Here is a 72,089-nt window from a genome sequence, read left to right as displayed (position 1 = left end):
GGATCATTGTCTTACCCACCATTCCATCATTGGTGATATGACTTTCCTTTATTGTACTAACATGGGTTGATCATCACTCGTTCCACTTTCTCATTGCTTCCTTCTGTATCCCATTACCTCTTTCCAGATCTTTGTTCCACCTTTTATCCATTCCCTACATGTTGATGCCCATTACTGATTTGATACCTTTTTCACATCATTCACATATTTCATTGATGGTTTGACTACTCATCTTTCTCTCATTTCGCCATCGACATTTCCTTTGGTTACCTCTAGGTCCATGGCTCATGAGATTTTCTATGCATTACATCTTATACACAAGGGTATGGGTTTGATCATTGGGTATTTGAGCCTAGTTTCCCTTCATTTCTTTTACCCTATCACCTTGGCCTACGTTACGTCTCGTGTCTTAAGACCACCCTGAGGCCACGAGATCAGACGTTATCTTTGACAGTCTTCACTTGGACAGGTTTTTGGTAGATTGGTTGAAGTATGGTCGTTACCATGTTCTCTTTTATGGAAGATACTTTTGAAAGCATTTGGTCTCTCTCTTGCTTGGCATATTGATGTTTGATGGATTTTTGGGTTTGGAGACAGTTCATTGAGGATATTGGATTCATCCTTTGGTTGTGCATTAGATATCCATACTGGGGCATATTCCCCTTTTATTTGGTTGAGATGAGCCCCTAGTGGAGCACTTTCTTTGAGCCTAGACATTTTCATTGATCCGAGATCCCTAGTGGAGTATGTTGAGATGGCATTAGTTTTAGTGGAGCATTGTTGAGTTCATTGACGATTTTCATGATTCTAGGTTCCATTCGCGGAGTATTTCTGATATAGACTAGTGGATTATTACTGAGTTGGAGGCAGTTTTCAGTGCAGTGTATAGATCTGGCATACTGGGGCATATTTCCCCATTTTGAGGTTACCGGATTCCTATCAGATTTAGTTAGGGTTTCATCAGAGACATGCTTCTACTCCTGAGATTACCACATCCCTCATCATTTTGGCTATCCATTTGAGATTAGATTTAGAGTGTCCCCCTTGAGGCATTGGTCGATACTTCATTCTGACTTCTTAGCAGATTATTGTTGAGTTGAGGATAGTTGATTGATGATGTTGGATTCATCCTTTGGTTGTGTATTAGATATCCACACTGGGGCATATTTCCCCCTTTTCTCTAAGGTTTCTAGTTGTTGTTGGATGATATGACTATTCCTATCCATGGTCATAGAGATGTTTGATTGATTTTGACTGATTCTCTATTGTACATCAGTTATCCATACTGGGGCATATTCCCCTCTCCATGATGAGATTATGTTCGGGCAGTGGTATATAGATGGATGATCATTGTTAGTTGTTTATCTCATGACTTTGGCATCAGATATCATACCAAGGCATATTCCCCTCTCCATTACGAGATTTATTTGGGCAGTGATATGAGGATGGATGATTGGTGTCGGTTGTTTAGCTTTTGACTTTGACGTCAGGTCTTATACTGGGGCATATTTCCCTAGTTTCTGAGTATCCTTGAGATTGAGACAGTGACCAGCTGGTTTTAGATTGAGCACTAGCCCAGAGCTTCCGATGATTGACTGTATCAGGACCCTCCCTATATGGATTTGTTGAGACAGAGATGGATCACATCAGATTTCACCTGAGGAGCATGGGTAGATCCTTTAGCTAGATGTTCATGAGATGGATCTGTTTTCGATCATCATTGTTATCTTGTCGATTGGGTTATCCAGATGAGCACCATTTTGTGTACTTTGAGATTTGCTTTTAGATGAGCCACGATATACACACTTTGAGATTTACCTTTTGAGATTCGTTGACAGAGCAACTTTTCAGACATAGAGAGTTCTTTCAGTTTTGACTTTTCAGAGGTTTGTCATGATGTATTGGTTCTTGACCCATTGATTCTAGCAGATGATTGGTTTACTGGTTGTTTTAGCAGTGTGATCACCCTGGATACTGGGGCATATTTCCCTTATTGGTTTCAGTAGTCCGACCATTGACATTTTGAGTATATGGCTTTGAGCCAATTTATTTCATGTCCACTTTCGAGTTGGTTTTCTCTATTATTCCCTTCTAGGCCCTGAGCCTCGTAGCTCTGAGTTATTCATTCCTTCTAGACCCCGAGTCTTATAGCCCTGAGCATTCTTTTTCCCTTGGGCCCTGAGCCTAGTAGCCCTGAGCTATCCTTTTTTTTTAGGCCCTGAGCCTCGTAGCCATGAGCTATCCATTCCTTCTAGACCCTGAGTCTTATAGCCCTGAGCTATCCTTTTTCCCTTAGGCCCTGACCCCGCTAGCCCTGAGCTATCATTTCCTATAGACCCGGAGTCTTTCTAGCTCTTAGCTGAGCTTTCATCATTTGGTCGCCCATGAGTGGTTTGACCTAGAGTTTGCGTATCGCATTCTCCTTCTAGCCGATCAGTCATAGAGCCCAGAGCTCATAGCCCTGAGCTATTCATCGACCCAGAGTCATTTATTCATCTTGACCCAGAGTCATTCATAGCACCCCGAGCCCTGAGCTCACGACCTAGAGTCATTTGCATCATTCACATCCCTGAGATGTTTCGTTTTCATCATTCTAGCCACTTGTGAGTGGCCTCGACCCGACACCTTGAGTCGGAAAGTATCCTGATCGGCTATCTATTTAGAGCCTGGAGCTCTCGACCCAGAGTCATTTTCCATTTTGACCCAGAGTCATTCTTATTTAGAGCCTAGAGCTCTCGACCCAGAGTCATTTTCTATTTTGACCCAAAGTCATTCTTTCCTATTTAGAGCCCGGAGCTCTCGACCCAGAGTCATTTTCCATTTTTGACCTAGAGTCATTCTTTCCTATTTAGAGCCCAGAGTTCTCGACCCAGAGTCATTCTTATTTAGAGCCTAGAGCTCTCGACCCAGAGTCATTTTCCATTTTGACCCAGAGTCATTCTTTCCTATTTAGAGCCTAGAGCTCTCGACCCAGAGTCATTTTCCATTTTGACCCAGAGTCATTCTTTCCTATTTAGAGCCCAGAGTTCTCGACCCAAAGTCATTCTTTCCTATTTAGAGCCTGGAGCTCTCGACCCAAAGTCATTTTCCATTTTGACCCCGAGTCATTCTTTCCAATTAGAGCCTTGAGCCTATGACCCAGAGTCGTTTATCCTATTCTAAACCTAGATTCGTTCATCTTGTCCATGATCTAGAGTTATTCATCTCATCCATAACTTTGAGTCATCATTTTCATCTCTTTCCATCTTTGCACTACTCATCACATACTTTCTCTATTTACTGCCATTCCCCCACGTAGAGTTGTTCCATCCTTGTCGTTGCAAACTCATGTTCCGACCTTACCTCTTCCTGTACTAGGACAAAATCTCTGGTCCTTCTTTAATTCTTCAGTATAGTTCACTTCATTTCGCTCATTACTCGTATTTCTACTTACATTCTCTACACTCGTGATCTATACCGAAGAGGGGCATATTTGTAGACCCTCAATTTTGTCCTTTAGCACATGTCTTTAAAATTCGTTTTCAATGCTCCACAATAGTTCCTTGGTGGCCCATGGCTACTCATACCACTTACCTTTTTTCTGAGTCACCTCGGAGATTTTGGTTGAGGGATTATTTGATCCCTTATTGTGACCCTTGGCAGCCCTAATTTAGACTTAGGCTTTTTGTTCATTTTTAGGATAGCTTTTAGATACACTTGGCCCATTAGACACTTTTAGACTCACTTTTGTATGACTTACACGGTTGCATGACTCGTGGGGCCCAGTTTTTGTTAACTTGTTTATTTTTATTTCTTAGTTTTAGTTTTATGATTATCAATCACTCTTATTTTTATTTGTTTTCTTCCTTTTTATATTATTTTTCTTGACTTGATTATTCAATATATTTTTTTTATTATTGTCCTCTAGTTTGTTTACTTATTTAGTTACTCATTCAATTATTTACTTTCAAAAATTTCATGCTTTTGCAAGGAAACTTACCATTGGAGTTTAAAGAAAGTGGGACTCCTCTTAGAAGGTTTTGGAGGGGAATTCGAAATTGGGAAGATTTGTTTTTGAAGGAGAAGACTAAAAAAAAATATAAGGAAACAAAATATTCTGCAAGAAGGGGCTGCCATATATAAAGAAAAAGAGGTGGGAGAAGAAAGGAGGAGGGATTTTTTTATTTTTGGCCGAAACAGAGAGAGGGTAGAGGCAAGCGGAGGATATTCTGGAGAGGACAAAGAGAATAGACTTTTTTTGGGAGCATAGAGATCCATGCAGGGAGGGGAGCCACATCAAGAACGCATCAAAGGCAGATTTTTTTTTAATACAGGTGAGTTTTTTTTTTTGAAATAGTTTGGATTATTTTTGTTCGTAATTCATGGGTCCATGCTAATTTTGTTTTAATCCATATGATAGTTAAAATGTGTTTGTGAGTTTAATTTAATTAGCTTTGTCTTAATTTACTCCTTAGTTTAGCTTTGCTATTGATTTTGATTTCTTAGTTTAATTAATTAATCTTTTTAGATACAATTTAGGTTTCGATTTGGTTTATTAATTTATTCTATTCATAATCTTAATTCAATTGTTTGATTTAACCTTTAGAAAGATTGCATATTGTTTTTTTTCGATTTCGATTATTTTGATTTGATTCCTATTTTGATTGATTGCTTCGGATTGAAAACGTTTGAATTTTATTCATTTAGTTATTCATGTACTTGCTACTCTTTTAATTACTTGTTATTCATTCATTTATTCGTTGATAAAATTGATTTCATGCTAAAAGTTCATTTTTTTAGTTTACTTTAATTTAGTTTGATTCATCTATTTAGTTCAAGTACATTTATAATTTTAATTCATTGAAAAAATTGATTCTGTATTCGAAAGTTTGCGTTTTTAGGTTGCTTTAATTTAATTTAATTCATTATATTTAGTTTAGATATCTGTTATAGTTTAGTTCATTAATAAAAATGATTTCATGTTAGAAAGTTCATTTTTTTAGTTTACTCTGATTCAGTTTGATTCATCTATTCAGTTCAAGTACTTTTATAGCTTTAATTCATTAAAAAAATTGATTTTATGTTTGAAAGTTTGTGTTTTTAATTTAATTTAATTCATTATATTTAGTTTAGATATTTGTTATAGTTTAGTTCATTAATAAAATTGATTTCATGTTAGAAAGTTCATTTTTTTTGTTTACTCTGATTTAGTTTAATTCATCTATTTAATTCAAATACATTTATAGTTTTAGTTCATTGATAAAAATTGATTTTATGTTGGAAAGCTTGCGTTTTTTTTGGGTTGTTTTATTTAATTTGATTCATTATAGTTGGTTTAGATATTTTTATAGTTTAGTTCATTAATAAAATTGATCCCATGATTGAAAGTTTCAATTTTTTTTAGTTTGCTTTGATTTAATAATTTATATTCATTATTTTAGGTGTTTTATAGTTTTAGTTTATTAATAAAATTGATTTCATGTTTGAAAGTTCATATTTTTAGTATTCTTTGATTTAATTTGTTTCCTTTTAATTAGTTTATGTGTTTTTTTATAGTTTTATTAATTTATTGACAAAATTGATTCTTTATTTAAAAATTCATGTTTTTAGTGTACTTTGATTTAATTTAATTCATCTATTTAGATTAGACACTTTTATAATTTTTTTTTTTTTTTTGGTTCATCAATAAAAATTAATTCTATGCTTGAAAGTACATATCTTTAGTTTGCTTTGATTTAGTTTGGCTCATTTTAATTAGCTTAAGCACTTTTATAATTGTAGTTCATTAGTAAAATTAATTCTATGTTTGAAAGTTCACGTTTTTAGTTTAATTTAGTCAAACTTGTTTTAATTAGTTTAGGTACTTCTATAATTTTAGTTCCTTACCTGAATTGATCTTTTTTTTAGTTTTTGATTCAAAATCATTAATGTTAGATCCTAATCACCCTCATCTTAACTTATATGCTTTTAAAATCCTAGCCGTTAGTTCATGAATTGATACTCCGTTAGTTTGTTTAATTTAGAACGCCTTGCCCGTTGCTTTAGTGATCCTTCATTTAATTTGATTTTCTTTCTGAGGCTTTTGGAAACTCATGAAGATTAGCCTCTATTCTCACCTTCAATTTTCTTAGTTGTCAAAAATTCTACTTTGTGATTTTGTTCTCTTTTGTTTTGGTTGGTATTTTGATTCATACACTTTATTGCTTTTAAATTATTTTTTTTATTTTTAAAATATAACACTATTCTCAAAATCTCATTTTCCTTAAAAATCCATCTCAAAAATTCATTTATAGTTTCTTAGAGTCAAAAGATCCCCTTACAATCCATTTCAAAAATCCATTTAGAGTTCTTAGAATCAAAATCTCATTTTTAAAAATAATGTGCAACCTTGTTTTGATCGGTTCACATCTTTCAAATAAAATTACAGTTTTGAGTAAAACACGAATCAAAGCTTGTGGTCCCAAATAAATGGGATAATTCTAAGCTAAATTCGTGTATATCAATTGGGGAATTGGTGAAACCCCTACATAAGAAAATCTTTTCAAAATTTATTTTTGTTGCCATATTTGACACTTGTTGAAATCATATCTATTTTTCTTAGGAATTATGTACAAGATGTATGTGATAATTGATGATTCTGTATACTTTGATCACTTTTGCTATGCTAATGAGATAACGAGCATGCTAGGATTTCTATATTTTTTATTACTTGTTATCTAACCCCTTACAACTTGAGGAAGAACGTTACAAATTATCTATGCTATCCAGGTATGTCCTCTATCACCTACTTTCTGAATTATGTGAATATGCTTGTCATTTTGAAATAATGCTTATGTCTAATAATGCTTGAGTGTTCTGCTATATATGTTTCATTATTTGATTATTTCTAATAAAATACATGCTGGATGATATATTGTTTAAATTAACTATCAATGTTTTATGATAGCGCTTGAGAAGCGGTCCAGGTACGCATCCTGACCTTTCTTTATTATGATTTGATCTTGTTTGGCATGCTATTTTTTTGGAACCACCTAGCCTACTTAGGTATCCATAATTAACCGATTAATTGCCACGTTTCCCTCAACTTAGTCAGTAGAGACCTTTATAGGGCTTAGAGGGGTGCTATCTCCTAGAGGTACCTTCCCAATAAGTAACCTGATCCCCGGACTTAGACTCGGGTTTTTCAAAGACATGCCTTTTTTCCAAAAATTATGGAGTCACATTTTAGGGTTTTCTTTCTTGTTTTATTTTCCCTTTAAAATTAAAATAAAATAAGTGGCGACTCCAACTTTTCTAAAATTAATTTTTCACAAATAAAAAGCGAGTCTCGCCGATCGAGTGGGGACGCACGTGAAAAATGCGGGTCCACACAAGCCTTATTCCAACTCCTGATTTTCTTAAGGCCCCGTCTGCATGAAGGATCCACCATTGTTCATGTGTATCAGCCCGCATTCGTTTTTAAGGTAATTCGGTTATGAAATCAATGAGAATTTGCCATTTCAGGGACAATCGAGGCTTATATCGTATTCCATACTCGCTTAATTCAATAGCCCATTTCATCATCCGCCCGGATAAGATCGACTTGTGCAATGTGACCCTAAGTGGCTGATTTGTCAGAATTGTTACTTGGTGAGCTTGAAAGCATGGATGGAGTTTTTTAGTAGCAATTCGTAATGCTAGCGTTGTTTGTTCCACTTGAGAGTAACGCACTTCTACGTCCACCAAAGCTTTGCACACATTGTAGACAAGTTTTTTCTCGCCATTTTGGACATGTCAAAATAGGACAGTGTTGATAGCGTGTTTTAACATAGTGAGTTACATGTATAATTCTTCTCCAACTTTAAGACTACTCAAAATGGGAGGTTCTATAAGGTAGTGCTTGATGACTTCAAAGGAGTATGTACACTCATCCGTCCAACCAAATGTATGTGCTCCACATAGAGTGGTGAAAAAGAGATGAAGTTTATTGGTGAAGCGCGCTATAAACTGGCCTAAGGCTACTAGACAGTTAGTGAGTCGCTACATTTCCTTCTTGCTGGTAGGGACAGGATTCTTGAGCACAACTTTCAACTGAGCTTGATTTACTTCAATCCCTCTTTCAGTCACCATAAATCCAAGAAATTTCCCTACATTGGCACTGAATGCACATTTGAGCAGGTTAAGTTTCATGTTGTATTTCCACATCAAGCCAAATGCCTTTTCCAAATGTTGAATGTCCTTTGTGCAGGTTTTTTATTTTTTATTTTTTTTTTATGGCTATGTCATTGATATACGCCTCCACTATCCGACTTATCATTGGTTTGAAAATTCTCGTCATTAGCCTATAGTAGGTTGATCTTGCATTTTTTAGCCCAAAGGGCATGGCATTGTAGTAGTAAAGGCCTTAAGGTGTGATGAAGGTCGTTTCCTTTTTATTCGGCTGGAACATGGGAATCTGGTGGTACCCAGAGAAGGCATCAAGGAAGGAAAACATTCCATACTCGGACATTGAATTGACTATTTGGTCAATCTAAGGCAAAGGAAAGTTATTCTTTGGGTAGGTGTCGTTTAGGTTCGTATAATCCACGTATACTCGCCATGTTCCTCATTTCTTTGGGACCACCACAACGTTAGCCAACCAGTCCAGATAGATGACCTCTTGGATAACGCCTACTGCTAATAACTTATCAACTTCCGTTTGGATAACTTTTTAGCAATTCGAGTGGATGCGCCTCACTTTTTGTTGTACAAGTTGAACGTTGGGGAGAATATTCAATTTATGGGCAGCCACCGATGGGTTTATCCCTAGCATGTCTGAGTAAGTCCAAGCAAAGATATATGTATTCTGACCGAGCATGCCTTCCAAGTAAGTTTGCTCATTCTTAGTTAGCAAGGAACTAGAGCTTGTCATAGAATCCTCATCATTTGATAAGGGCAAGAATTGCAAGGGATTGGTTGTCAACGGATCTCTTTCCGCTTATTGTTGTAACTGCTTTTGGTCTTTCACGCCTGATACCTCGGGTTCATATTTAGTTGGGTCTTATTGCCCAACTTCTACAGTCACTTGGTAGCATTGCCTGGCGGCTAGTTGGCTACCATGTAAATCCACTTGCTTGGCTTCAATGAGGTAGCTTGTCATTTGATGATACATAGATGGGATGACTTTCATCTTATGGAGCCATACCCGTCCCATAATGGCATTGTACGATGGCAAGTCTTCTATCACTAAAAAGTAGACATTAAAGATGATCGGACTGGCCTAGACGAGAAGAACAACATCGCCTAGGGAGATAGTTGTGGCTTCGTTGAATTCGATTAGTATGAGGCCTTAATTTTCTAAGGTAGACGGGGAATACCCCATTTGCCTCTAGGTTGACATCTGTAGAAGGTCGGTGGAGCTGCCTGGATCAATCACGATTCTACGTACATCAAAACCATTGTCAAGACTCTGGCATCCTCATGTGGCAAGATCACTTGGTTTGGCTCAATAAGAGGGAAGATAATGAGGCCATCAATCAGTAGGACACTATAGTCAGTGAACATACACTAAACAGTGCTCACTCGTCCCCTTACAGAAACTGCGCAAACTAATCTTCGCTTATGCTTTTTGAACTGATACTTATCATCCACGGGTCCACTATGGATATAATTTATCACCGCCCTAGACGCTACAGGGGACATACTACTCGAGGTTTCCAACCTTGATGAGTTTTTCCACTAGATAATGCAGATTCTTGCACTGCTCCGTGGTGTGTTCATGATCCTTATGATATGAGCATCGTTGTTTTTGGTTGCGCCTGATCAGCTCAGTTTTGATTAGCTTTAGCCACTTGAATTCGGGCAGCTCTCGAATTAATGGGAGGAGCCTTTCATAAGAGACGGTCAGCGGGGTGAGCCTTAGGGGTTGATATTGTCGTCCATCTTGCTTTCGTTCCCCTTGTCTGAATTTGTTAGTTGGGGGCTTTGAGCTTCTAACTTTGTTGTTTTTCGTAGGCCGGTTCGTGACTAGAATTTGTTAGGAAGCTACTCGAACATCATCTTCAAGCATAGTATACTTGTCTGCCCATCTGAATAAGGCATCCATCAAGATAGGTGGCTTTTTGGTGAGAGACTCGAAAACAGAGTGTTTGGGCTAATGCTTCGTTTGAAAATATGAAGGATAGCATCCATACTATAGGATTCTACCGGGAACACCGCTTGGCTGAATTGCTTCATGAAGTCTCTTGGCGATTCGTTTTCTTGCATCTTTATGTTTTGCAAGGCACTTATGTTCTACTTTTGGCACGAGAAACATAGATAGTGGCCGACAAAGGCCTCAGAGACATCTCAAAAAGAGTTAATCAATTCTGAAGGAGTCGGTGGAACCAGAGAGGGCCAAATCATGGAGCTGGTCGGAAAGACCTTGTAAAGTAGCACATCGTTGCCGATGTTCAACGTCATTAGCTGTGGAAAGTGCATCAGATGGTTGAATGGGTCACTCATTCCATCGTATATGGTCAATTTGGGTACTAAAAACCTCATAGGTGGCTTGTAGTTGATAATATGAGGGTCAAACGACATGGAGAGCATATCATCCAACTGTCGGTTAATAGAGCTAAGTGAGGCCTTGATGAGAGGATCATGTACCGGTGGCGGCTTCCTATGCTATGGCACATGGCTGGATGTCGCCTTTTTCTTGGGTTGGTCGAGCCAAGCCTTTAAGGCATGAGACATGCACGGGGGAGTTAGCATTTTTTAGTCATGGTGTCTTAGATGGGCTTTCAAAGTGTCGGACAAACTTAACCCTTATTCCTGTCCTTTTTTTTCGTTTTCCTCTGACAAAAATGGCAGTCTCAACAGGTTGAGACCGATTTGTTGATGGATAAAGTGGCTCTGGCCATGTTGGAAAATCGCTAGCGAACAAGTCTTCCTCGAAAGCCTAGTGAGACGACTTAGTGTACCGATGAGAGGAATGTTCCTCCTGGCTATAATGCCGCCTCGCTTTGGTCTATTGAGTGAGGGTATGACGACTCTATGAGTGATGCCCCTTAGCCATTTGAGCACACAATTCTTGGTTTTCCTGCTTCAACTGCTCGGCTTGTTAGAGTAAGGACTACATTCGTTGCTCATTCTCTTCTTGCTTTCTTTCCATTTTCGCTTGCCAAGCTTGAAATCGCTTGACAACATTGACTAACTAGGATGTAGGAGAAGTGTTGGCCATCTTGCTTTTGGTGGTTTTTATGTTTCGCTTCCCACAAACAACACCAAATATTGGTGCACGATCCAAATGGAGGTGGTTGTCTAGCGCTCATGGGCTAGATGTAACGATCAACTATGTTTCTCCGTCTAACCTAGTCAAGACATAGACGGGTTTGTTCCCTGCACAAAAGGATGTCCAGACATATTGTTTGGGCACGCTCCTCCGATGCTTAAGTCAGCGATTGGCTTGAGGAAGTAAATGGTGTTTGTAGAAAGAAAGTAACATGCCTTTCTTGGATTGTGCATGGCAATTTATCCTTGCTCACGTGTAATGCCTTTTTAGGCGTATTAATAACACCTTAATTACACTTGATTATGCGATATTATGGCATTGACCACCAATGTATAACGACTGTCTTGCCTTGGTGAGTTGCTAATAATGGAATGTCTCCTCGTAACGGTTGCATTAATTATGGAGAGTGCCTGGTGCATAATTTGCGCTTAAAGGTGAGTAAATGCTTGGAGGTTAGTCAGACGCCATTCTAATGTTGTTTCCGCTTAAGATAGTCCGTCTTCATTCTAACTCTCGGGATAGACGGACCATCCACACGGCCTTAGGTCTTTTTGGTAAACAACTGCAAGTGTGAATGGATGATGGATGGCCTTGTAAAGAGGACCCCATAAGTGGCAGCTTTCATATATCTTCTAAAACAAATCCATTAACATCCCTGACTTTTTCATTCTTCTCTCAATGCATGTCAATCCTCTTTTCTCAAAAAGTCCTAAGAGAATCTTACTTCCCATGTCCGGCGTCTTTCCAGTAAAGTCCTCATGATTCTCCAAAATTTTTCCATATACTACAATCTCCTCTATGTCAAGATGTGGTCCATGATTCTCATGCCAAAGAATATAAAAAAAATATGTTAGAAATATTGTAATATAATAACAAAAAAAAATAGAAATAATGCAAATATATATATAAATGAGAAAAGTAAAGTATTAATTCATGCAAATTTAATAATAATAATAATAATAAGAGATAAGATAACTGATCACATGCAATTTTCTGAAAATAAATAGATAAAGGAAATAAAAAAATAATTAAACAAATAATACTAAATAAAAAGAAATAAATAAATAAATAGATAAATAAATAAGAAATCAAGTACATGCGAGTGTTAAAAATGCAAATCATGTGAACTACGTAAGACATTCAGGAATTACTTCAAGGTGACCTAAATGGGTTAAGGTGCGTCAAGATGGGTCAAGGTGTGATTTAGTGAATCTAAGTGGGCTTAGGTGAACCTAAGTGGGCCTAAGTGAACCTAAGTGGACCTAGATGAATCTAAATGGGTTTAGGTGAACCTAAGTGGGTTGGATGAATCTAAGTAGGTTGGGTACTTAGTGGACCTGGGTACCTAGTGTGCCTAGATGACCTAGGGTGTGTCTAAGTGTCTTAAAAGTGTACCTAAACATGCCTAAGTATGCTATCCTAGAGGTTTACCTGAATGAGCTATACTAAAAAAAAAAAAAAAGTTCATATTACAAATCTTATTAGAATTGCTCGCTTTTTATTAGAAGCTTATGGTTTAGTTTTTAATGCAGCAAGTAGGGGAAAACTATTCTTAATTGTTGGTACCAAAAATAAAGCAGCAGATTCAGTAGCACGGGCTGCAATAAAGGCTCGGTGTAATTATGTTAATAAAAAATGGCACAGTGGTATGTCAACGAATTGGTTCACTATAGAAACGAGACTTCATAAATTCAAGGACTTGAGAACGAAACAAAAGATGGGAAGACTTAATTGTCTTCCGAAAAGAGATGCAATTATGTTGAAGAGACAATTATCTCACTTGCAAACATATTTGGGTGGGATTAAATATATGACGGGAAAAAAAAAAAAAGAAATCCTAGATCTAACTTGAGGTTGCTAATAGTCATAATAAAGAGCCACATAAATCCCTCAATTGGAGTCTTCAGAGTGGCTCAAGGAGGTAAGCTACATAAGTAGTAATGGGACATTGGGAACTATTGTTGAGTATTGAAAAAGCACTTAATAGGGCACAAGAGAAGCATAAGAAAATCCTACTTTCAATCTCCATTTAAATCTCCATTTACTTTACACTTATAGTGTGAATAACAAAATACCCCACATTTGAATCTAATAAAAATACTTTCAAAACCTAATTCCAAGTAGATCAAAATCTAATTTCCATTTTTAGTTATAAATTGGCAGGTTTTATTAAATTTATTGGAAAAAAAAAGAGTTTGCCCAAGTAAAATTATTAAATATAAAAACTTAGAAAAATTATTTTGAGTATCACTAACATGAAAACAAAATAATAATAATAATAAATCCATCACTTTTTATTTTAAATTTTGAAACTTTAAGAAATGACATTTTTTTCTATACTTAATGAAATTTCTGCACAACTAAGATACCATATAGGGTATATCACAAAACACTTAATCCATTATACCATATTCTGTAACTTTTAAAAGAACTAAAATTTTAAGTTTGAAAATTGTAAAATAAAATGTTAAGTTGTTTTTATTATTTGGAAACATATATTTGATAATAACAAAAAAAAGATATTACTATTTGTACATCAAAATTAAATTTTTTGAACATGAAATAAATTATTAACATCCTAAATTACAAATATTATATTATTATCTTTTAATTCACATTTTAAATTCTAAAATTATGCATTAACCTTTTATATTATAATTAAACCATAGTTTTAGAATTTAGGGTGTGACATAACTCCTTTAGAATGAAAAGTGATGCTCTATATTCAGTGAGTAAAGATGATTGCCTTTGTACCAATATTATATATATAGAGAGATAAAGGTTGTTGTTATGGGCAAATACCAATGACATGGACCTCAAGTTCATGCTAAAATGACATGGACCTCAGGTTCATTCTAAAATTTTGGGTATTTATATATTTAATTGGCTTGTAATTTGGATTTCTTCAATATTTACAAAATTGTCATTTTCATTAATGTTTGGAAATTTATGTTTAGGGATCCCTTTAAAGATATTTCAAGCATTTTATTGGGAGAATCATTTTAACTTGAAACAGACATTATTAAGCCCTTAATGTTGTAATTTAGCAAGCAAATGGGTAATGAGAACATTAGATATTTTACAAGAAAACCCAATCAATAAGTTTCATACTTTCATTTCAATTTAATTGTACTTTTGTTGAGAATATTCCAATTTAAAAAACTCATAGGTGTCTTAGTTGAATTACTTTAATTGAGGATCGTTTCATGGTGAATAGGAAACCAAAGGATCCTCTTCTTATAAGCATGTTGTTAAATTTGGATAAAACAAGTTTTGAATCAAATTTGCTTATTCTATTTTCTCCTTTCTTTTTACAAAAATTTACAAACCTCTTTTTTTTATTTTTTTATTTTTTATCAATCAGAAGAAAAAAAAATCATAAAAAGTCTAGCATTCATTCTCTAAATCTCTCGATCTCACCTACATTCTAAGATCACCTCCTTGTGGCTTACACCTAACTTATCAGGATTTTTAAAGCTATAACCACCTCTCTATACTTTGGGACTGCCTTTTGATACACACACATTTGGGACTGGTCAATCAACTATTCATCTCGAGAATAGATCCTTCTAGACAATAACTTGGCTCAATTATCTATAATGTGATGTGATCCCTTGTTTTTCGTTACTAGAGGCTACTATAAGCAATAACATTTTACATTTTAATTTGAAATTAAAGATAATTTGGCTAGTGGCCCCATTGCTAGTGTCATTCTCATGATAGTTACCACCAAAAATTGTGCTACCCATTGTGTGCTACAATTCCTACCATTGTCTTCACTTGAGGTTGGAACTTTTCTTGGAATGGAAATTTAAAGGATGCTTTTGAGGTATTTCAAGTTCTTAAGGGCCATTAACTTTTTGGACTTAAAATTACTTCCATTTAGACTGTAGGGCTGGGATTGGAAAGAAAAGGAAAATATGGGTCCTATAATGGAAAAAAAAAAGTCTTAAGATTGCAGTGAGAGAGTAACTTAGACAAGACTACTTGAAATAGACAAGATTATCTAAAAATATTATACTTGAGAACTATGCTTAGGTGTTTTTAGTTGGATGGTTTAAGAGTGTGCAATAGTTATGAAATATGAGACTTCATTAGATCCCCTATCACTAGATAGGAAAGTAATTTACAATTGTAAAAAAAACCAATTTGATTTAAATCCTCATGGGTTTTCTTAATCTCCCCTCATTAAATATTTTTAACCACTTATCAAAGAGAAAAATCTGAACCTCTTTGGGAACTAATTCCCTTCATATTTCTCCATCTCCTTTGCCACATTCTGACACTCTCCCTAAGGAAACAATATACGACTCACAGGGTTATATAATTGCTATAGGCACTCTACACTTGCCACATTGGGACAATTTCCCTAAGGGAACAATACTTGACTCATAGGGTTCTATTCAAAATCATTAATTTTTCAATGTTGATGCATTGAATAAATATCTAGATATTTATTATATTCTTTTTCCAAAGGCAAAAGAATTATTTCACATTATTATTATAAAAAAATAAAAAAAACCATAGATCATATACAAGTTGACAACTATGATAATAAGATGAAGCCTCATCTTACACAACATTAAAATTGTAGGATAATATTACCTCATCAATTTTGTAAATCCTCGAGAGTCTTTATATGTTATAAATATGGAAGACTTAGTCCCACATCGACTATATCTAGATCATGACCCTCCCCAAGTACCTATAAATAGGAGAGACCCTCACTTAATCAAAGCATCTCAAATGTAGAAGTAGTTTGTGTTGCAATGAATCCCAATGTGAGTACACTTATTTTCTTTGAAGTTATTTCCTTCTTAGATCTTTATTTGCTTCAATTTTGGAAGGCTTAGAGATCGAAGGTGGGAAATGGAATTTTGTTGTAGCATTATTAAGATTTAAGGTATAATTGACTTCTACTATTTTTTATTATAGACTTCATCTTTTTATAAGAAATGTTAATACCAACGATTTAGAAACCTAGGGTTTGATGGTAAGTTTAAGACAACATGATTCTATACTTGAAGTATCTTGAATGGTTATTTTTTTATTGATTGGAAACTTCCACATTACTATTGGATCATTTATTATTAAATTTGTTTTGTACTCTTACAAGTTCTAGTACTTGGTTAAATAAGGACATATTGGTTTTAAATAATGTAATGTTATTGGCCTTTCTCAATAATTGAAATAACAATCACGCTGCTAAGAATCACCCTATATTGATTTAAATTGGCTACTAGGCATTCAATGATGTGGCTTCCTTATAGCCATTTATATCCTCAAGATTGAGTATTAAGTTCCTCAAGATGGAATTATTATGTAGTAGAAGCTTGCTTCCAACTAAGAAGATCTAGCATTTGGCTAGATCTTTATCATGGATGCATGATTAGTCATCTCCATAATCTCATCTCACAACCTAGTAAGGAAATCTTTGGCAAGCAAAGCTAAGTTTCCATTATCAACCTCTAGGTTCGAAGGGCTTTGGATCTATAAAATAGCTCCTTATCCTCTTGATAGGGTTGTTCCATTTAGCCCGTGAAATAATTTGAAATTAGTGCCCATGCAAATTAAACTGGACAAGAAATTGATTTCTCTCTTCTATTGTGAAATTAGAATCACGTATGCCATCTAGACATTGTTAGCAACCCATATTTATAAAAAGGACACAAAATTGTAGTGAACCTACCAAAAACTAACATTCTTAACTCTAACTTCATTAAAAAAAAAAAGTTATATATATTAAACACACATGCACACATGTCAATGAGGCTATTGACCTTTCACAAATTTATATCCCAAAAATTAGGAAAAGGAAAGAAGAATAAGGAAACGATTTCACAACTACGACAACTTATCTTAGTTAGATGAGCATATCTCTACTTGCAGTCTTAGGTTTCTCAATGCATATTCCTTATTGATACATGACACTATCAAAAAGCTCCTCATGTTCTTCTTTTAGTGAGTCTATCCATTCAAAGATGTGATTGGGAAAGAGACCTAAATTAAAGATTTAAATAAGACTTATTTCTTCTTTTAGTGAGTCTATCCAGTCAAATTTCCTTATCAATTTGTGCAATTCACAAACTTACTTGAATATATATAGCATAGTGCTTCACAAACTTTGATGTTTCATGCTATGCTTTAGTTTCAATACATTTAAGAACTTTAAGTCTAGGCTTCTTTTGAGAACCATTTTCTTTTCACTTTATTTGGACCAAAGATGGATTTTTACTATATTAATTATGACATTCTACACACAACATCTTAGAACCATCACTATAGAATTCATTTTAAACTTCAAAGTTAGTCAAACATTTTATGTGTTCCCATCTTTAAAATCCCTAAAATTTCTTAACACCCTTGAACTCCTTTTCATGTATATATGCAGATCTTTTCCCAAGAACTACTTGAATGGCACCATGTAAAGGTATGTTTATATTATTTGTTAAATTTTATTTGCTTGATGAGAAAGTGAAGGAAATTAGAATAAAACTTTGGATATTATGTTAAATACCCTTGTGTTTTGGCTATTTTCTTTGGAATTAGAGATGTTTTTTTTTTTTTTTTCTCTTTTTCCTTTTCCACTAAAGTGGCTTCTTGAGAGTGTTCATTTTCTAATAGTTTGTTTATGAGTTTTTTCACAAAATAAAGAAAAAACACATAAAAATAGGCTTCAAAAATACTAACAACTCTTTTAAAGTATTTAGGGCTATTTTAGGAAAGCTTTAGCAGCCTCAAAAATGGAAAGATTTATTTAAATGCATGGAATTAAAATAAAAAAATAGAGTAAGAACATTTCATTGGCTATATTTAAATGAATTATTTGAAATGTATGGCTTTTTCTTTCTAGTTTTTCTTGATAGAGTAAAATATGTATTTGAAGAGAACTTTGCCTTGTTGGTGCTAAATAGAAGGTATGTAAATGCAATTACCTTCAACATTAAGTAGGTTAATATGTTGTTTTAAACATATGATAATCTCTTTGTAATTTCACGAAGCAACATCAAATCTTAGCATAATTTTTTATAATCTAATAAAAAGCTAGCTTTTATCATACTAATAGAGTATCTCTACATTATAGATATTTTAACTAACTAGATGTTGGTGAAATAAGAATTTTAAACTTGGTTTATAATATCTCTTTCTTTATTTTAGTGTTCATTTTATTTCTTTCAATAGTTTTAGTGACATATTCCTCTTTTTTATTTAAAATTTTTCTTCGACATATTATTTTTATTAATTTAAATATTTTCTTTGTTAACCTAATCAATATCATTATTGTTCTGAATGAAATAAAAATATATACTTGGTAATATTTTCAGGTTCACTTAACTTCATGAAGTTCAATAGCATGAGGGGAGTCGGAAATAGGTATATATTTTACACTTTTCATTTAGCTAAAATTATTCGGTAGATCTTTTAAAGTTTGATTTTAAAATTCTTGGAACATGGAAAGGTAAACCATTTTTACAAAGCTTTTTAATGGCTTCCTTCGGTGCATATTTCTAGTTTCAAATGGTATCGTAATTCCTTTAATTAGATTTTGTTTTTCGATGGAGGATTTTTATACACCATATATATTCTTAATGATGCGAGCAACCAACACATATATCTAAATATTCAACATTTTTGTATAAATGGCTAATATCTAAAAAATTTGAAAAAGATGAACTCTTTTCTAGCAAAACTTGTTTTGTTTTTTCTTATATCACCATTGACATTGGCAGCCATAACAAAAGATGCATTGTGGCCTTAGAAGAACTCATAGCAATGGGTCCTCGTTTGCTTCTTCCTTGGACTTGTAAGCAAAGAAAGCGAAACCCTCCCATCTTGCCCAGTGCTTATGAAACCGTGGATGACCCTTCTCCATTTCCTCTTGCATACACCGAGAAATGCCCTAAGAGGCGCTCCGATGATGTCGCTCAAGAAATTCTGGTTATGTAAATCTTCCACATTGAAAAATTTCCTGGCACCCCACTCCTGTGTAAATTTCATTTATTTACTATGGCATGCTGGAGAGGCCCCAAATGTAGACAGTAAGGAGGAAGCAGGAAAATAAATAGAGAGGACAGGAGAACAGATCGAATGGCAAAGAGAGGAAGATTGAGTTCATGGATGGTACCAACTGTCACGAAAGAAGAAGACCCAGCAACTAATTTTATCAATGACAACAATCCTAAGATCATGTTTTTTAATGATGATTTACAATGAGAAAAACAAGGATTCACAACTCTTGACACTGACGTAATAATTAATTTGGTCTAACCATTCTCTAAAGCTCTTCTTTTCAGCTTCTAGTCTATGTATGAATATACATATCTAACACGTCCTCATGCTTGAAAATTATAACTTTATATTGTCACTTTTTTCTTCCCCTAGCTAACTCTAGGAGGTATGGTATAAATTAACTATGGCAGGAACTGAAGCTTGGAGAAAAAGAAAAAGCTGGTGAGAACCAAAAGTGACTTATAAGTACCCTCATATTTTGGGTCACGTGTGGAGCAAATAAGTTAGTTATTAATACAAATAAATGATTTTATTTCTATGTAATATTTTTGAGAGGTAATGAATATGATTTTCAATGGAGAGGTGAAGTGTTAAAGATGATAAAGTCTATTTGAACAAATGAAAAGGCATAAATTACTTACAAACAAGTAACGGATAATGTGTTAAAAAAAATGGTTAATTAACTGAGATAAACTGTTTTTTTCTTTTTTGCAAGTTCTCCCTTCCTGATCCAATCCAAGTGATATGATTGAAAAGAAAATATTTAAGTTATATATATATCACTAAGAAAACTTAGAACCAACATTAAACACCATCAATTTCATATATCTAAATTATTTTATTTTTTAAAAAAAAAAACCCTCTTGTTTTTAATTTGATGTTCATTTACACTCATGGTTAATGATATTTCTTATCGACCATATCTGGTTGATAAGAATATAAGAGAAAATGATAAAAATACAATAAAATAAAATTGCACAAAAATACTATACAAAGTAAAATTCCATTTAATCAAAAGTAAGTAATTTACCATGAAAGGGATCATAAAAAAGATTTAGGGTTGATTATACTTTATTCCCTTACATTCAAAACTCAATACTTTACCAACCACCCCCACCCTCCACAAAAAAAAAAAAAAAAAAAAAAAAAACCTTGTAAAAAACCAACATTTTGCCCTTAACTACAAATCCTCCATAAAATTATAAAAATAATTGCCCTTTTTCATACTTTAGTTCGAACACTAGTTTGAACTTGGGTGGAATCAACTTTGAATTAGTAAGTGTGACATCCCACATCGGATAAAAGGGAAAGTTCTTGACGCTATATATGTAGAGGTTTCTCTTAACTATATAACGCTTTTTAAAGTCGTGGGGGTCCCTTTGGATCCAGAGCGGACAATATCTACACGGTTGGGTGTGGGCCATTACAAAATAGTATTAGAGCCAATCCTCAACCCTAGTGTGGGGGTTTGTTTAGCCACATAGGGGGTGTTTGCCTGTTTAGCTCCATAATCCTATGGGACACAACGAAGATGTTGTGTCTAAATTAAGGGGGGGGGGGGGGGGGGGGGGGGGGGCAGGTGGGGAGGGGTGTGGTGTTTGTGACATCCCATAGGAAAGTTCCCAACGCTATATAAGTATGAATTCCTCTTAACCATGTAGACACATTTTAAAGTCATGAAGGCCCCTTTAGGTCTATAGCGAATAATATCTACATGGTTAGGAGCGGGTCATTACAGTAAGTTTGAAGTAGAATTTCTTAAACACCTTCCAAATATAGTAGCTACCAATTTTTATTTAGAGAGATCTTCATATGGCTATTCATGATTTTTGCATGCAGGTAAAAAATGTGACAACTTCAAACTTAGACAATATATGTTTTTCATTGCATTTCAATCTTGTTTCTTCACTTAACAAAATTTTCGTTAACTTTTTAATAAATTTAAGAGGCAAAATATTACTCTTTAAAAAATTTAGGGGACAAAGTGTTCCATTTTAAATGTGAGGTAGCTAAGTGTAAAATATGCCAAAGATTAATGGGGTAAGTTATATTTAACCCTAGTTTACTTTACATTCTTCTTCACTATTAGTGTAAAAATTATTCCAAAAAGTAGTTGTTAGCCTTTGTAGAGAAAAAGGAGAATTCATGGCCATTAGGCCTACTAAAGGCCAGGGAACCCACTCTAAGGCCATAGTGCCCAATCAAGGTCATACAGTCCAATTAAGGCCATAGAGCTCATCTAAGATCATAGAGCTCACTCAAGGCCAATGACCAAAAAATTAAAGGAAGGTCATGAATTTCCCAAGGCTATGTAGCTCATTAGAAGGCTAATGATCCAAAAGAAATTAATGTATGGCTATGTAGCATTACCCCATAGATATAAAGAAAAGCCTGAAGAATTTAAAAATTCTATAAGAACTACACTATAGCTGTTTAAGCTAATACTTAAAGGAAAAACAACTTTCATATTTTCCCTAATACCAAAATGAAAGAATAGAGATTACAACCAATATATTGTGTTAAAGGTCGTGGATGGGTTTGCATGCATCAAAGGTGTTGAGTGATTCAAATTTATTATTTGTTACTATGGAACATAGTATGTTGCTATTTTAAGATGTGGAATATATGAACCAAACTTTTATTCCAGATAGAACAATCAAGAAATGCAGCTCATAGGCAGGCATTCGATAATCAACATGTATTCAGAATTGAATTTTCAATACCATCTCAATACAAGGTTCAACTCATTCTGAATCAAAAGGAATGCTCTATTTTCGGATCATTGCCTCTATATTTGTACCCTCTTGGCCACACAATGAAAAATTTAAGCCCTTAACAACTAAGTAATGCTAAAATAACTTTTTCAACCACCAATTTGTGGAGAATCGACATCCATGTACAAAATTAAAAAAATAAAAATAAAAGGATATGGAAAAAAGAAAAAGGGTGTTCTTATGATGACCAAAAGAAACTGACAGTATGAAGAAGTTTAATCTAATCTTAAAATAAAATATCATCACATAACTCCATCTCACTAATAAAATAAAATAAAAATGACTATAGGATTGTAGCAACCAGTAGAATTACATCAATCCAAAGTTGTTACCTTTCCTATATATTTAGATCCTCAACTTCAAATTCTCCATCTATATCCTGATCCTCAACTTCAAGTACTCCAACTATCTATGGTAATAATGAATATTTCTACTTTTATTATTTCAATGTGGTTCTTTAAATGGAGTCAAGCTAGATAGCATTACAAGACTACCATCGTAGGGGATTTCAAGAATAGAAGTTTGGTTCATTTGTTATTTTCAAGATATCCCAAGTATTTTTGTTCAAATTTACTTGAAGTAGATGAATTTTCCAATGGGCATATCCTATTTCAAGAGATAAATAAGGTATTGTGCTAGAACTTCATTTCAAATTACATACCTTATTTATTACTTCCTTCTAACTAACTCTATCTTAGACAAGTTTTCGTTGGTCATTCAAATTCAAATTCTTAACTACTTAGTCACTCAACAACTTCGGTTCCTATAATCTTGCAATTGATTTATCTTAACAAATTCCTTTATTTGTTGAATATTTTGTTCCTATGTTATGTATATATCTCTAATGTAAACTTTGTATATGACAATTTGCTTAGAAATACACAGCCAAGCCTTACACGCCACTTTCATTTCTCCTATATGGTATTGGAGCCTAACCACACTCTAACAAGGTTTTTTTTTTCTTTTCCACCCATGACCAAAGATCAACATCAAGTGGTAGTCACTAATGCCAAAAATTCAGCTCTAAATCTAGTTGTTATCAATTTCGCTGCCCAGCTTCTTGTAAAACTTTCCTCTACTAATTATCCTTCATGGCATGCTCAATTCTACTCTCTCTTATTTGGCTATGATTTGCTTGGTTTTGTATATGGCAATAAGCCTTGTCCACTTGAAACTATTATGTATTGTTAACAATATTACTTCACCAAATCCCACTTTTGTTCTTAGGTAATGCCATGATCAACTCTTACTCCATGCGATTCTCGCCTACCTATTCAAAACTATTATGCCACTTTTAGCCTCATCACCCACTTTATGGGGGGCTTCCCTCCACGTGTCCTTCCACTCAAGATCCTTTGGTCGTCTAGGGAAAACTTACAACCCATCTGGGATCCCTTCATCTGGACTAAGATGAGCTTCATTTGGCACCAGAAGTGAGAAGCTTTCCTTCTTTCATAATACCAGATGGATGGACAAATCGAGCCGGATGACCTTTCAGACGGGACTATAATGCCAGAAGGAATGGACGGACAGAGCAGGCTAGACCTATCAGACGAACAAATCCATCAAGTCAAGTCCTCAAGATTTCTGACATGCGTCGTTGTAAACGACTGATGTCTGAGCACTAGACTAGCTGCCTAATGTCTAAGCAATGGACTAGTCACCTGATGTCTGAGCGCCAAACTATCCACCTAATGTCTGAGCTACACGGTCTAAAATTTCGGTGTGATAGTCAGTAGATGGCACCAATAAGCTACCCTTACTTGATATGATTGCCCAACAGTCGGCACCGTAATAACAGCTTGACAGTCCACGGAATCATCATTATAAGATAAAGGACGGTGCCATCAGCTCTATATAAACCCTTCAAAAAGTACAAATAAGGTACGCATGCACATACGCTCATTTTCTCCCATAAAAATAGTTAGAACTATCCTTGTCTAACTTAAGCTTTGGAAGAGCGCGCCCAGACCACCTGTCCGGACATCCTTTTGTGTAGGGAAGAAGTCAGTTTGACTCTAGTGAAGCTAGACGGACTCCTCAAGAAGAACGAACAAGGGAAGAAGTCTACATGACTCTAGTGCAGTTGAACGAACCTGACTCTAGTTGGGAATGACACCAACATTAACGCCATCTATGGGAACGACTAAGGATGTCAACACCCTCCAAAAGCCAATCATTATCCATGGGTAATGAAGACTACCTTGCCTGGCATGAAAAGATGGAGAGTCGCCAACAAAAAAGGGACTGGCAGATGCACTCTTTACTCCTCCAAACGAAGTGACTCAAACAAGATAATGAGTTACGAGCTCAAATGTCAGCATCGGGCCTTTTTCAAAGTCGGCACCCTCAAAACCAACAAATAGCCTCAAGATGGACTAATGAGGCATCCTTCCCCAGGAACACGGAGTACTCCAAATGCAGTTGGATGAAGGCACTGACTCTACCCATGCATCAATGAAGAGGAGGCGTGACAGAAGGTCACGTTTTTAAGATGCGATACAAGCTCGATTGGGATCTTAGGCACTAGGCGTGGATGGGCAACCTTGCAGATCAGAAACCTTGAAGGCCCGTCTAAGTCCCCCAACCGTAGTTGTTATGTCATAATGACCCTCTCAGCCACTAAGGCAGCAACAAGCTAGGCCTTAGTGATATGAGCTCCGCTCGACTCTATTAGCTGACAATTGGATGACATGCTTTCCACACCATTCGACCATCATATTATTAACTATGAGCCATCTAGAGGGTTCATAGTGCGAAAATTCACAATATACAATGGAATAAGTGATTCGTTCGATCACATCATGCACTTCATACAGCTCATGACCCTCGATATAGGGAATAATGCATTGTTGTTCAAGGTCTTTCCAACCAACCTACACGACCAAGCTCTTTCTTGGTTCCACCACCTTTCATAGAATTTCGTCAACACTTTTCGGGATATACTGGAAGCCTTTGTGGGCCACTACTTATGTTTCACTCGCCATAAGAAAAACATAATTACCTTGCAGAACATCCAGTTGCAGGAGAACGAGTCGCTCAGAGACTTCATGAAGCGGTTTAGGCAAGTCGTGCTCTAAGTGGAGTCTTACAGTATGGATGCCAACCTGCAAATCTTCAAGTGAATCATCGGCCCAGGCACACCATATTTTGAGTCTCTCACAAAGAAGCCGCCTTCAATGATGGATGACCTGTTCAGACAAGTAGACAAATACTCCATGCTCGAGGACAATGTCCAGGTAGCTACTCAACAGGTCTTGGTCACCAATTGCCCGACCAAGGACGACAAGATAGGAAGTTTTAAGCCCTTGAACCAATCGAGGCAAGCTAGCAAGAGGCAGGACGACCAACAACAATAGAATCAGGCAAAACTAACCTCCGTCAGTATCTCATATGAGAGACTTCTCCCAATGATTCACAATCTATCAGACTTCAGATGGCTAGAGTCGATCAAAACAGATCCAACTAAATGAGATTGGAACAGAAGGTGCTCATTTCATAAGAATCATGGCCATACCACTGAACAATGCAAGAGTCCCCATTACTTGGTAGATAAACTAATCAGAGCCGGACACCTAAAACAGTATGTCCACATAGCTAGTGGGAAAAGAGAGACAGTGCAGGAGGTAGCTGTCCAAGCCCCTGCATCTCCAGCAGCTCCCAAAGCTATCATCAACTATATACATGGAGGCCCCATAGATGATAGACATAGTTCTAAACAACAAAGGTGAAGTTTGCTTATGCAACCTCTGTAAAAGAGCGGGTTAGCTTCATTTAGCATAACTTTTCAGAAGGGAATGCACACCCCATTGACGACACACTTACCTTCTTTCTAATAGGTGTTAATCGAGTATTGCAACTGTATGAAGATTCCCTAGTGTTGACACTAGGAGTAGGCGAATTTGATGTAAGAAGGGTTCTGGTTGATCCAGGTAGCTCAGTTGACCTCTTACAAATATCAGCCTACAAGAAAATGAGCTACTCACCATCCGCCCTAAAGAACCTAAGGTGTTTGTTATCTAGATTCAATGGAGCTACAATGACTTCTCTAAGTGATATTGTGCTACCCGTCCAAGTTGGCTTAGTCACCCTGAACATACAATTCCCAATGGTCGACGATCTGTCCCCATATAATCCCATTATGAGACGTGCATGGCTTCGCAAAATGAAAGTCATTCTCTCTACGTACCATCAAATGGTGAGCTATCTCATGGAGAAGGGACAAGTCGATCTCCTTGGCAGTCAGTTGGTCGCACGACAATGCTATTGTGCCTCTCACATGGCATGTCCAAAACCATCAAATACAAGAGAGCAATAGCAATTACTGACCCCGACTAAAAAAGATTTATCTATAGATGATCTACTTCAGCTACTGTGCCTCTCACATGGCACAACCGAATCACCTATAACAACTCTCTGCTTATGCAAGATGAACTGGAACTACTAGGAACTATGCTTCAGTGAAACAAGGACATCTTCACCTGGACTGACTCAAATATGTCGGGAATTAATCCATCTGTAGCCTCCCACAAACTTAACGTCTTAGCTATCTCGCGACTTGTCTGAAAAAAGGTCCGGTGTTTCCATCCGGACAGGCAAAAAATCATCCAGACAGAAATTGACAAACTGTTGGCAGTCAGATTTATCCATAGAAGTCAAATATCTGGACTGGTTGGAAAATTTGGTGGTCGTTCCAAAGAAGAATGGGAGGTGGCGAGTTTGTGTTGATTACACCAACTTGAATGATGTTTACCCAAATGATAACTTTCTCTTACCCCGAATAAATCAAATAGTCGATTCCATTGTCGAGCATGGGATGTTCTCCTTCCTAGAAGCCTTCTCTAGATATCATCAGATCCCTATGTTTCAGTCGCATGAGGAGAAGACAACCTTTATAACACCATATGGGTTGTACTGCTACAAAGTCATGTCATTTGGGCTTAAGAATGCTAGTGCTACTTATCAAAGACTAATGACGAATATCTTCAAGCCCTTGATTGGCCGAACCGTGTAAGTCTACATTGACAACATTGTTGTGAAAAACGAAACTCAAGCTCAGCACGTCCAGCACCTAGAAGAAACATTTCGTCTGATGCAAGCATATAACATGAAGCTCAATCCAACTGTAGCAAATGATGAATGCATGGCTCGCTACCTCACCATGGTGGGAAGTCACCTAGAAAAACAAGACAAGGTCATTAGATGGGTACCGCGTAAGGAGAGCGGGAAGGCAGACACACTAGCTGAAATAGCTACCACTCTCCCTATAAAAGATATAGTGATGTTGTCCATCTATCTCAAAGTCATGCTCTTAATCACACCCGAACCAGTGTGTAGTACCAATGACGTGAACTTCGGCTAGAAGCATGACATCCCGAGATACCTCTAGATTGAGGAATTACCAAAAGACGGGAAACAAGCATACAAACTCCGCATATAAGCAACATGTTTCACTCTAATTGATGACCACCTGTATAAACGGTCATTTGGAGGTTCATACCTAAAATGTTTGAGCGAGTTAGATGTCAAATATGTTCTATTTGAACTCCATGAAAGTGTATGTGGCAATCATCGAGGTGGATAAAATTTGTCACATCGCGCTTACACGCAAGGGTACTATTGGCTCACCATGAAGCAAGATGCTGAAAACTATGTTAAAAGGTGTGATCGGTGTCAATGATACACTCTCATTCCCCGTGTACCTTTAGAAGTGCTCAACTCGGTCACCAGTCCTTGGCCGTTTACACAATGGGGAATGGACATAATCGGGTCCCTGCTCATTGTAGCAACATAAAAGAAGTTTTTGCTCGTTGCAACCGACTACTTCAGCAAGTGGGTAGAGGCAGAAGCCTATGCCAGCATTAAAGACAAAGATGTCTCCAAGTTCGTTTAGAAAAACATCGTATGTCGATTCAGAGTTCCACAAGCGATTATTACAGACAATGGGCCACAGTTTGACAGTATTGTCTTTCAAACATTCTGCTTTGAGTTAAACATCAAGAACCTATACTCAACACCTTACTATCCACAAAGCAATGGACAAGAAGAGGTGACAAACAAAACCCTATTGAGTGCACTGAAGAAAAGGTTGGAAGGGGCAAAAGAAAAGTGGGTAGATGAGCTACCCAAAGTCTTATGGGCTTATCGGACAATATCTAGATGGCCAACGGGGGCCACTCTTTTTGCCCTTTCTTATGGGATGGATGTCATTATTCCAATTGAGATTGGCATGCCTATTGCCAAAACAGTCGTGCAAGACCAAAAAGACAATGTTGAAGAATTCATAAGACAACTGGATTGGGCAGACAAATTGTGAGGAGAGGCAGCTATCCGGATAGCTTCATACCATCAGAAGGCAATTACTCAGTACAACAAAAGGACACGACCAAGGTTTTTTCGACCAGGATCTTTAGTCCTCAAAAGATTCTTCGAGAATACAGTTGAAGTAGGAGCCAGAAAACTACAATCTAATTAGGAAGGGCCATATGTTATAACTAAAAGAGGAGACTTGAGGGCATACCACCTCCAGACTCTAGACGGGGTACCCCTGCTTCGCCCATGGAATGTAACCAACCTAAAGCAATAATACTAGTAAAATTGCTTATTACAAGTATGGAATACTAGGCTTTAGCCAACTAGAGTAAAATCAAACTTTGCCCGAAGATCTTGCAGTTCTTGCCTCAGACGGACAACACCTTCTTTAGCCACCTCCTAGCCACCACTGATTCATCCCCAATTGGTGTACCTTTGATTCAGTCCTCAAACGGGAGTTATCAACAAAATTTATAAACCTAATTTACCATATACTAGGGTAGCCTTGCTAGCATAGCATAATGGTTCTAGGATCGTCCACAGGGATGGGTTTTCATTTCACACATGATATTAGTTACTGTACTGAAATGATGGTTTTTCTTTTATGAGTTAGCTTTAAAAGAAAACATAAAGTTGGTTGAAAAGGGTTGGTTTTAAGCTAACCAAAAATAGTAACTGAGATTAATTATAAAGAAAAGGTTTCTTGGAGTTTCAAGTCACTGGGTTTAGATTCCTTATACAAAAGGGGATATTCCGGATCTTTTCCTCTCATAGGGGATTTAACCTATAGTTATTTCCTGAACCGATGTGTTACAGTTGCTTCCCACTAAAGGTTTCAAACACTAAAGTTCCTTCACTGATGCAATGGTTAATACCTCTCACCTAGTATTGGTCATTCAAGGTGATCCTTAACCTAGGATTACCTTTCAAAAGCTCGCAAGAGATAACTAATAGATGTCTTCAGGGAGTCCGAAAGCTTACCAAGTGTTGGCTATTCTAGGTAATCCTACCTTTAAACCACCTCTCAAAGGCTCGCAAGAGATAACTAATGGATCTCAATGGATGGAGTCCGAAAAGCTTACCAAGTGTTGGCCCAAGTGATTTTAAGTTAACTAAAAAGATAAAAACCATTAACGGGTCACAACTTCTCTTCATTTAAAACTAAAACAAGGAAAACTCCCACTTTTGTATCCGAATCCTTTACCTAGCTTCCTTCAGTTCAAGAAACAAAAGAGTCTAACCACTCATCCTTTGAGAAAACAACCTTAGAGGTTGTTTGGCTAGAAAGAAAATAAATACAAAATGAGTAGGTAAGGGAGAGCAAAGCTCTGTATATTTTTTACTCAAAAGAATGTACAAGTCTTCTCTGGAATTTCTTCCGAGAGATTACAAGTGATCCCCAAGAATTTTTTTCGAGATTCCGAGATATAACAAAAAGATATATCTTAAGACATATATAGATAGATATTTTTAACCCCTCAATTAGATATCCTAAATATCTAAAAAGATCTTTAGCTGATTACAAGGAGAGAATAAGTAATTACACAAAATATCTTGAGATAAAAATCTAATGGAGTCGATGCAAAAATATCTGAAGATTACAGGAAGATTTCACAAGGGGTTGCGAAATTCATTCTCAGTTTCGCAAGGCTTGCAAAATTCCTTCTTGGGCATTTCGCAAAGGGTTGCGAAATTGTTGAATGTTAGATTCCTTCTCTAATTTTCTTCCTTGCATACCTGATTGATTTGGCAAAGGCTTCGAAGCTATCCCAAAACTTGGATTCTATATGTAATTTAGCTTCAATCTTGCTTTTCATGGACTATACCAAGTTCTCCTTCATTCTTGGCTTGTTTTAATGATAAAAAAAGCTATCAAAAACACCAAAGCTTGCCAAAAACTGATTAGTAACACTTGCAAGGGTCCTTAATGTTCCAATTGAGTTAAAAGGTAATAAATACTACTCAAAAGTGTTTTAAAAAGTTTATAAGAAGCTATAAAAAAGCAATTTTTGAGTAGTAATCACTTTCCCCAACCGACATATTGCTAGTCCCTTAGCAATGAATGAGAGAAAAAATAAAAATAGGCAGTAAAATAATTTACAAAATCATGCTAATCACTCTAAAAAATCAAAAGTGGCATGATTGTAGAGCATACTCTCTCATGGAACATTAAAGAAGCAAAACCCAACCTTAACAAGAGTATATCAAATATCTTACCTGATCATAATTCATAAAGAGTAGTCATTATGCAAATTTAAGTATTAAAAGGATTTCCACTCTCCTAGGCTCAATCATTACTTTTCCACAAAAATCTATGTGTTAAGCTTATTAGTTTCTAAATATAGTACTCTGAACTAATCTCTCCCTCCAACCTCGTTCTTACTCCAAACTTAAGCAAACTGACCAACCTCCAATAGGTTAAGAACGCACCTCTTTTACTTCACAATTTTTTTCATTATAGGCGTGCAATGATAAAGGTATTGTTTTCTAAAGTGTCCATGTAACAGGGATCCATCGATGACTCCTAACCAATCAAGGTTTAGGACATCAAGCTTTAAGGATGTTTCGACCTCTAACTCCTCGGATTTTACCCCGAACTTTTGAAATTGAAATTTAATACCCACCTATTCACCCTTGTAACGAGCATTGAGGTCAGTGGCTCCCAACCAATCAAGACTTAGGGCACCAGGTTTTAAAGATTTTCACCATATACCTCGGACCTTGCTTGGATTTCAAAGCAAGCGTAACACTTTGTTTTTTTTCTTCTTTTTTTTTCAAAGGCTCATTGACCTTTTATAAGGTGTCTCAACACTATTAAAACGAGGTCAAAGGTACCAAGTCTAAATTTTCCTAAGTTCAGGGGGTGAGATAGTTTTTCATCTTATAATCGGAACCTAATGTGCATAGTGTGTGGTAAGATTAAATTGCAAAAATAAGGTTGAAATCAATAGGAGTTTCAATAATTCATCAACTTTAATAGGCATAATACGAACTCTAATATTCAAGTAAAACGGTAAGAATTCAATTTCTCCCATTTCATTTTGATAATTTTTTCTTAATAATCACGGAGAGTAGAGTAAAAACTTTTAAAATTAAGCAAAAATTACTAAATTAACAAAATAACTTGGCATTATTAACAAAACTTCCTTCCTTAACTCTCCCCTCAACCAAGATCAACATTGCCCTCAATGTGGCAAGAGCAATTGTAAATAAAGGGAGGAAGTGGTACCTCTTGAGTGACATTGAGTCTAAGTCATATATGAGAAACCACATGATTCAAAAAACAAAAGAGTAATGAGTAAAGGATATAGAAAAAATTTGCTTAAGTATAAAAAAAATGATATGTATATATTACTCTGAGAAAGTACAATGCTAGATATGATCATGTAATGCATCCAATCCCATAATATAAAATATCCAAACAAATAATAAACTAAGTAAATACAAAATAAAGAAATGATCAAGTAGCGAGACTCTCTGGTGGAGATGATGGCTCTGTGGCTGCCTCGTGAGTGGCCTGGGGCGGGACATCGGCTCTGATGGTCTCCTCAGCTAGAGCTATGGGCTTTGATGGTCTTGGAATGTTAGTCTGAGGTGGTGGAAGGAGTCCCAGATGCTGCTGAATCTGACAAATGATAGCAGTATGCTGGTCCTGCTTAGCACGTATGTTAGCCATCTACCGGAATAGAGCATTGTGCGTAGTGGTCAAAGTCTGGAACATATGTACCATGACACAAAACTCTGTGGAAGATATGGTGATGGAGGCCTCTGATATAGGAGGTGCAGCTGGTGGAACAGGAGGTGTAACATGAGAATCAGTAGAGGTAACCTTAGGCATAGGTGGTGCAGCAGGGGCAAGTGGTACAAACTCTGCGGGAAGCTTGTCCTACGGCTCAGTCTGTGGTGGCCTTGGAGATGCTGGCCTGGCCGGTGTTGCTATAGGTGCTAAATAACCTGCCAACTGTGTCCATTTGTTGAGAGTGAAATGCTCTCAACAATGGTGGCGACGCTCAAGGTGGGGCTCAGTAGGATAGCCCATGTGCTCCAATATATGATAGAGCAGCCTCAAAAATAATAGTGGAATAGTGTCGGCTCTTTGTAGCTACTTTCTGTGAACTTTCTCCTTAAAGTGGAGGATAACGGCCATAATCAGGTGATGTGGCCCGAAATAGAAGCCCTTAGATATCCTGAATAATGCGTCCAAGATGGCTTCTCACTTCTGCACTAGATGCTAAAGAGGAAAAATGTTGGACCGTAGTAACACATCTACTAGGAGCATCCCAGATGGAAGCTCCTTACGTAGAAGGAATGAATCTTCAGAAGTCCCCCTAGATAGGATGCAGACCATGGCCCGCTGAGATATAGGGGACCACTCCTAGAAATGTGTTGGATCCTCTGGCTCATATGGAATATGGAGAGTTTAGCAATGTGCCTAGCCTCTAGGATACCTTGGCACCCGTCAATGCTGAAATGAATGGCGGTAGGACTCTGGGTGCCCTGAGTAGTCATGGACTGATAGAAGTCCATCACCACTCTAGGGTAAAAGAACTCCCTAGGAGTCATAAAGCGCTTGAGATGGTACCTCTAGAGTAGCCCAAATGAATCCTGAAGTTCCGATTGCTGTCGCATGGCCTCAATGTTGAAATAAAGCTTGGAATGAAATGACCCTACTCTACAATCTGAATTGCCCTCAATGGGCAGCGCGGTGACCATAGGCCTCTTGATGATGGCTTTCGAAGCAATGCTGGAAGGACGCTGAGAATCCGTTGGGGCTTGAGTCTCAGGCTGTGCATGCCTAGACATCTCTTCAAGGCCTGAGGTCTTGGCTCTCTTAGGTGGAATGCGGTGTACTGATGGCTCAGGGGATGGAGAAGTCGGTGGTCTCCGTGTCGCGTATCGACGCTTAGGAGGGCTAGAGGGCACCCCACCCTCAGAAGATGGAAAGGTCGGGGTTTCAGGGGCCTGAGATGAATCCTGAGGAGAGGAGGCTCTTGGCCTAGCTCGCGAGATACTGAAGGGTCGGTATGGCCTCCTCTAATGCGCTCCATGGCTGAAATGGGGCGAAAGGTGAAGGTCGCTTCTTCAAATGGGTGGCCGTAGGACGTCCATTGGTCTCTGGCATTCAGCTTATCCCATCCTTTTGAAACTTCAGCTACATAACTCAAGAAATCCATGGCTTCCTCCGGATTCTTACTCATGAAGCCTCTTTCACACATCGTTTCTAAGAGTTGCTTCATTGAGGAAGACATACCGTCGTAAAAATAACTCACCAATAGCAATGTATCAAAGCCATGGTGAGGACAAGCATTGATAGCTTCCATGTATCTCTCTTAACACTCATAGAATTTCTCATTCTTTTTAGCTGAGAAGTTTGAAATTTGCCTTTTCAAGCCATTGGTCGTATGAGTCGGGAAAAATTTCTTAAGAAATTCAACTTGCAAATCAGTCCAAGTTCAGACAATCCTTGGCCTTAAAGAATTTAGCCAGACCTTGACCTTGTCCTTTAAAGTGAAAGGAAATAGCTTGAGCCTCATCACGTCGATTGAAGCTCCTCATTCTCGGAATGTATTACAAACCTCCTCAAATTCCTTGATATGCGCATAGGGATTCTCACTTTCCATCCCATGAAAAGTAGGTAGAAGTGCCACAATATGTGGTTGGATCACTAGCTTCTCTATAGGTGGCACTATACATGACGGTGCACTCATACAAGGTGGATGCATGCAGTCCCTCATGGATCGTTATGCATTGATATTCTCCTCTGGAGCATGTTGACTGTGTTGATCTTCAGGTGTAGCTTCCATGACTTTCACACACAATTCTAACTCTGTTTTGTGAGGATTTTTTATTTTCACAAGCCTTCCCTCACTATCTCGTATTCAATATGGCATTCACAACTAGCAATAACTGGAACAAAAAACAAAAACAAGGAAAACAATTCTAAAAGAAAAAAGAAAATTAAGATTAGCTAAAAACTAGATAAAAGATAAACTAAAAACATCAACAAAAAAAATTAGTAAAAGAAAAGAAAAATCACCCAAACTTGTGATGAAGATCACAAGTGTTCTGGAAAAGTTATATCATTGTAAATTGGCACCATCCCCGGCAACGGTGCCATTTGATTCGTCCTCAATTGGTGTACCTTTGATTCAGTCCTCAGACAGGAGTTATCAACAAAATTTATAAACCTAATTCACCATATATTAGGGTATCATAGCTATCATAGCATAGTGGTTCTAAGATAGTCCACAGGGATGGGTTTTCATTTCACACATGATATTAGTTACTGTACTGAAATGGTGGTTTTTCTTTTATGAGTTAGCTTTAAAAGAAAACTTAAAGTTGGTTGAAAAGGGTTGGTTTTAAGCTAACCAAAAATAGTAACTGAGATTAATTATAAAGAAAAGGTTTCTTGGAGTTTCAAGTCACTAGGTTCAGATTCCTTATACAAAATGGGAGATTCCGGATCTTTTCCTCGCATAGGGGATTTAACCTATAGTTATTTCCCGAACCTGTGTGTTACAGTTGCTTCCCACTAAAGGTTTCAAACACTAAAGTCCCCTCACTGATGCATCTTGCAATGGTTAATACCTCTCACCTAGTATTGGTCATTCAAGGTGATCCTTAGCCTTGGATTACCCTTCAAAAGTTCGCAAGAGATAACTAATGGATGTCTCCAGGGAGTTCGAAAGCTTACCAAGTGTTGGCTATTCTAGGTAATCCTACCTTTAAACCACCTCTCAGAGGCTCACAAGAGATAACTAATGGATCTCAATGGATGGAGTCCGAAAAGCTTATCAAGTGTTGGCCCAAGTGATTTTAAGGGGTTTTAAGTTAACTAAAAAGATAAAACCCATTAACGGGTCACAACTTCTCTTCATTTAAAACTGAAACAAGGAAAACTCCCACTTTTGTATCCGGATCCTTTACCTAGCTTCCTTCAGTCCAAAAAACAAAAGAGTCTAGCCACTCATTCTTTGAGAAAACAGTCTCAGAGGTTGTTTGGCTAGAAAGAAAATAAATACAAAATGAGTAGGTAGGGCAGAGCAAAGCTCTGTATATTTTTTACTAAAAAGAATGTACAAGTCTTCTTTGGAATTTCTTCTGAGAGATTACAAGTGATCCCTAAGAATTTCTTCCGAGATTCCGAGATATTACAAAAAGAGATATTTGAAGACATATATAGAGAGATATTTTTAACCCCTCAATTAGATATCCTAAATATCTAAAAAGATCATTTGCTGATTACAAGGAGAGAATAGGTAATTACATAAAATATCTTGAGATAAAAATCTAACGGAGTCGGTGCAAAAATATCTGAAGATTACAGGAAGATTTCGCAAGGTTGCGAAAATTTTGCAAAGGGGTTGCGAAATTCATTCTCAGTTTCGCAAGGCTTGCAAAATTCCTTCTTGGGCATTTCGCAAGGGGTTGCAAAATTGTTGAATGTTAGATTCCTTCTCTGATTCTCTTCCTTGCATACTTGATTGATTTGGCAAAGGCTTCGAAGCTCTCCCAAAACTTGGATTTTTCGTGTAATTTAGCTTCAATCTTGCTTTGCCATGGGCTATACCAAGTTCTCCTTCATTCTTGGCTTGTTTTAATGATAAAAAAGCTATCAAAAACACCAAAGCTTGCCAAAAACTGATTAGTAACACTCGCAAGGGTCCTTAATGTGCCAATTGAGTTAAAAGGTAATAAATACTACTCAAAAGTGTTTAAAAGAGTTTATAAGAAGCTATAAAAGAGCACTTTTTGAGTAGTAATCAACCACCAGCCTCACTCTTCATCATCTCCAAGTTGGCAAGAAGATCCTCATTCCCGTCCACATTATCGGTGACCTATGCCCTCATGGTCTCGACTGATTCTAGCCGATGGAAAAGGTGAGTATGCTATCGCATAAGGTTTCAGACTCCGTCTATTCGTTGGAGGGTAATAGAGAAATCATTATAAAATGAGAGACTAAGGCAAAACAAGTAGAAAATGGAAAGATGGCATACCACTTCTGCTGCCTAGACATCCTTCTGTATAGTCTTGCATATGGAGAATGCAGGCAAAAGCAGTATCCGAAGTACTGTATGGAAGCCATGCCAAAGTGGCATGTGCCTCTTCACGCCCAAAAACTTCAAAACCAATAATCCATCTTACCTCAAACAAACAGCTACCCTACCGGATAAAGGCAGACGAATTAGAGGGCATTGTTGGGTGTTTCTCTTCACATGTCCTTCCACTCAACACCCTTTAGCTGTCCAGGGCAAACTTACAACCTGTCTGGGATCCCTCTGTCTGGACCAAGATGAGCTCCGTCTAGCACCAGAAGTGAGAATCTTTCCTTCTTCCATAATGCCATACAAATGGACAGACCGAGCCGAATAACCTTTCAGATGGGCCTACAATTCCAAACGGAATGGACGAATCGAGTCGGCTAGACCTATCAGACGGGCAAATCCATCCAGTCAAGTCCTCAGGATTTCTGACATACGCCGTTTTAGACGACTATTGTCTAAGCTCCAGACTAGCCGTTTGACGTCTGAGTGCTGGACTAGCTGCTTGACGTCTGAGTGTTGGACTAGCCATCTGACGTCTAAGCTACATGGTCCGAGATTTAGGCACAATAGTCAATAAATGGCACCAGTCAACCGCCCTTACTTGATATGATTGTCCAACAGTCTACGCCATAATAACAGCTTGACAGTTTACACAATCATCATTACAAGATAAAGAATGGTGCCATCAGCTCTATATAAACCCCTCAAAAAGCACGAACAAGGTACGCACACATATATGCTCATTTTATCCCACAAAAATAGTTAGAGCTATCCTTGTCTGAATTAAGCTTCGGAGGGGCGTGCCCAGACTACTCGTTCGGACATCATTTTTTGTAGAGAAAAAGTCCATCTGACTTGAGTGAAGCTGGATTCACTCCTCAAGAAACATGAATAACAGAAGAAGTTCATTTGATTCTAGTGTAGCTGGATGGACCTTACTCCAGTTGGAAATGACACCAACACACTTCCCATTCCATGAGGCCTAGGTTTAGGTTACTCAGTTGTACGTTATCACATCATTAACCTCAAGGAGCATCTTCATATTCAGTCCAAAGGTTCCAAATCGATTTCTAAATATCTTCAACATGTCAAATGTCATTCTAATAAACTAGCTCTCATGAATATCCCTCTTACGGATGATGATCTGATTCTCTACTTCCCTAATGGTCTCAACCCTAAGTTTAAAGAAATCATGGTAGTTGTTCGTGCTTGTGAAAACCCCATCTCTTTTTAGGAATTGTGTTACAAATTGGTGGAACATGAAACAATGATCTCCCATGGTATGTCTAAAGTTGATTCTTGCACCTGTTTCAGTCAACTACACCTAGAATGCTCTCAAACAACAACATATTTGAGCCTACAACACATAAAAATTTTTAGGCCATCCTAACACCAACCAAGGTATCCTCTCTTACCAAACTCGGAGCTTAAACTATTGACCTACTCGACCTTCTCTCATCTATCATTTTTGTGATCAACTAGACCATATGGCTTGGCATTACAAAACTCTTAAAAACAAGCTTCAAAACCCCAACTCTTATTCCATGGCCAACTACACCACCTTGAAGCATAGTGATTCCAATTAGCTTCAACAACTTTGATTCCTACAATCTTGCAACTTGCTCATTTTTCCAAGACCCTACCACACTGTTTTTCTTCGAACGATCTTGGGCCTATCCATTATTTTCTCGGTGTTGAATTTCTACCGACCTTGCAAGGCTTATTTCTCAACTAACACAAGTACATTCATGATCTAATCACTTGGACAAAGATGGATGGTGCCAAAAAGGCTCTTACTCCTATGCCCACAACCGAGTCTTTTCTTCATAATGATAGGTCTCTATTGGCCAATGTTACTAAATACCAATAAGTCATGGGTTCTTTGCAATATCTCTTACTCACTCTGTCAAATATCTCTTTCCTAGAGAATAAACGCACTCAATTCATGCACTCACCTTCTCAATATCACTAGTCAACCACTGAACGCCTGGTTTGCTATCTCAAGCATACTATTTTTCATGGTCTCCATTTGTGTCGCAAGCAACCATTGTCCCTTCATGCCTTCTCGAACACTGATTGGGCCAGAAACTCTCATGACTAAATCTTCACTTTGACCTACCTTGTTTATCTTGATGGTAATCTCATTTCTTGGTCCTCAAAGCAACGATTGGTTGTAAGATCCTCTACAGAAGCACCGATATGTTTGCATCCACTAGTACGGAGCTATCAGGGGTGCTTTCTCTTGAAGAACTTGGCATTCTAACCTAACCTCTAACAACATGGGCACCATGTATATGTGTGCCAATCCATTTTTTTATTCACAAATGAAACATATAGCCATCAATTTCTATTTTGTATGGGACAAAGTGGCTTCAAGGGAGCTTCACATCTCCCATGTACTCTCTCAAGATCAATTGGTGGATCTTCACCACGTCACTCTCCCAACTGTGCCATCACCAGTTAACATCTAAGATTGATGTCTACAATGACTCTACCATGTTGTAAGAGCATGTTATACTAGTTATTATTGGTCATTCAAATTCAAATTCTTAACCACTTGGTTACAACAACTTCGATTCCTACAATCTTCCAACTGATTTCTCTTAACAAATTCCTTTATTTGTTGAATATTTTTTTTTATCTCTAATGTAAACTTTGTATATGTGGTAACTTGCTTTTAATAAAAAAAAAAAAGCACAACTAAGCTTTACATGCCACTTTCATTGTTCTTATACTCTAATATCCACTCATGCCGATTTGACCACTCCTAGGGTACGACTTTTGATTTCCATTAAACATCAAATCATATCCCATTGCATACCAAACAAGCATTAATTTCAACAATTGAAGTTTGACATGAATCATTTTGGATCAATTAAGCAACTATGTTACATTAAGAATACACAATGTAAAGCGGATTATGCTCTATTAATGTATTAATTAAAAATTTTCCATTACAAAATGTGAAATTAAACATGTCATGAAGCCTTTTCCTAATGCATAGTAGAACTATAAAATAATTCTTTTCCTGTCCAACTCTTTTAGAATTATCGAGCATGTAAAAAAAAAAAAAGAAAAGAAAATAATTGTAGGATACAGACATGTGTGTGGTTTACGGTTTACCCACCTCAACCTACTTAAACCTAGTAACGTGCAACAACGACATCCAAGAACAACACCTCAACCTATTTAAATTGTTGGTCACTCTTCTAGATGCTATCTATAACACCAATCACATAGGGGCATATGACAAGCCCACGCATAGCCCATCTAATTAATGGATGTACAAACGAAAAGCTATAGAAGGCTCATTGGAGAAAAACCAGATTAGTTTTTTTTATCGCCTAAAAACAAACGATGGTGTTTTTTCCTCCACATGCCAACGATCTAACTTGATTGTCCGAGAGGGGTTCCCAAGACCCATCTAAGGCATCCATTGTTTTGCAAGTGTTCCTTAACCCAATGAAGTTCACCAGTCACCCAAAATTAGACATCACTTCACATTGTCCTCTCCCCAATAGGAATCCTAATTAAACTAAGACTATGTTTCCTTAGTATATTAAAATTATTAATATTTGAGTTTGGTTCTTCTTATGATTTGGAATTTTAATTCTATTAGGAGTTTAGTTTTTATTAGAACTAATTTTTTTAGCATTGCTCTTATATATATTAAAAAAAGTAATGTATGGTAAATATTATTTAATTATTATTTTTTTCTTTATTTTGTTTCATCCTTTTGGTGTGGAGAAATTGTCTTATACTAGAATTTATTTATTTATTTATTTTGCTCACATTTCGTATCAAAACTTGACAATTAAAGATGTGAGTAACCAATAATAATACAATTCAACCCTAACTTCCAAAGTTTGATGGAAAAAATAATTTTGAATTTTAAAGGATCAAAATCCAATTAGTGTTTGAGTAGCATGATATTTGGGGAGTAGTATAACAAGGACTTGTGGTACTAATTGATTAAGCATAACTCACACAAGTACTAAAGGACAATTTGGTGAATTCTAGATACAAGGATTTGAATGCTCATCTATACACGTATCAATTGATAAAACCACCTATTTTTTAGAAGATTACAAGTGCAACCACAACAAAAGGTTCATGACACGTCCATATGAACACCTACAAAGAAGTAGAAAAGGTGCAGAAGATTCAATTAGAAACTTTAAGAAGATAATTCAAGTTTTTTCAAATGAAGAAATTCAAAAGAGTCTCTAACCATTTTTCTCGAACATTAGTTCTTGACAATCAAATGAAATCAAATGGGGAAAAAGTTTCAAATCTCCAAGTTGTGGAGAAAATTCTTCAAACCTTAACCATGTGATTCAAGTACAAAGAAACAAGAATTGAAGAATCGAAGTATCTTATTACCATGATGTTGAATGAATTATTGGGTTCCTTGAAAGCCCATGAATAACACTTCAATGAAAAGTCCTAGATTAAGGTGGAAGAAGCATTACAAAGCCAAGAAAGTCTTAGAAAATAAAAGGAGGAGTCTCAAAATAATCCTAAGTCAAGTAAGAAAGGTCAAATTTGGCATAATAGAGCACAAGAAAATTTTAGCTAGGCTAAAAACAAGGAAGAGGTAATACTTTAACTCAAAGAAATAATAAATTTCATATCCAATATTATAATTGCAAAAAATATGGTCATTACGAGATATAATATAGGGCTAGGAAACAAAATGAGAGGAATTTTTAGGCTAATGTTATAAAAAGTAAAGGAGAAAATTTAGAGATCTTATTATTAGCATGTAGTGTTGCAAAGAATGAAAATAAAAATACATTATTTTTTTTTTATACAAATTGTAAAAATCATTTGTGTGGTAGAATAGATATGTTTTTTGAGTTAGATAAGGCTTTTAATTTAGAGGTAAAATTTTGGATTGACACAAAAGTACCAATTAAAGGTAGAGGTAAGCTTTCCATTAAATTGAATAATGGATTTCAAAATTGTATTTCTAGTGTGTTTGATGTTCCAAGTCTTCACCAAAATCTATAGAGTAAGAGACAATTTTAAGAAAAAAGGTATGATACACAGATCTATGAGGGCATATGTACCATCAATTATGATAAAAATAAACTAATAGCAAAGATAAACAAAACACAAAATCTTTTATTTTTGTTAAATATTAATTATGGTAATTCACCTTAATTTAGTTCTACAATTGATGATAAAAATAGGTTATGACACTCACATTTTGGAAACATAAATTTTGGAAGCAAAAAATTACTTGATGTGAAGGAGATGGTTTTCGGGTTTCGTTTTACTAACTCCCTAATTGAAGTTTGTGAAATATATGTTTTGGGAAAGAAACATAGAGATTCATTTCCTATAGGAAAATTATGGAGAGCTAAGAAGTCTTTTTTAGTTGATTCATATCTATGTTTAGTGGACATTCCCTCAAATGGAGATCATAGGTATTTTATCACCTTTATTTATGAATTTAGTAAGAAGACTTGGGTTTTTTTTTTTTTTTTTATAGAAAAATATAGATGCATTTGAAAATTTGAAAATTTGTAAAGCTTATGTGAAAAGACAAAGTAGGCATAGCATCAAAATTTTGAGAATAAATAGAGGTACTAAATGTACCATTTGTGGTGACTTTTTGAAAAAAAAAATGGTATTTAACATCAATTAACAGTAAGGTACATTCCCTAATATAATATAATTACAAAATGTGTAGATATTATCCGTTTTGGACCCAAAGGGCCCTCACGATTTTAAAACGCATTTATAAGGTTAAAAAAAGCCAATACTTATATAGCATGAGGAACTTTCTCTCTCATCTGGTGTGGGATATCACACCCTCCCATGTGGACACAACATCCTCATTGTGTCCCACAAGATTGTAGGGCCAAATAGACAAACACTTCTTATGGGACCAAACAAACCCCCCACATTAGGGTTAGGAACAACTTTGATACCATTCTATTATGCCCTTAGGGTGTGACAAAGGGGTCTTAGGGCATGAAAAAGTGGTATTCGTAAAAATAGAATAATAATGGATGTGGTGAGGTACATATTGCACTTAAAACAATTACCCAAAAGTTTTTGGGTCAAAGAAATTTCTTGTACAATTTATTTATTAAATAGGTGCTCCACTAAATGTTTTTATGGAAATAACCCACAGAAAGCTTAGAATCATAGGAAGCATAACATTGTTCATCTAAGGATGTTTGGTTGCATAACATATGCTCATATGTTTGATGAATTACAAAAAAAAACTTGATGATAAAGGTGAAAAGTGTATTTTTATTGGTTATAAATTATACAATCTACAAATCAAGAAGGTTATTATCAAACATAATGTGATTTTACATTAGCAAGCATAATGGTATTGGTCTTTTAATGAAAAAAGATCATTAAGTGTTCACAATAATCTCGAAGAGCAGAGTGAAGATCAAAGTATGTAGCCTATTAGTGTACCGGTTATGGCTCTATGTCCTTTGGAGTCATTAAGGTGTCCACGGTGTTAACATGTCTTAATTGCATACTTGCAAGATTATTAGGTTGGTGATAACAATGATCCAATATGTGAAGACTTGATTAATTTTGATTTATTTGCATATTGTGATCTATTGAGTTATGAGAAAGTTGCTCAAGATGATCATTGGCTTAAAGTTATGGATGAAGAAATTCATATAACTGAGAAAAATAATACATGGAATCTTATTGATCTCTCTAATTCTAAGAAGTCAATTGGTATCAAATAGGTGTACAAAACCAAGTACAAAACAAGTAGAGAATTTAATTACTTCAAGATAAGATTAATGGCATAGGTGTTGGCATCTTAGAGCTATACACAATAAAAGAAATACCAATTTTTTAAAAAATTGATCTTTAGGGTTAAAATACTAATATTTTAGTTTGGATGTTCTCAAACCTTAAGTTTCAAGTGTTGAAGACAAGCTTAAAGACCTAAAGATCTTTTGCTCAATGACTCGTCCTTGAGTCTTGGCATAGAGATGGTAGGAATCTCTAAAAGTAGAGGGTCGAGCTCTCTCTAGAACATAAGGGACAATGGAGGAAGACTAAAACCTTAACCTTATGAGGAGTATTTATAGTGTTTCTATTGGGCTTAAATGACTTAAGTCCATCTTAGGGGGTCACTTAATCTAACCTAAAAAGGGTCCTAATTTATCAATTAATCCAATAGGACTCTAATTAATCAATTAGTTCAATCTAGAGATGTTGTCCACTAATTCTTATGGAACTTTGCATAATTACCTAAATGCCCTTATGCACATAAGTGAACCAAGGTTGATCCAACCCCCATATATGGTGCTAACAAGGTATGTGAGCTCAAATAGAGAACACTAAGACCCATAGGACAGTATTAGCTCCCTCATAATCCAATTTTGAAGTTGACTCAACATCCCATTACAAAAAGTTAACTGTACTTCAATACCTTATGTATATTGTAGCAAGACGCTAAGTATTCAAGCCAGTGACCTACTATCCATTGTATACAATCTCTTTATGAATTGATTTCCGTAATCTAACAAGGTGAAAGTTATCCACCTCTCAAGATTACCTCTACCATCCTTGGGTTTTAAATTCTTCTATAGTATAATTAATTAACATACCTGAACACACATTCTTAAGATCACCCAAGAGGACACATTTTCTCAATCTCATGAGATATCATGGTGTATCTATTGAGAATATCTATTGCTACCAGTTTCTATTAATAGCAACCGAATCCATAGGAAATATATGATCACTTTAGGATCTAACCTATAGGTCAAAACCACTACTAACTTTGGCGCAAACTCAATATTCTTTCAAGGTTGAGAGATAATACAACATAGAAGTTTGGTAAAGTCACGACTACTCAATCTCTTATGTCATGACTTACCATAGGTCCTATCCAATATGTAACCGTACACATTAGTGCACTCATGATGGGAACCATATCTTAATGACAAAGACCCTTCATCCCTCCAATTAGGAGGTAGTACACTACAACATCAAATGTATTACCTAAGTCTATGAAGCAATTGTGAACAAATCAATAACTTGCAAGAAACCCAAAACTTGGATCTCCCGTGCAATTCCTAATGCAGCCAAGCCATGCACAATGCAAGAAATGTTAGGCCAAAATGCTCTATATATATAATGCATAAATAGGATAGAGAAAGGAGAACTAGAATAATCCAATTATTGTTATATCATGTCATGCTTTTGAGAGCTCTATCCCAACAATAGGGTTACAAATAAAAACTAGGTATTGATTTTAAGGATTTGCATTTGTTGTTATACTTGACATTTTTCATATCATTATCTCTCTTGTTGAGCAAAACAATTTGAAAGTTTTCAAATAGATGTAAAATTAGCTTTCTTGAATAGAAAACTAGAAGAAGAGGTTTTATTTTGAGCAAACTTAAGGATATATGATAAAATGAGAAGAAGAAAAGATCTATAAAGCGAAAAAGGCCTTATATGGATTGAATCAAACACCAAGAGCATGGGACATGTGTATTAATACTTATTTTGTTAAGAATGGATTTCAAAGATTTCTTTATAAATACATTAAATGTGTAAAATATAATTTGAAGGGTGATATTCTTATTGTGTGTTTCTATGTGGATACTTTAATTAGTCAGTTTGAGATGATAGTATGAGATTGATGTCTTATTTTCTTAGGATTGAAGTAATTCTTGTAGATAAGGTATCTTTATTTTTCAAAAGAAGTATACAAGTGAGTTGGTTGATCTTACAAATTTCAAAAGAATATTGAGAGTTTATGATATTTAACTTTTACAAGACCAAATATTGTAATTGGAGTTGGATTTGTAAGCAGATTCATGGAGTCTCCAACACCAGTCTCACTCGCAAGCAATAAAGTTTATCCCACGATACGTTAAAGGAACAAAAAACGATGGTATAATTTATATGCATAATAATAAGATTGAGCTTGTAGGATAGACAAATAATTATTGAACAAGTGATGTAGAGAAATAAAAAACACTTCAAATTATGGATTTAATCTTGGTTTGAGAGTTTTTTCTTGGTCATCAAAGAAACAATAAATAGTTGCTTTGTCAACAACAAAAGCCAAGTATATTGTAGTTAGTAGTGGTGTCACACAAGTGGTATGCTTTCTGACTTAAAGCATACTCAAGAAGCTCCCACAAAGATTTTTCGTGACAATAAATCAACAATCACATTGACCAAGAATTCAAATTTGCATGGATCAAGCAAACACATTGAAATAAAATTTCACTATATTCATGAATTGATAAAAAACAAAGATATTATGCTTGAGTTTTGTTTTTGTTAAAATCAATGGGTATGATAAAATTTGAAGAGTTTGGTTTAAGGAATGCAATATAGGAATCCTAATTAAACCAAGACTATGTTTTCTTAGTATATGAGAGTTATTAATATTTGAGTTTGATTTTTCCAAGGATTAAAACGTTTGATTTTTTTTTGGCGAAATATCGCCTACATATCGAATATCGATGATGCCCGACATGATATTGAGCATTGATTATCTATTGGTGGAAATTTCGGAAAAATATTGGTAATATTGGTGATATATCGGTTTGAAGATGAAAAATCAAGTGTGGAGCAACGTGCGGAGCGACGAAGGAAGCTTGTCAAAATATTGGAGATATATCAACAATATATCGGGGAAATATCAGAGATTTTTAAATTTTTTTAAAAAAATATTTATCATTTTTTTATTGTTTTAATTATTGATTTTTATTTTTTTTAATTTTAAATCTACATTATCATTTTATTTTATATTATTTTTTATTTTTAATTACTTTTTATATTTATCTCATTAATGTTATTTTAAAAAATTACTATCACTTCATGCTTAATTTTTTTATTTATCAGTTTAATTTTATTTAATTTTAAATGTTTTTATTTTAAAATATTAAAAATATAATTTTACTAAAAAATTGCTACAATATAAAAAAATTATTCATGTCCTAATATTTTATAATTAAAATTAATTTGATAAGATAAATTATTAATAATTTTAATTATTTAAATAAATTAATGTTAATAGAAAAATTCTCACCATATATTTGTAATAAATTTTTAGAAATCAAATCTCAAATAAAATATTTTATATGAATCAATTTAATTTTTTATTTAAAATGTAATAAAATATGTTTTAATAAAAGTATTTTTTAAATTTGAAAAATAAATGAATATAAATATATTAAAGGAATTTAAGCTAATTTTTTATAAAAATTTGATAAACATTATCTTTAGTCGTACTTATATCAATTACACTTACAAAATAATTTTAATATATATATACATATTCTTACTTTTTTTTAATCATTTTTTGGAGTTTTTTCAAGCATTTTTCGTGAATTTTGAATAATTTTTCATCTCATCGATATTTTTGTCAAAATATCCACCAATATTTTTCTGATTTATCCGTATTTACTGATATTTTAAACTTTGGACTCTTCTTAGGTTTAAAATCATCATTCTAATAGGAGTTCAGTTTATATTAAAATTAAGTTTTTATAAAACTTAATAGAAAGTAGGGTGTGGAAAATTTTATAGAATTGTTATTATTATTATCATTATTATTATTTGGTTAAAGAAATTGTTTTTGTGTTAGAATTTTTTTTTTTGGTTGCTCATATTCTCAACGCACTAATAATTATTATACGATACTATATTTTTCAAATTTTCAAATAAAAAATTTCTTCCTACTTACTTTAAATAATAATAATAATAATTTTTAAAATAAAATAAAACTTCCTCTCGTAAGGGTTCCAAATTTAATGTGGTGGTGGGTCAGGCATATATCTATCTCATTATGGTTTTTATTGTTAAAAAAAGAAAAAAAAAATTCTCAAACCATGAAAAATCTCAAATGGTTATTATTGGTGGTGGGTCATATCTTTTATTGTTAGTGAGGCCCACATTAAGTAGTTTTGTGAATGATCCAAACAAATGGGGTCATACCAATACATTGAATTATACTTGCTCTGTTATATTGATCATTCACCAGCCATGGGACTTCACCATGAATGCCAGAGACATTAATGCAGCCAACCAACCAGCACATCAAGGAGATAATTAAGGATAATCAAAAGGCTAGGTGGTTGCCACGGTCTTATGCTTGATTTTCTCGTTGATGTGTTGGTTTTCAATCATCAAACAATCGTGTATGTTTTCTAAACCATTTCAAATTTTAATTTGCATTCTTTTAATGCCCATATATGATTTTATAATTTTGCCCTATTACAAAAGATAGAATTTTTTTTGTTAAATCAAACCTTCAAATTATATTATAAAATGATCTTTAATTTCTAAGTTATATATTATATATATATTAACCATTGAAAAACCCCTCTCTTCATTTCCAGACAAATAGATATGTTATTTTCAATAACATATTTATAGTATCATAAAATTTAATGAATTTTAAGGAGGAAGCTTTATTGTCTTATTATGAGATTTTGCTACAACATTTAGAGGTTAAGACCCCCGTTTGTTACCTGTTTTTGAGAATAGTTTTTAAAAACCGTTTTATGATGTTTTGTGAAATAAACGTTTGTTGAAAAACTTGAATTATTTTTAACATATTTTTAAATATATTTTAAAAATAATTTTAATACTTAGAGATTTATTTTTAATCATTATATATATTTGTATAATTATTTTTTAAAATACCCTGTTTTAGATAAAATATTTTAAAAAATATAAAACTTAGTTGATGTTTATTTTTTTAACCTTTTGTTAAAAGTAATTTGCTATTAAATTTTAGATAGTTTATTTTTTTCAATTTTTATTGACTTATTATTTATTTTTTAAATTTTTTGACCGAATAGAAAAACTTAAAACATTTGACTATTTTTTAATATTAAAAGTAAACCATTATAACTAAAGTAAAGTCAGCCTATTAATTTTTTCTATTCCTTAATACTTAATAAAAATAAAGTATTAAAAAAAATAAACAACTTAACACTCGTAAGCACTAGTTGATCTTAATTTCTATTTAGAATTAATTAGAAAAATAAACACCACATTAAATATTAAAAACCCAACAATACCATGACATTTAATTTAAAGTCAATTAAGAGTTCACACAAGAAAACAAACAGGCCTTTGGTTTATGAAGCTCCAGGGACTTGGACTTATTAGCCATAGCTGCTAGCACACCAGAGAATCAAACTGGAAGGCTAAAGAACATAGAAAAATCCAACATCCAGAGGATAATCCAGTTGATTGTTAAGGACTCAAGGAGCTCCATTGGAACTGAAGGACACAATATCCCCATCTTGCTGGAATTGAAGCATGTCTTTTTTTTCCAAGGTCACCCAAGCTTCAATTCCATCCCCACATTCCGTGTCCTGCAGACTGATCATTTCAACAGGGGTATGACATCTAGTCATCCAAGCAGGCTTTCCCCAACCAAAATCATTCCCATAGAAAGGAAACCTGCACCAGCTGGTGAAGTTGTACACATCTACATCCTCTTTACCCAAAGCTTCATGTAACTCGTTCGTCGATTTTATAACAGTCAACAACACATCCTCGCGACTCACTGATTCTTTAAATTTTACCTCCCTTAGTAGACCCACCAAATCCTTCAAATTGGGCAGCTCGGTTTTGCTACTGTCCGCCATAAATGTGGCTGGCACCTCTGTGTAGAGGTTTCCACAACAAATGCCTGGTAATGGTGGAACGATTTTTTCACGCAAGTTCATGGCATGGGAAGCCAGGGAAGTCCTCAAGCGTCCATGTTTCGCTCGGCTTACAACCATGAGAGCTCTCCATATGAGTGCTGTAACGGCCTCAACCCGAGAAGGCTCCCGTTTGAAGCTGGGATCGCAAGCTGCGGCTTTAAGGGACGATATGTTGGCCCCATCAAATATGAACCTCCTGGTCATGACCTTATCAGCTCCAAAGATCTTAGGGGGAGGGCGTGGCTTGACCATAGGTAAATCTTTTACTGGCAAGAAAGAGGCCAAATCGAAACTTGGCCAAATAACTTTATCCATGCTTTCTCTGCTTGCAGTCGCCCAAGCACTAATGAAGTGAGCAGCAGTGAATCCATCAACAACGCTGTGGCGAATGCGAACTCCAATGGTTACTCCCCCGCAGGCAAACACGGTGACCTGAACTGAAGCTAGCGAATTGGTGAATTCTCCGCCTGCTAAATGAATCACCTGCTCTATGACCTCATTTCTCCTGCTTAGAAGTCGACTGAGTTTACCCTCCACTTCGGCCTCCAAATATTCAACCCCTTCATCATTACAATCAACTGAGTGACTCTCCCTGATGTATCTTCCTGCTAGCGGGTAAAAACGAGTCAAGGTCTCTGACAGAGATGTCTCCAAATGATTCCGTCTTTCAACATCAACCGCCGGGTTGCTCCCTTTGGCAGGGTAGTAGAAAATATTAGATGCTTTGATTGGAGGTGCAAGTCGATCAACTGGGGTTAATGTCAAGTGCCTGAGGTGGGATGGTGTTGGAGATGATGGTTTTATGAGCTTCTTTGACAGTATTTTGACCTCCATTGACGCTACCAGCTTCAGCTTTTGGGAAAAATGAAAAAGGAAAATCTTTCACCTGTGGGGGCTTAGATGTTTGGAAACACGCCCTGATGGATATATGAACAACGGGACGATAGATTTTCGTTGAAAGGTGAGCGGTGAACGGGGGTTCGGGTGTGCTTTCCATCGGAGTGCTTGCACTTGGAGGGTTGGGAGAGTGATAATAGATGGCCTCTCTTGGGTCGGTGGGTGGTGGGTGGTTGGTGGAGCGTGCTTCCGTGGGGTGACTGGTGGTTAGACAAATTTCATATTTATATTTATTTTATTCAAACCACCCTTTTTTAGCTGCAATATCAAGTAACAAAATAAAATGAATATAAATAAAGAAAAACGGGATTGATTGAGAATGCTGAGACGAGCATCATTCATTATGTCGTCTACAATCACTGTAAAGCGAGGAAAAAAAATACCAAAAAACAATAAAATAATAAATATAATTTACTTTTAGATTTTATGTTTTTTTATTTTATTTTTATTATGACCTATTATAAACTTTTTATTAAATAAAAAAAACCAAAATATTTAACTTTTTTTTAAATGATAATGATTTTGGTTGGGAAATAATAAAGAGATAGTCCAAAAAACAATAAAAAATAGTTTTTTTATATTTAAAACTAGTGTTTAAAAGCAAATGTTGAAAAACTTGATCAAACAAACCCTGTACTCTCTGTACTCCATTTTTTTTAAGACTTTTGGAACATATTATTATTTTAATCACACAATTCTCATTTTGTATTTGCTCTATTATCTTTTAAGATAATAGGGCTTTATAATATTTTTTTAAAGTTATTCTTGGCTAATTATTCCAAAATATTAACTTAGGTGATGTTTGTTTTTTACTTAATTTTAAATAGAATTTTAATGTTTAATAGTATTACAGGTTGTTTGTTTTTATAATATTTTATTTTTATTCTGATTTAAAAGAATTTTGGTTTTTAGTAGTCTAGACCAATTTCTATTCATAAATTTATGGTATTAAATTGATAACTATTTGAGTTTTAGGTTATTTAAAAAAATTACTAGACTTGTTAATGAATCCAACACATTATGTCTTGCTTAATTTGGATTTTATTTTACCCAGTGAAAAATTTATAAAAATATAATATATGTAAAGAAGAAACTAACCAAGTTAATAACCAAGTTAATAGAGAAACTAAACAATTTAAATTTTTATCATTACTTTAACTATTAATATTTATCTATTTATTATTAGTTTGAATTAAAGTATAATATAGAGTTTGAATTAGATTAGACGTCTACTATTAGTTTGAATTAGAGTAAGAGATAGAGTTTGAATTATAATAGAACTCAAATGTACTTGTATATAAATATTCCCCATCATCAATGAGAATGCTAGACCAGAATTTCCAAAATTCACTTTACTTCATTATGGTATCAGAATAGTATCCTCTTGGGACTATCTCTTTTCTACCTCTCATGTTCATAAGCCAATTGGTCCCACGCAATCAAGTTCCATTGGTTGCAACAAACACTATGAATTTAATGAACCTATAACCCAATTCCAGGAATCCTTGTAATGGATCTTGGCATCCTCCACCACCTGCAAACTTCTCATTCCCCACGTTCCATAACATCGGGCCACAATCATCCACCCTACATAGTGATCGACCACCTCTTAAGTCTTACCTTGGCTACTATCAAGCTTGTAGTGTACAAGGTCACACTGCTAAACACTACCTCACCTATCGGATGATGTCGACAACATCAACTCTAACTTCAGCCACATAACCGTCACCACAATGACAACCTTGTATGAACTTTGCCTCCACAAACAACTCCAACACTCCAAATTGGCTTATTGATGGTGGAGTATCACACCATGTCACCTCTGACTTGAGTAATCTTTCCATTCATACCCCTTATGATGACTTTAATGACATTGTGATCAGTGATGGTATGAGTCTTCCCATCACCCACACTGGTTCCACATCTTTCTCTATATCCTCTCATATCTTTTATTTAAATACTATCCTTTGTGTTTCTTCTATGATTTTTTATTTATTTATTTCTATCTTCTAATTCTATAAATCTAGTAATGCATCAATTACATTCTCACCTTTTACTTTTCATGTGAAGGATCTACGCATGGGGGCAATCTTTCTAGAGGATTGGACTAAAAATGGTGTGTATGAGTGGCCAGATTTCTTTATTAGGTCTTCTCTTTTAATTGCTTTTTCAAGTGTCAAGACCAATTTGTTCGAGTGGCATCATAGATTAAGACATCTATCATCTTATATTCTTAGGCACATTGCTTCTACCTTTAATTAAGACTTATCGAGTCTTTTAGCTTTATCCTTTAATTGTAATGCTTGTCAATGCAATAAAAGCCACAACTTTTCATTCTCTATTTCTTCAATTGTTTCTTTTCAACCTTTTGAAATAATATTTTCTAATATGTGGACCTTTTTTATTTATTCGTTTGATGATTTCAAATACAATGTTATCTTTGTTGACCACTATACAAAATACATTTGGTTTTACCTCTCTGCTCAAATATCCTTCTTCAATGATCTTGAACTTACCACCCCACCCAAGCCCTTGAAGATCCCATATGGCGTCGAGCTATGTCAAATGAGTATGGTGCTCTTGTTCAAAACAGTACATGGGAACTTGTTCCCCTGGAACCAAAGCACAATCTTGTTAGGTGTAATTGGATTTTTCACATTAAATGTTTACCTGATGGTTCTGTTGATAGGTGTGAAGCCCTCCTTGTTGCCAAAGGATTTCAACAACAACCGGGCATTGATTATCATGATACTTTTAGTCTTGTTGTCAAACCCACCACTATACATCTTATTCTCAGTATTGTGGTCAGTTGTGGTTGATCTCTCCACCAACTGAATGTTAACAATGCTTTTCTTCAAGGCTACTTATCTGAAGATGTTTTCATGACTCAACCACTAAGATTCATTGACTATGATCATCCTGATTATGTGTGCAAAATTCACAAAGCTATGTATAGTCACAAGCAAGCGCCGATAGTTTATTCTCAACTATGGCTTCACCAACTCCCATGCTGACACATCATTATTTGTCTTCAACACTAGTGATATCATGGTTTATCTCCTTGTTTATATTGATGACATTATCATAACAGGTGACAATGATGGTGTCGTGTAGAAGCTCATCCTAACTTTTACCTGACGGTTATTTCTTAAGGATCTAAGGCCTCTTTCTTATTTTCTTGGCATTGAAGTCACATACCATCATCATGGGTTATTCCCCTCTCAACATCAATATATTGGTGATTTTTTAGCTCACACTCGCATGTCAGATGCCAAACTAGTCACCACACCATTTGCTACATCTCCAACTCTTGAACTCCACACCAATATCGTCTCCTTTGATCCAATAGAGTATCAAACTATTATTAATAGTCTTTAGTATCCTTTTCTCACTAGGCTTGATATTGCTTTTACGTTGAATAAACTCTCTTAGTTTATGCATCGCCTTACTATTGATCATTAGACTACTATCAATCGCCTCTTTCAATATCTTTGTGGCACATCTAATCATGGTTTAGTTCTTTATTTCAACTCCCAGCCACTCTTTTTTCATACATTTTTCTTATGCTGATTGGGCTAGTAATAAAGATCACTTCTATAAGTGCTTACATCGTCTACCTTGGCCACAACTCCATCTCGTTTTGTTGCATGCTCTTCTACTGAAGCAGAATATCGTTTTGTTGCTTGTACATCGAATAAATTGCATTGGGTATGTTCACTTCTTACTGAACTTAATGTTTATGTTCCATAAATACCTATGATCTATTATGATAATGTTAGTGTTACTCACTTTGATCTAATTCAGTCTTTCATTATCTCATGAAATATGTTGCATTGGATTATAACATGTTCAAAGTGGGGCTCTCCATGTGGCTCATGTCTCTTCCGAAGATTAATTAGTTAATGTGCTCACCAAGCCTCTTCCATGTGCATGATTTCTCACTCTTCAAGCCAAGATTGGACTCTTCTCCTAAATCTCCATCTTACGAGGGCATAATAGAGAAATTAAATAATTTAAATATTTATCCTTAATTTGACTATTAATATTTATCTATTTATTATTACTATGAATTAAAGTAGAATATAGAGATTGAATTAGAATAGAAGTCTACTATTAGTTTGAATTATAGTATGAGATAGAGTTTAAATTATAGTAGAACTCAAATATATTTGTATATAAATATTCCCCATCATCAATGAGAATGTTAGATCATAATTTTCAAAATTCTCTTTACTTCATTGCAAGTCATTTAAAATAAATTTTGGTTTATGATTTTCTAATGTTATTAAGTTCCAAGATTTTTAGTACTGATTAAATTAGTTTTTTGAGTTTAAAATTATTTTTTAAAATTAATACATTTTATATATCAAGTATAATTAGATTTGAAATACATTTGCTTAATTAAAATTTTTAGAGAAGTTAAAAGAAATTTAGAAAAGCAAGTGTAATTAAAGGAAAATCATATTTGAAGATTTTTGGTATCGGTATTAAATCATGAAGAGAGAAATATATTTAAATTTATTTGTTTTTATTATTTTTTTAAAAAATTCTTTTATGTTTTCCTTTTGTTTTTAAACACTAGTGAAAATAACTTTTACTTGTTTTTAAAAGTTGTTTTCTATTTCACTTTGTTTTTAAAAACTAGAAAAATAGTACAACATTCAAACAATTTTATGACTTTTTATAAATTGTTTTTTGTTTTTTAATCACATGACCAAACATAGCTCTATATATTTTCCTCCATAACTTGCATATAGAAATGAAAAATAAAAAATTTAAAAAGAAATTGGAAAAGAGAAATCTTAACTCTTAAAAGAAATTAAATTATTTCTAATTAAAGTAAAATGAACATTTTATTTTTATAAAATTATATATTTTATTTTAATTATCTAAAAAGTAATAAAAAATTAAAATTTACATTTAAATACCTTTTGAAATTATTTCAGATTCTTGTTTGTTAAAGAAAAGTATCAAGCAACACATCATTTGAAAGCCTTAGGGCTATTTGACCATGTTTTCTGAAACCTTTTAAAAAAAAATTGTTTTTAAGTTAAAGAACAAAAAACAATTTTCTAGTGTTTTATAAAAATAACAGTGTTTGACAAGTTGTTTTTAAAAATAAAAAACAAAAACCTTGTTTGGATAACTTGTTTTTATTTTATTTTATTTTTTGTTTTGTAAAAACATTGAAATTTCAATTCATATATAAGTTTAATTTAATTCAACTCTATTCACTATGAAAATAGTTTTGTAGCTACAAATAATTAAAAATAAATAGTTTTTAGCAAAACGGGAATAATAATATTATAGTAAAATCATAAATTACATTTTTTTATAAAAAAAAAGTATGATTTTAGTATATGCTAGAAACATAAAGATATTAACATCTTCATAATTTTTTTTTTGGTTCAAAGTAAATAATAATAATTTTGAAAAATATTTTATTTAAAAAGAATAATGAATAAAGTTTTGATTTAGTATTAAATTACAAACATAATATTCTAGAATGTTTTGATTTAATCCGTACTTAATTAGATTGGTTTTTTGAATTCAAAATTATTCTTAAAAATTCAAAAATTCATTACATAAAATAATTATGTCTTACTTAATTTATAATTTATTTACCTAAATTCAAAAGATGTATTTGTGAGTATAGGAGAAACAGTAAAGTCATGACTCATAATATATCGGTTTTGATTTTTTTTTTTTTAATGATTAGATTTATTTTTTTAGTTCCAAATTATTTTTAAAAATTATTAAAATCATTAATAAATTCAATACAAAGTGTCACTTGATTTGAAGTGAATTTTTATAGTGAGAAAATTTATAAAAATATAATTATATATAGAAAAAATAGAGCTATTAAGAACCAATTTTTATCCATAAATTTATGGTATTTATGAGTTTATTTTTTAAGTTTTAAATTGTTTTTAAAAATTACTAAATTTGTTAATGAATCCAACACATTAAGTCTTGTGTAATTTGAACCTTATTTTCTTGGCTAAAAAAATTAGAAAATAATGATTATATGTAGAAGAGAAATAACAGTTATTTTAGACCAATTTTTGTCTATAAATTTGTTGTATTGATTGGATCATTGTTTAAGTTTTAAGTTATTTTAAAAAATTATTAGACACATTAATGAATCCAATGCATTAAGTCTTGTTTAATTTGGACTTCATTGGCCTAGTAAAAAAAAGGATTCTATGTAAAAGAGAAACAATAAAGTTGTTCTAAACCAATTTTATCTATAATTTTTGGTATTAATTGATTCACTACTTGAGTTTTAAATTACATTTAAATTTAATAAATTTTATGTAGCAAGTATAATTTGATTTGATATTAATTTGCTTAATGAAACATTTTAGAAAAGTGTGTGTAATTTAAAAGAAAATTATATTTTATGATTTTTGGTATTGATATTAAATCAATTATGAGAGAAAGAGAATGATATCATGTTCAATTTTATTCGTCTTTTTATGGTTTTTTTTTTCTATATTTTCCTTTCGTTTCTAAAATCGATGAAAAACAAACTTTTACTTGTTCTCTAAAAACAATTTTCTATTTCTATTTGTTTTCGAAAACTATTTTCAGAGAATGACCAAATAGTGTTAGGAATTTTTAAAAACAAATTTCTGTTTTTAAATCACACAATCAAATAAGTTGCTATTTTTTCATTTTTATTTTGTGACTTCATTCGGGTTGGCGTTTTACTATTATAAACAACCTAAAATTACTTATTGTTATTTGCATTTTTCTCTCCATTAGGTTTTATATATATGGTAATATTTTGAAATTTAATATACTTTTAATGAAAATTTTAAATTTCTCAAATTCAATATGCAATAAAATAATGATCAGTCGGATAAATACATATGAATATTTCAACCGAAATCCTTAATATTGGTAGTAGGCTAAGAGAGGTGGGACCAAAGGAGAGGACATGTAGGACTTGTTATTGTGAAGTCTCGTCCAGAATCGACATGCATGTCACAGGGGACCGCCTTGTTAAATAAGGCATTATTTTGCTTTGAGTTTCCAATATGGAATTCTTTTGATAAGGAAAGATCCTAAAACACACCAGAACAAGGCTTGAGCCTCATCACCAAATGTGAGTTGATGTTATAAATATAATTAATTATATATATATCATTATCATCATCATCATTTCTTTTATATCCTTCAATATGTTCAAACTAAGAGTGTATTTGAAAGTGTATTTACTTTAAGAGTGTATTTGGTAGTGATTATAAAAAATGTTTTTAGTTTTTCTAATACATGAAAATTTTTATTTTTCAAATATTAGAAAACTTAGAAACACTTCTTAGAATCATTGCCAAACGTACTCTAAGTGTTTTTAGTGGAACTGTTTTTACTTTAAGTGTTTTTAGTGGAAGTGTTTTCTCTAAAAGTATTTTGGGAGAATCACTTGTCAGATATTTCTCTAGAAAACACTACCAGAAATTTTTTAACATAATTTTTAAAAGTGTTTCATAAACTTTACCAAACACTTAAAACCCATTTGATAGTGATTTTGGGAAGTGTGTTTAACATTTTTAACACTTAAAAATTTGTATCATCTGAGTGTTAGAAATGCTAGAAACATTTTTTAAAATCACTACCAAATGCACTCTTAATTTCTTTTCTAAAAAACACTTTTCAAGTTAAAATTATTTTTTAAAATTAAACATTATCTAACAAAATCTAAATACATTATTATTTTAGTTTTGATGTATTTTGAAATTCAATATATTATTGTCTAATGTTACAAATTTATTATACATATATCACTTTCTTCCCTAAAACAACTTCAATACACACACATTGAATTATTGCCTAATGTTATAAATTTATTATACATATATCAATTTCTTCATTAAAACAACTTCAACACACATTTTTACCATTGCTCTTAATTACATATATAATGAAAAACATACACACACATTTTTATCATTGATCTTAGTTACATACATATTATGAAAAACATACACACATACATTTTATGATTGATCTTAGTTACATATATTATGAAGCACACACACACACACACACACACACACATCTTTATCATTGATCTTAGTTACATATATTGTGAAAAACATACATACACACATACATTTTTATCATTGACCTAAAATCGTGAAAGGTTTCTTTTGGGTAAACTTATAATTTATTGCTCTCATCTTCAAAACACGGGCTACATCCATTTAAATAACCAACAGATTGATAGTTCCTATGCTAAAAATAAAGAAACAGAAAAACAAATCTGATTCTAATCCTAATCGAATAAAACTTTGACTACGTACAAAAAACTAGAAGTCAAATAATTCCTCTAATCAAGGAACCTATCCATTCTAAAATTCCTCAAATAAAGGAACCTATCCATTCTAAAATTTTGAGTCTAATTTGAACTGGTCTAACCATATTAACTTTCCAACATTCTCCCTAAAGTCGGGGCATGGATGTCTATCTTACCTAACTTGTCCACATTATCTTCAAAGTCTTATATAAGAACCCCTTTAGTTAAAACATCTACAATCTAGCTTTTGGACGATACATATGTCATTCATATTTCCCCCTGCTAAATTTTTTCCCTGATGAAATGTCGATCCACTTCAACATGTTGTGTTCAATCATGGTAGACTAGATTGTGGGAGATGCTTATAGCTACCTTGTTGTCAGAATACATCATAGCTAGAGGATGAATTGTAATCTTTAGTTCTTCTAAATACTCTCTTGTTCCATAAGACTTCACAAATTCCATGAGTTGTCGATCTAAACTCAGCTTCAACACTACTTCTTGCCACCACATTTTGTTTTTTACTTTTCCATGTGACGATATTTCCTAACATAAATGTACAGTAGCTAGATGTCGACTTCCTATCTTCTATAGACCCCATCCAATCTACATCCATGAAGGCCTCTATCTTTAATTGGTCGTGTTTTCCAAAGTGAAGTCCTTTTCCTAGGTTTCCTTTGAGAAATTGTAGTATTTTATAGACAACATTCATGTGTGCTTCATATAGAGAATGCACGTATTGACTGACTATACTCACTACAAAAGCAATATTCGGCCTAATATGAGAAAAGTAGCTGAGTTTTCCAACTAACCATTGGTATCTTCCTTTGTCAATTGTATCCATTTTTTTAGCGGGATCTATCTTATGTCTTGAATCAGTTGGAATGTTGTTGGGCTTACAACCAAGCATCCTTGTTTACTTGAATAAGTCGAAAGAGTACTTTCTATGAGAAACAAAGATTCCATTTTTATTTATGGCAATCTCCATCCCTAGAAAATACCATAGTGCACCAAGGTCTTTCACCTCAAACTCCTTAGCTAGGATCTTCTTTAAAGCTTCAATTTCTACATGATCATTCCTATGAAAATCGTATTATCAACATAAACTATGAAAACAATTATTTTAACCTTATTAGTAGATTTGTAAAACATGGTATGATCTGAATGTCCTTGAAGATAGCCATATTATTTTACTACTCTTTAGAGTCTTTCAAACCATGCCTAGGGTGATTGTTTGAGACTGTAAAGAGCTTTCTCCAATCAACAAACTTTATTGGAGCTTCCTTGTTCAAGTCTTGGTGGTACATCCATGTAAACCTCCTCTTCTAATTCCCCATTAAGGAAAGCATTTATTATGTCCAACTATTGAAGGAGCCAATCATAGTTTGTAGTTAGAGAAAGAAGAATTCAGTTTGTGTTCAGTTTTGCCATGATTACTACTCAAAAAGTGCTATTTTTTAGCTTGTAATTCACTCTTTTAAACACTTTTGAGTAGTAGTTATTGCCTTTTAACTCAATTGGCATATTAAGGACCCTTGCAATCATTTCTAATCAAATTGTGTTAAGTTTTTGTGTTTTTGATAGCTTTTTTATCACCAAAGCAATCCAAGAATGAGGGAGATCTTTGTATAGTTCATGGCAAAGCAAGTTGAAGCTTAAATTCATGAAGAAACTAAGCTTTAGAGCTTCATAACCCTTTGCCAAAGCCAAACAAGGAGGCAAGGAAGAAAATCACAGAAGAAATCAAGCATCCAACAATTTCGCAAGTTGTGGAATCTAACTTGCAAAATAGGAAGAGGAAATGAATCGCTGCAGGACAGAGAGTTGAGTAGTTGCAGGACAATTTCACAACTTGCGAAACCACAATTCCAACTTGTGAAATGAATAATTTCAACTTGCGAAATCCACCTGTAACCTTTATATATTTTGCACCGACTCCGTTAGATTTTTACCTTATGATATTTTGTGTAAATTATCTATTCTCTCCTTGTAATTAGCTGAAGATCTTTTAAAGATATTTAAGATATCTAACTGAGGGGTTGAAAATATCTCTCTTTATATATCTTAATATATCTTTTTTTAATATCAATCTCAGAATCTCTTGGGAGTTTTTTTTCTCGGAGACAACACTTTGTACATTTTTTAGTAAGAAATATACAGAGCTTTTTCTTTGCCTTACCTACTCATTTTGATTATTTTTTTCTCACTAGCCAAACAACATCTGAGGATGTTTTCTCAGAGGATGAGTAGCTAGACTTTTTGTTTCTTGGAATGAAGGAAGCTGGGTAAAGTTCCGAATACAAAAGTGGAAGTTTTGTTGTTTCATTTTTTAATGAAAAGAAAGTGTGACCCGTTAATGGCGTTTATCTTTTTAGTTAACTTAAAATCCCTTAAAATCACCTGGGCCAACACTTGGTAAGGCAAGTGGACTCTGTCCATTGAGTTACACTAGTTTATCTCTTGCGAGCCTCTGGGAGGTGGTTTAAAGGTAGGATTATCTAGAATAGCCAACACTTGGTAAGCTTTTGGACTCCTAGGAGACATCCATTAGTTATCACTTGCGAGCTTTTGACGGGTAATCCAAGGTTAAGGATCACCTTGAATGGAAAATGCTAGGTGAGAGGTATGAGCCATTGCAAGATGCACCAGTGACAGGGATTTAGTGTTTGAACCCATTAAAGGGAAGCATCTGTACCACACCGGTTCGGGAAATAACTATATGTTAAATCCCCAATGCGAGGAAAAAATCCAAGTGACCTTTCGGTAGGGTAACAAGTTCTCATGTTTCAATTTTTTTTCAAAGCTTTGACTTTTTCCAGAACTGTTGTTTTTCATCTTGGATCACCAAATGCTTCATGTACATTTTTTGGAATTTCTATAGAAGAAAGGTGAAAGGTAAAAGTAGAAAAAATGAGGATAATCTATGATAAGAGACAAAATTAGATATAGGATGAATGGTATAGGATTTAACACCTTTCCTAAGTGCTAGCGAGAGATCTAAGTCATTAGGCTATAGATCTATAGAAAGTGAAGAAAGTGAGGGAAATGAAGAATTATCCAAACTCAATTCAGGCATGAACTCCTATGTGGCTTCATGGCAAGGCGTGAGTGTATCAGGTACTATATACTTCCTTGAGTAGACATTGAATTGTGGTGTAGACAGGGCTATCGGTGGCAATGCTTTATCTCCCCCTACATTTGACAAGCTGTCATGTACTAAAACTATTGTTGGGTTCGACTAAATGAAATGAATGGATGGAAAGATTTGAGTAGACACCAAACTGATTGCTAGGAGTGTAAGAATTGGAAAAAGAGATTGTGGAATTTCCCAGGATGAAGCTTCACTAGAATTCTCCTCCTGAAGCAAAGTGTAATAGGACTATTGTTCAAAGAACATTACATCTTTATAAATGTACAGTTTCCGATTAACATGATCAAAACATCTATATCCTCTTTTAGTTACTGTATATCCTAAAAATAAGCATTTTATAGCCCTAGGATCAAGTTTATCATGATTATGTGAATGAACATGTACAAAAGCAATGCACTTGAAAATTTTAATAGCTAAATATTAACAAATTCGAGAATTTGGGAATGAAGCAAGAAAAATAGTAATGAGAGTTTTAAAATTAAGAACTTTTGAGGGCATCTTATTGATAAAATATGTTGTTGTAAGAATGGTGTCCCCTCAATGCATTTTTCTAACATTTATTGAAAATAATAAGGACCGAGTGACTTTTATGAGGTGTCTATTCTTTCTTTGAACAACTCTATTTTGTTGTGGAGTAACTATACATGAATTTTGATAAATAATTCCACTAGTTGATAAAATTCTCTAAGACTAGTATTTATATATTCACTACCATTGTCGGTCTTAAGAATTTTAATGGGCTTTTGAAATTTGTTTTTGATCATTGAATAATTTTTTTTGAAGTTTTGAAAGACTTTAAATTTTTCCTTAAGAAGGTAAACCCGGCAAATTCTTGAATGATCATCAATGAAGGTAATGAACCATTTTATACCAATTAGATTTATTACCTGAGATGATCCTTAAAAATCATTATGTATGAGAGTAAAAGGTTTAGAGGACCTTTAAGATTTAGCAGGAAATACTAATATGGTATTCTTTTCCATTTGAAACACTTCACATTGAAAATTGGACAACCTTTTATTTTTGAAAATTTTTGGAAACAAAAACCTAAGATACAGAAAATTGGGGTGGCCCAATCTCTAATGCCATAATATTATTTCATGATAAAAAAAAATATAAAACATTGCTACAGCAACAACAACTTGTCCTTGCATAACTTCATGGTCATCAAAGCAGTATAGACCTTCACACTCACATGCTCAGCCAATTGTCCTCCTCAAAGCTAAGTCCTAAAAAACACCACCAATAGAAGAAAATTTAGCTACACAATTGAGATCTCTAGTGAGTTTACTAATGGACAATAAATTACATGACAAATTTGGGACATGTAAGACTAATTCAAGAGAAAGAGTTTTTATCAGTGAGATGGTTCCTTTTCCAGTGACTAGGGTATATGACCCATTAGTAATTTGGACTTTCATATTACCAGCACATGACACCTATGTTGTAAATGAAGTGGATAACCTTGTCATGTGATTTATAGCTCCGGAATAGATGATCCAAGGTTTATAAGAATTGGCTAAGGCACTAAATGGGTATTGAGTTCTACATGATTGTGTTAGAGAGCAAAATGGTGAGAGATTGACATTTGATGAACCTGAGATAGAAGTGGATGTGGTTTGTGGGTTAATGAGATGTTGCAAGACCTCTAACTGCTCCTTAGTGAATGATGAAGTGGTTGTTTGGTTGTCAATATTCTCAAATTTACTATGGTGAGCTTTGGAATTGCAGTTAGGTCTCAAGTTTCTCCCAGCAAGTGGTTTCCCATGGATTTTCTAGCATGTACCTCTTGTGTGGCCTCATTTCCGACAGTGGTCACACCAAGGGCAATCACTTTTTTTTTTCATAGTTGTCAGTCATTTGGTTGAAAAGTTTTCCCATCATGAATAACCAGGGTAGAAGTCCTAGATTGGCTAGATTGTTGTTCTCTTAACATCACTTTCTGCCTACTCTCTTCCCGTTGCACCTCAAAGAAGATCTTCCTTATAGATGGCAACGACTCTTTTCCTAAGATTTGACCTCAAACCTCATTAAGTTCCTTATTGAGCCCTACCAAAAAATCAAATTCCCTTTGTAGACCCTCCATTTTTTCCTCCTAATACATATCCTATTAGGTATTTGTTCGATCCTTTACAACAATTCCTTGGTGGCCCATTACTACTCGTGTAGCCTATCTTTTCTAAGCCACCTTAGGTACTTTGGTTGAGGGATTTACCTAATCCCATTGTGCCTCTTAGCAACCCTAGTTAGACTTAATATCACTTAGGCACCTTACGATCACTTAGGCACCTTAGTGTCACGGACTTAGTCATTTCCTAAGCTCGTGCGGCACTTAGACAAGTCAAGATGCTTGATCTTGCTAAGTCAGCCTTACTCCCAACGCTTAGCTTACTAAGCTAAGATGCTCACGACTCGGAAGCTTGAGAAGGAGTAGTAGGCAACTCTTTAAAGAATGGAAGCTTTATTGCTTTCTAAGGAAGCTTTACAATGCTTGGAAGCTCACTTGCTTGGTGCCTTGGCTAAATGAGGCCCTCACTTATTTATAGGCACCAATGGAACTCTCTGGAACCTTGGAGGGTTCCTTACAATTCGAGAATATTCTAGAACATCCTACACTATTCTATGTACAACCCTATGTACAAGAATATATAAGAGACCTATGGAATTCTCTAGAAAGCTTTGGACTCCTCTCATGCCTTCCACCATAGTGTAGAGTTGTGTGGACTTTTCTAGGCATCTCTAGAACCTTCCACACTCTTCCCACTAATGGCTAAGTGTAAGAGTCTCCAGAAGCTTCCTGAACTCTATATAAACCCATGGGGAGGCTCATTTGAAACATATGTGACACTCTCCCCCACCTAAGCCACAGACGTCCTCGTCACGCCTTCTACCCGGAACCGCCCAATCTACTCTTGGAACTACCATAGTGCATCTCCAGGCTCCCAGCTAGCCTCACTCTCTGGTAGTCTATTCCATTTCACTAAGTACTCCATAGCAGGAGGCACACCTCGTCTCCTGATGACCCGATCTGCGAGGATGTGTTCTACCTCCTTATCATAGGAGGTTATGACTGCTGTAGGTGCCCTCTTAGAAAACCCTCGGCTTGGATCATCCTTGTTTTCGTGATATGGTTTGAAGTAGCTTACGTGGAAGACGGGATGAATCTTCAACCTCGATAGTAACTCGATGATTCGTTATTCCCAATTGGTGTCTTAGCGGATTCATATCCAGCTGGTGCTCTTTGATTGAGAGAGTAATCAACAAAATTTATAACCTATTACACCATGAACTAGGGTAGCAAAGACAAAGCTACTATAGCATAGTGGCTCTAGGATCGTTCACTGGGAAGGGTTTTCAACTCAAAACTGATACCAATTCAAAGTAAATTGGTGTTTTTTCATTTCAAGGTTAGCTTTAAAAGAAAACATAAAGATGTTTAAGTGAAAAAGGTTTGGTCTTAAACTAACCAAAAAGAAAGTAATAGAAATTACTTATGAAGAAAAACATTCCTTGGAGGTTTAGGTTCACAGGGGAGATTCCTCATGCAAAAACAGAGCTCCGGTCATTTGGTTCGTTTCCTCGCATTAGAGAATTAACATGTAGTCAATTCTCTAACCGGTGTTGTATAAAGGTATCCTTTAAATGGATTCCAGCTCTAATTCTCTCTCACTGATACATCTTGCAATGGCTCGTGCCTCTCACCTAGCATTTGCCATTCAAGGTGATCTTTAACTTTGGACTTCCCTTCTCAAGCTCGCAAGAGATAACTACTGGATGTCTCCTTGGAGTCCAAAAGCTTACCAAGTGTTGGCAATTCTAGAAAATCCTACCTCCAAGTCACTTCCCAAAAGCTCGCAAGAGATAAACAAGTGCATCTCCATGGACGGAGATCACGTGCCTTACCAAGTGTTGGCTCAAGTGACTTGAAGGTGTTTTAAGTTAATTAAAAACATAGAAATCATTAAAGGAACACACTTTCTCTTCATTAATGATTGAAACCACAAAACTGCTAATTCATGCACTTGGAACCTTTCCCGGCTACCTTAACTCCAAGGAACTAAAAGTCTAGCCACTCATTCTCTGAGGAAACTTCCTCAGAGCTTGTTTGGCTAGAAAGAAAACTAACGAGAAAACAGATATATAAAGGAAAAACAGAGCAAGTGCTCTCTAAAATATATTTCTTCCTTCTTCTGATTACATCATAGATTGATTGATAATTGATGATCCCTTTGTAAAGAAAATTACAAACTATATATATATGAGGTTATTCACCCTTTTCCTTGCTTAAAGACTAAGGAATCCTATGATAGGTGGATTACAAGGAGACTTTGGGAATTTAGACAACAAATATCTAAAGAAAAATATCTCAAAATATCTCAACATGTCGGTTTGAAATATCTCAAGAAGTCGGTCGAAAATATCAGGAAGCTTCAGGAGAACACCTTAGCTGTGCATGTCTGATCGGGTAGGTGCTACCAGTGGATCCAGATATGTCTGACCGAAGAAGTTGAAACGGCCTCCTCTCCCATCAGGCTATGAGATATCCGGATGTAAAATGTCGGCGCACGGAATTCCTCTCCGGGTGGACTGAGCTATGTTGCGAAAAGGGGACCGCCTGTGTGTGCAAGGTGTAGGAACCCTCTCCCAGATGACACGGAGTGCACAAGGCTATCCGGATAAACTCCATCCGGATTCCCCCATCGGAAAGGCGGTGCAATGCTATCCGGATTCCCCAAGCAGAAAAGCGGCGCAATGCTATCTGGATTCCCCAAGCGGAAAGGCGGCGCAATGCTATCCGGACATGTTGTCCGAATGGAAACATTGACTAAAATGAGTGAGCAAGCCTTACTACAGCCCACGTTCCGCTGATCTCCAATGGTGTGTCCGGACGCCCTGTCCGAACATCTTTGTCAAGGATTCCAAAGAACTCTCCTCAGTCTTAGATTGTTTTGGTGATCAAAAAGCTATCAAAACACCAAAACTTAACACAATTTGATTATAATTGCTTGCCAAGGTCCTTAATATGTTAACTGGGTTAAAAGGTGATAACTACTACTCAAAGGTGTTTTAAAAGAGTTTATTATAAGCTATGAAATAGCACTTTTTGAGTAGTAATCACTCGACTTTATAAGACACCTTGCTGATCTTCCCAAGTATGGGGAAAGGTCCTTCATACCTCCTCACAAGGCCCTTATGCATCGGCCTTAGGGATTTGAATTGTTGCGGAAGAAGTTTGACAAGTACCATGTCCCTGACCTTGTACTCCATGTGACGTCACTTCTTGTCAACCCACTTCTTCTTTTTCTTAGCTGCCTTGTCCAAGTATGAGCGTGTTATGTCAGCCTGCTCATGCCATCCCTTCGCGAACTTGAAAGTCGCTAGACTTCTCCCCATATAGCCTATCGTTAGAGTGTGAGGAGTTAACAGTTGCTACCTTGTGGCTAGCTCTAACGGGCTCTTATTGGTTGCCTCACTCATTTGCAGATTGTACGAGAACTAGGCTATGTCTAGCAACTTAGCCCAATCCTTCTGGTTGGCACTCACGAAGTACCTCAAGTATAGTTCCAGTAGGGCGTTCACCCTCTCAGTTTGCCCATTCGTCTATGGGTGAAAGCTTGTGGAGAAGTGAAACTCCGAACCCATAAGCTTGAAGAGCTTCGTCCAAAACTTCCCAGTGAATCGTGGGTCACGATCACTAATGATATACTTAGGCAACCCCCAATACTTGACTACGTGCTTTAAGAATAGCCTTGTTGTCTCCTCTGCAGTGCAGTCAGTCGGGGCTGCTATGAAGGTTGCATACTTAGAGAACCTATCCACTACTACTATGATAGAGTCGTTGTCCTCCAACTTGGGTAGCCCGATGATGAAGTCCATGGTGACGCTATCCCATGGGTGCTCTGCTATTGGTAGTGGTTCCAATAGGCCTCTAGGTTGTCACTGCTCCACCTTGTCTTGTTGGCACACAAGACAAGTCCTCACATAGGCCTCAACTTCATCTCGTATTTGAGGCTAATAGTAAGATGACTCTAGTAGTGCCCTCGTGTGGCGTTGCCTGGGGTGCCTAGCCCACTTGGTGTCATGGCACTCCTTAATCAGATTCTGCCTTATGTTCCCCCACTTAAGCACGTAGAGTTGTCTCCCCTTAGTGTAGAGTAGGCCGTCCTCCACCCAAAACCGCTTAGTTTTCCCTTCATGAGCCAGAACGATGTGGCTCTTAGCCACTGGATCATGTTGCAGTCCTTCTCTTAGAAGATCCATTATGTCTCCTTGGGGCTAGCTCATCATGGATACTAGCTCCACTTTATGGCTTAGGGCGTCGACCACATGATTAGCACTTCCTGGCGCATACTCCAGCGTATAGTTGAACTCGACTAGGAAGTCTTGCCACCTAGCTTGCTTAGGACTTAGCTTCTTTTGTGTTTGGAAGTAGCTAGTGGAAACATTATCGGTCTTCACTATAAAGTGAGACCCTAGAAGATAGTGCCTCCAGATGCGCAAGTAATAGATGATGGCGGTCATTTCCTTCTCTTGTACCGTGTAGCGCTTCTCTATGTTATTTAGCTTACAACTCTCGAAGGCGATCAGATGCCTATCTTGCATAAGGACTCCCCCTATAGCGAAGTTTGAGGCATTTGTGTGTACCTCAAAAACCTTGGTGTGGTCGGGTAGTGCTAACATCGGCTCCTCAGTCACAGCCTTCTTTAGATCCTCAAAGGCTTGTTAGCACCTTTCGTCCCATTCCCATGCCTTATTCTTCTTAAGAAGATCGGTGAGTGGAGCTGCCCTTGCTGAATAACCTTTTTGAATCGTCGGTAGTAATTAACTAAACCAAGGAAGGATCTGAGTTGAGGTACCTTGGTTGGTGGATCCCATTCCTAGATGGCTTTCACCTTGCTGTCATCCATCATCAGCTTGCCATCTTTGATGTGATGCCCTAGGAAGCTCACTTCTTCCTTAGCAAATAAGCATTTCTCCTTTTTCACATATAGCTCGTTCTACCTTAGGATCTTAAAGACTTTCCTCAAATGTTCCGCGTGCTCTTTTAAGGTGCTACTGTAGATGACTATGTCATCCAAGTATACCACCACGAACTTGTCTAAATATGGGTGGAAGATCTTGTACATGAGGGTACAGAACGTTGTTGGGGCATTGGTGAGTCCGAAAGGCATCACTAAGAATTCGTATGAGCCGTACCTAGTCACACATGTAGTCTTCGGCTCGTCCCTTTCCATAATCCTTACTTGGTAGTAGCCTAGCCTTAGGTCTAGCTTTGTGAAGTATCTCGCCCTACCAAGTTGATCGAACAAGTCAGTAATGAGCGGAATAGGATACTTGTTCTTTACTGTCACCTTGTTAAGAGTCTGGTAGTCGATACACATCCATAGGGACCCATTGTGCTTCTTTTGAAACAAAACCAGTGTGTCATAGGGAGCCTTGGATGGATGGATGAATCCTGCATCCAACAACTCCTTAAGTTGTCTTCTTAGCTCCTCCAGCTCAGGCGGTGCCATCCTATATGGCCCCATAGTAGGGGGCTTAGCTCCCGACTCCAACTCAATCTTGTAATCTTCATTTCTCCTAGGAGGAAGTCGCTTGGGCAACTCAAGCGGCATCACGTCCTTGAATTCATCAAGGAATCCCTTGATTTCCTTTGGCATGGGTTATCCCGACCCATCATCTCTTTCTTCCTTCAAGATGGCGAGGTAGGTCACCTCTTTCCTTTTTAACCTCTTCTTAACTTGCATAGCTGATAACATAGGGGTCTTAGGCGTACCTTCGGTGATCGTAGGGACCATGCATGGCTTCTCATCCTCTAGGATAGCCATTGAGTGTAGGAAAGGTAATGGCATGGCCTTGACCTTCTATAGGAAGTCCATTCCTAGTACCATCTTGAAGTCATCCATGGGTGCCACTGTGAAGTCGACCCTTCCTTCCCATGAGTCGATGTGCATAGTCACCTCGCGAGCTACTCCATGTGATGGCTTGGTAGATGAATTAACTGCCTTGAGCCAACCCCTTTCTTTGGATGCTTGGAGCTCTAACCTTCTTGTCTCATCCTCCGAGACAAAGTTATGAGTGGCACCAGTGTCCACCAAGGCCTTGGTGCCCTTCTTATTCACAAGGGCCTTTACGTACATTAACTCTTTGCTTTGAGGCGTCTTAGGCATCGGATTGGCCTCAAGGGCGTTTAGGAGTTGCAACGATCCCATCGGAGCATCACTCTTCTTCTCCTTTTCCTCGATCATAGCATTTAGGGCTTTCCTCTTGAGACAATCTCGCGCCCAGTGTGGACCATCACATAGGAAGCAATTGGTCTTAGGCATGAACTCCTTTCGCTTATCCTTGCCTTTGTCATCCTTGCCACTATGGCCTTTGCTTGATCCTTCTTTAGAAGTGTAGCCTCATGATCCCTTGTCTCCCCCACCTTTGGCCTGGTTACCCTTGGATGGTGGCTTGGGCTTGGAGGAGTCTCTCCTTCTATAATCCACCAAGGACTCTACTACCGCCATGAGCGTGGTTAGGTCTTGGACACCACGTCTCCTCAACTCTTGCTCAGCCCAGCTTTGCAAGTTGTCCATAAAGTTAAATAGTAGCTCCTCCTCGGACATGTTAGGTATCTCAAGCATAAGCGTAGAGAACTCTTTGACATACTCACGAATTGAGCTCGTGTGTTTGAGACACTTCATATTCTTCCTTGCTAGGTAAGCCACATCTTCAGGGTAAAATTACCTTTTGATTTCTCGCTTAAAGGCATCCCACGTGTCTATGGTGCACGTCCCTTTCTCTATGTCGAAAAACCTTTCACACCACCATAGAGTAGCATTATCAGTGAGGTAAAGGGTCGCGGTGCGTACCTTAGTGGCTTCATCTGTTAGTGTGATAGCCTCAAAGTTGCGCTCCATGTGCCACAAGAAGTTATCTAGCTCCTTGGCATCCCTCTTGCCACTGAATGTGTGTGGCTTGGGCACCTCCACCCTTGGTGCCTCATGAGTGGCCATGACTCGTGCTGATACCACAGTCTTGTAGATGGCCAGCTCTTGTCAAATCTCTTGGTCTCGGGCCTCTATGTGCATAGCCAAGGCCTCCACCCTTGACTCCACACTAGCAAACATGTTCATGACCTTGTCTTGGAAGGACATGAACTCCTCGTGTGACACCAGCTGAACTTGCGAGCCTAGCACTCCCTCACGAAGGTCTTATATCTGCTCCCTTAGATCCTTTAAGCCCTTCTCCATACCTTGCTTGATCAAGTCCACCCTTTCCCGGGTGTCTGCCATGGCGAACTCCTCCTTGGCTAGCCTTGCCTCCATGTTGGTTATGGCGTCATGAGACTTATCCTTCCTGCCACTGCCCCGTGTAGTAGGCTCGATCTCCCTTTCACGAGTTTGCTTGCTAGTCTCCTCCACGTTAGAGCCCGACATGCTTCATTTACTATGCCCACTTCGTAGCCGCGCTCTGATACTACTTGTCATGGACTTAGTCGTTTCCTAAGCTCGTGCGGCACTTAGACAAGTCAAGACGCTTGGTCTTGCTAAGTCAGCCTTACTCCCAACGCTTAGCTTACTAATCTAAGATGTTCACGACTCGGAAGCTTGAGAAGGCGTAGTAGGCAACTCTTTAAAGAATGGAAGCTTTACAATGTTTAGAAGCTCACTTGCTTGGTGTCTTGGCCAAATGAGGCCCTCACTTATTTATAGGCACCAATGGAACTCTCTGGAACCTTTGAGGGTTCCTTACAATTCGAGAATATTCTAGAACATCCTACACTATTCTATGTACAACCCTATGTACAAGAATATACAAGAGACCTCTGGAATTCTCTAGAAAGCTTTGGACTCCTCTCATGCCTTCCACCATAGTGTAGAGTTGTGTGGACTTTTCTAGGCATCTCTAGAACCTTCCACACTCTTCCCACTAATGACTAAGTGTAAGAGTCTCCAGAAGCTTCCTAGGCTCTATATAAACCCATGGGGAGACTCATTTAAAACATCCTATGACATTAGGCCCACTTAGGCACCCTAGGCCCATTTAGGCACCCTAGGCCCATTTAGATACACTTGGCCCATTAGGCACCATCTTAGGCCCACTTAGACATCCTAGGCCCATTTAGGCACACTTGGCCCATTAGGCACCACCCTAGGCCCATTTAGGCACACTTAGCCCATTAGGCACCACCTTAGGCCCATGTAGGCACACCTAACCCACCTAGGAACACCTTGACCCATTCAGCACACCTTGATCTTTCAAACACATTCTGGCCCACTTAAACACTACCTAAGTCACCTAGGCACCTACCAACTTATGTCACTTAGTCACCTTCCCATTTAGGACGCTTAGATCTATTTGATGATAGGTTCCACTTAGATGTTTTCCAAGCTTACTTGACTTAGGTTTGATTTCTTGATTTTGAATTCTCAATTTTGAGTTCAGGTGAGTATTGGCTGGATTTTGAATTTGATTTTGAGTTCACAAGATAAATTTTTGCATTTTGAATTATATATGTGACATTTATTTATTTTATTTCTTCACTCATTTATTTATTTTTTGTTTGTCTATATTAATTAATTTATTTATTTTCTTGTATGTGGTTGATTTTTTTTTTTTTAAGCTATGTGATTTAAATTTCTTTTGATTTTCAATTTCATGATATTTACTGATTTTAATTTTAATTTTTATTTTATTTTTATTTTTATTTTTAT

The 72,089-nt window shown here is 35.6% G+C and overlaps 1 protein-coding gene and 1 long non-coding RNA gene across 2 annotated transcripts; one reads left to right on the top strand and one right to left on the bottom strand.

Moving 5' to 3' along the window:
- Positions 1–15,966: 15,966 nt before the first annotated feature.
- Positions 15,967–19,375, top strand: LOC117909759. Its single transcript, XR_004650441.1, has 4 exons — positions 15,967–15,990; positions 17,601–17,639; positions 18,535–18,583; positions 18,940–19,375. It is a non-coding gene; the product is annotated as an uncharacterized LOC117909759 (long non-coding RNA).
- A 29,003-nt stretch (positions 19,376–48,378) lies between these two features.
- LOC117910829 (acetyl-CoA-benzylalcohol acetyltransferase-like) lies at positions 48,379–50,001 on the bottom strand. Its single transcript, XM_034825001.1, has one exon. It carries the CDS (start codon positions 49,868–49,870, stop codon positions 48,587–48,589), a length of 1,284 nt encoding a protein of 427 aa, XP_034680892.1. The 5' UTR covers positions 49,871–50,001; the 3' UTR covers positions 48,379–48,586.
- Between the last annotated feature and the right edge of the window lie 22,088 nt (positions 50,002–72,089).

The sequence above is a fragment of the Vitis riparia genome, chromosome 3 (assembly GCF_004353265.1).
Source record: "Vitis riparia cultivar Riparia Gloire de Montpellier isolate 1030 chromosome 3, EGFV_Vit.rip_1.0, whole genome shotgun sequence".
Taxonomy (NCBI): domain Eukaryota; kingdom Viridiplantae; phylum Streptophyta; class Magnoliopsida; order Vitales; family Vitaceae; genus Vitis; species Vitis riparia.
Note: the sequence above shows the minus strand (reverse complement) of the source record. Positions and strands in the feature narration are given on the sequence as shown.

What these genes read in the sequence shown, in the direction of transcription:
- LOC117910829 (XM_034825001.1), bottom strand. Translation starts at nt 49,870, where the DNA reads ATGGAGGTCAAAATACTGTCAAAGAAGCTCATAAAACCATCATCTCCA.